This window comes from Monodelphis domestica, chromosome 2 (assembly GCF_027887165.1).
Source record: "Monodelphis domestica isolate mMonDom1 chromosome 2, mMonDom1.pri, whole genome shotgun sequence".
Classification (NCBI taxonomy): Eukaryota; Metazoa; Chordata; class Mammalia; order Didelphimorphia; family Didelphidae; genus Monodelphis; species Monodelphis domestica.
This window is the reverse complement of record NC_077228.1, coordinates 403888501-403960589: the sequence shown is the minus strand read 5'-3', so window position 1 is coordinate 403960589 and position 72089 is coordinate 403888501. Positions and strand designations below refer to the sequence as shown.

At 35.2% G+C, this 72089-nt stretch overlaps 1 protein-coding gene and 1 long non-coding RNA gene across 2 annotated transcripts; one reads left to right on the top strand and one right to left on the bottom strand.

Annotated features, from left to right (window-relative positions):
* Nucleotides 1-3846: 3846 nt before the first annotated feature.
* On the bottom strand, nucleotides 3847-4399 carry LOC103104781 (sialomucin core protein 24-like). Its single transcript, XM_007485211.2, has 2 exons — nucleotides 4150-4399; nucleotides 3847-4031 (listed from the first exon to the last, which is right to left on the bottom strand). Exons 1-2 carry the CDS (start codon nucleotides 4397-4399, stop codon nucleotides 3847-3849), a joined length of 435 nt encoding a protein of 144 aa, XP_007485273.2.
* Nucleotides 4400-39870: 35471 nt separating this feature from the next.
* Nucleotides 39871-65737, top strand: LOC107650951 (uncharacterized). The gene is made up of 3 exons (XR_001627151.2): nucleotides 39871-40058; nucleotides 61810-61944; nucleotides 64499-65737. It is a non-coding gene; the product is annotated as an uncharacterized LOC107650951 (long non-coding RNA).
* The last annotated feature ends 6352 nt before the right edge of the window (nucleotides 65738-72089 follow it).

The following is a 72089-nucleotide window of genomic DNA, read 5'->3' as shown; positions in this document are numbered from 1 at the left end:
TAACTCTTTTATAGGTCTTATATAGTGGTTTAAATAATGCTTGTACTTAATTATCTCTACTCTAAAGTTAGTAATCTATTAGCCAAACTATTTATTTCATTGCTTTATGTGGTATTTAAGAGATTCAAGGCATCCGAGGAAAAAAGGGGGATATTTTGAAAGAAACACTAGGGAGTTTTATCACAAAGTTTCACTACGTAGCTGATCTAAGTTATAATTTCAAATGGCAGAGTGCTTGGGGGGTGGGCTATTTATATAATGGTTGCAGGAGAAAAGACTCCCAATTATAGGACAACAAACCTATTACTCTATAGGAGATTTAATGGAGGGGAAAAGTGCCTTTCATGCTGCACTCCACTAAAAGGATGCAAAAAAAGAAATGAACAAAAACTTTCTTGCCCTATGGACCCATTAAATCCAAGCCAGAGATCTAAATCAATGGGTTTTTCTTAGTCTTCATTCTTCCTAACATCCCTATAGCTTTTGACGCTGTTGACAATCCCTTCTCCTGAAACATTTTTTCCTTCTTTGGCTTCTGTGACACACTGCTCTTTCTTGATTTCTTGGTATCTTTTTGATATTATTTTTCTCCCTGGAATATCCTTCTCCCAACCACTGAGTATCCTTTCTCCTTTGGTGATCTCATCAGCCACCATGAATTAAATTTTCATATCAATGCAGATGATTCCTGAATCTATATATCTCACCATTTTCTCTCTTCCTAACTCATCACCGTTTTTTGTTATCAACTGACTACTAAAGCCTTTTCCCGGATATCTTGTAGACTTCTCAAACTCAACATGTCCAAAACAGATTTCCCTATACTTTCCTCAAAATTCTTTAATCCTTTAAATTTCATCATTTCTGCTGTTACCTACACTATTATTTCAGTGACTCAGGTTTACAAAACCCTTTCTTTGGTCATTCAACTCACAAATCTAATTACATACCAACTCTTATTGAATCCGTTTTCCACAAGACTCTCCTTGCTTCCCTTCTATCTATTTACATAACCTCTATCCTAGTTTAACTCATCATTATCTTTGAGTTGGCTATTTGCAATATTCTTGTCATTGGTATCCTTGACTCCAGGACATTTTCTTTCTTATTTATCATCCATCATCCATATAGGTGCTAAACTGATATTTTTAAAATAATGATCTGACCCTGCCACTCACCTGCTCAAAAACTTTAATAGCTCCCTATTGCCTCTAGGATAAAATACAGAATCCTCAACCTGCCATTAAGAAACTTTCACAATTCTGTTTACATTTCCCTTTCAAATATTATTTCATGTTATATCTCCCCTCTTCTCTTGTTTCATTCTGTTTTAGTGAAACTGACCCACTAGCTTGCTAATTGTTTTTTTATACAATATTCGATCTCCCACCCCCATGATTCTGCACAAACGTCCCTCATGGTGTTACTCCCTACCTTTACCTCTTTCTATATCCCCTCTTTTACATCCTGAACTATATTCCTAGCTTCCTTCAAAGCACAGACAAAGTGCTATGTCCAACATGAGTCTTTCTTGATTCTTCCAGTTATTAGTATTATTTTACTATTAAAATGTTTTGAAAAAACTTTATAGTTTTTATTTGTGTTCATATTATAAACTCCCAGTGAATTGTGAACTTGAGGATAGGATATATTTTATTTTTTTTTCTCTTTGTATCCTTAGTGCTCCCTGTACAGAGTAAGCGCTTAATAAAAGCATGTTGATTGACTTTTAATTGATTAAAACAACTGAATAATATATCAGGAAAGGAAGTTAAGTGGAAATTGCAATAATAGGGATATTCACAGGAAAAGAGAATAGGATTTTTGAGAAATCCAAATCCCCACTTCATTCTCAGATTTTCACAAGTCATTAAATTCCCAAATCTATCTTTGTCTTTGGAAACTTTTGCCTTCAATGGGAGCGTAGTGATGAAAATATCTTGTGTCCATAAGATCATCATTTTTTATGTGAGATTTTATTATCTTTTGCTATATTTTCTGTATTTCTCCTGGAAGTATCATTTGTGTCCAAATCACTCATTTAGAAATGAGTAGCAATCATTCAGGTTAAATGTTTGGAGGTTCTCTGTCATGTTTTAGATTCATGCCCCGAGGAGACAAAAGATCTCTCTGTTGTCATCAGGAATAAAAATATAGCTATCTCAACAAACCTTAGTTGAGAAACCACTACTCTTGCTTCTTCCTTTGACTCTTATTGAATGATTTCTCACTTGTTAGTCCATCACTTATACCTTGGAAGATAAGCAGAGCATCCAGCTCTTTTCTCTAGGAAGTTTGAAGGACCTATATGTATTATAGCTTAAAGATCAGGGAAGTTCTTAAGCTTGCTGTTACTTCTTGGAATTCAAAGATTTGGTTCCTAGGCAAATATGGAACTTGTGGGTAGAATTATGCCTTAAGAAAACTATCTCAAAGGAGGTCAAATACAAGACTAAATTACTTTTATTGATTGGAAATGGGAAATTCCTCTTCCTTTCAGGGGAATGCTGGCTTGTCTGTAGGTTCTGATGCCTTGGGGTTGGAAGGAGTTGGAAGGTTGACTGAGTCTCATAGATGAAAAGGGGATGATCTGAAAAATAGTTTTCTTACTTTAGTAGGGACCTTGGATCATTCCCAGATCACCTAACATGGAGCCACACTAATTCTGGGAGAAGACATCCAGTATTACCTTACCACAAAGATGCAAGCTGGCTATTTCAATTGGTTGTGTAGCCAGAACAAGCAATGTCTCTATATAACTGACAGATTGAGACATTTGCTCCTTTTCCCCCATGCTCTTTGCTGTGAGACATCCAGAGAGAGCAAACTTTTACTCATAGCTAAGGCATTATAAACTAAACTTCGAATGTGGAAATTGGGGAACTGTGCTATATAGGAACTGAACTAAGCTATTAACCAAATCCTATTCTCTCTCCAGAATAAGGGATGATGCAGGAAAGTTTACGTCCTACATATCGGAGATTATGTTTGTGCATTTGTTAATATAGATTTTAAAAATTCAACATGTGCATTTATTTTAAGTCAATCTGGTAATGATTACAGATTGGTTTTTATTGTCTTCACAACAAAACATGAAATTGAAATTCAGAACACAGCAAACAACTATTTGCAACAAACAACTATAAAGTACAAGGTCTTATGAGAAAGAAAACATTTGAATTAAACCAAAGTCTGAAAAGGTCACTGCATTTCCTATGAATTAAAAAAAAAAGAAACTCCAAGTTTTGATGACTCAAGAGAATATTGGACCTTTAAATGGAAAAGGAAATAGATTCAGAGAGGCAAAACTCTATATTGAGAGCTATTTTGTAAACTAATTTTTGCATGGTTTCTTACTAATCAGAGCAGTGCCCAGAATAAGCATTCAATCCCTTCAAACCAAGTTAGTTTTATTTCGTTGATACATTTAGCACTGATGATAAGTCATAATTTTTAGGCAACAGTATTAAGAAATTTAGAAATAACAAGTACCCACACTTCCTGCTAGTTTTTACCCCCTTCTGCATAAACATGGTTTTGTATCACATTTTCTTTTTAACTATTATGGCATTCACATAAAATTCTGACATGAACCCCCAAACCCAGATTATCCTCAAATATTTGTTTCCACTCATGGCAACAAAATCATGACTAAGTCAGATAAACCATTCCCACCTTTCTCTTCAAAAAACCAAACCAAAACAAAACAAAATCAAACTTTGAAGACAGGGATTTCAAACAATTAAGGTACTTGATAAAGTTAGGGTATACAAAAGTACAAATAAAACAAACTTATCTGTATCAGCAAGTAACACAGAAAACAGTAAAACTTTATTTTAGAAACCTTTAATGTGATTCAAGTTTTCCAATGAAAGTAGCTGCATCAAAAGTAGATCTTTTCATAGATGGGTAAGGACTCACAGTGGTATTCAGTGTACCTGATGTGACCATTGTCGTGACAGCTGTGTCTGTTGAAACTGCAGGTGATGGTTTAGGTGTAGGACTGATTGGAGATGGATTGGTGGTGTGTTCTAAACAGTTATTTGAGTTGTTAACAACAGTGCAATTGGAAGTTTTACCATTTTTTTAAACAAAAGCCACTGTCCTGACAAATTATCCAAATGCGTGTGGCATTTTTGCTGTCAAAACCTGCACTTTGTGTATTCTCCACAGCTTTCTGCACAGGAGCCTGGGTCATGGTGGGCTCCATGGCATTTGTCCTGGGTTTGGGAGGGAGATTCATTGTGGTTTGGGGACTGGGTTTCTTCATGGTTGAATCTGTCGAGGACTCACTGAAGTTGGTGGGAGTGCTTGGGAATGGTTGGGTCATACTTAGCATATAAAATATGGCCAGGCAGGCAGCCATAGCCCAGAGGAGAGGTCTAGAGGGATCCTGCATCATTCATGGCACTAGTGCTCAGGCAACAAAGAAGCTCCATCCCCCCTACAGCACTGCTTCTTTTAATATAGATTTAAGGCAATTATTCCTTTGGAAAAACTAACCCTATTATAAGTGGTTAAATGGAATTAGGGTTCAAATGATGTGGGAGAAATGCACCCAAGTCTGTAGCAGAGTCTAGTCCCAAGAATGGGTGACTCAAACTCCATTCAGTCCAGAAGCAAGAAAAGAATTTCATTTGAAGAAGTGGTGTTTGGTGGTATAATAGCCCAATTGCTGGTGGAATAGTGGAATAGTCTGGGGGCTAATCAAGTAGCCTTATGGCTAATGGACAAGTCCCGGGGGCTAGTAGAGTAGCCTCTTTGGAACTGATAGTAGCAGTTTCCCTGTAAAGTGGCAGCTTCCTCTGAGGAGTGGAGCTTCAACCATAGAGTGGCAGCCTCCATTGTAGAGTGATGGCTTCTACCAAGGGGTGGCAGCTTCCATATCCTGTGGATCAGGGTTGGCATATTTATTAGGGTCCGGTTGCTTAGCATCTCCCTTTCCAAACTCAGGTGGAGGTATGTCTTGGGATTTGTTGCCATAGAAAATAAGGAGTCTGTGCAAGGTTGGGGGTTTCAGTATGTAGGTTTCATGTACCTCCATTGATCACTTTGTTCTCATTTGTCAGGGAGAGGTCTTGGTATCCTTCCAGAACTGGAACATAGGGAGGGGATACAGTACATTGGAGGACATACGCAATTAATAAAACTGGTTACGAAGCTGATGCCTAGCATAGAACATTACTGATCTGGTACACAGGGTGGATAATTGAACAACCTACAATTCATGCTTGATTAATGCTGAAATTACAGGTTTTGCAGTTTAAACTAGTGCTAACTAGTGAGAAACTCAAGATTTCAGAGTTTGAGGGTCTTGTTACTGCTCCTTTTTGCTCATTGCCAGCCCACATCACAAGGGCCCTCCCAAAATTGAGAGAATACCATTGGTGAGGGCTAGAATCAATATCAGAGAGCCCAGACACTCTTAAATTCCCTTAAGGGGTCCAGGGAACCCTGAGAGAGGGATAAAAGGTAACACACCTGGCCTTCAGCCTTCAGTAAGTAGGGGTTTGGGGGGAGGCAGTCACTGTTTCACTATCATAAGAGGCAGAATGACACAGTGGAATGATTATTGGACTTTGAATTAGAAAAATCTTGGGTTCAAATCTTAGGTTGGTTTATTTTATTCTTACATAATATTCATTTTTAATATATCCAGCTTCCTATTCCTGTCCAGTAAGCCATCCTTTTAAACACATATTTTAAAAGAAAGGGGGGGGGGTCAGTAAAATTCACCAACGGATATTCGGGCATTCATTTTTTTTTCCTTCTACCTCCTCCCTTCTCCTGGAGAAAAAAAAAAGATAGGAAAAATATGCAACTCATAAACACAGACAAGAAAAACAGATTCCTGCATAATCACATCCAAAATGCATTTCTCATTCTGCATATTAGTTTATCATCTGTTATGAAGATGGCAGAATTCTTCTTCATCAGTACTATATAATGTAGTTGATTATTTAGTGGACCAGAATTCTCAAGTGTTTAGGAATTGTTCATTTTAAAAAACATGATTGCACATGTAAAACCTGTACCAGATTGCTTACCATCTCAGACAGGGGAGAACAGAGAGAAGTTGGGAGAAGGGAAAGAGTTTGAAACTTAAAATTTTAAAAAGAATATTAAAATTGTTTTTACATGGAACTAGATAAAAATAATTTTAAAAGAATTTTTCATTTTTATATTTCATATTATTTGTTATACATATTTATACTAATAAATCAATCAATTAGTTCTGTTTATTTTACTCTGCATTAGCTTATTTGTCTTTTCTTCTTTATATACAAATCTTTTAATTTCTTTTTGAAGCCATGTTTTTACTCATTTCTTTCAACATGATAGTTTTACATTCACACACCAAAATGTGTTCCACCATTTCCCAAGTGATGAGTGTCCCTTTAGTTACCAGTTCCTTGCTACCACTAAAAGAGCTGCTTTAAATATTTTTACACATATAGGATCTCTTCTTTCTTTTATCTCCTTGGAGTATAGACCTAGGAGCTATATATAGCTGGCTCAAAAAGGCATGTACTATTTAGTATCTTTTTATGCATAATTTCATAGTTTTCTAGAATGGCTGAAATGACTCATAGCTCCACCAAAAAGTGTACCAATAATATGTATAGTTTCTCACAATCCCTCTAACATTTTTCATGGTGTTTGTTTTTACTATTATCTTTGCCAGTGAGTATGAAGAAGAGTCTCAGAGTTGCATTAATTTGCATTTCTTGAATTATTATTGATTTGGAACATTTTTTCATGTGACTATTGATAGCCTAGGTTTCTTCTCTTGAGAATTGCCTATTGTAAGAGTTAAAATTTAGGGGAGATGGGGAGACTGAGGCAGGTAGAAATTAGTTTCTCTCTGTAAGAAGTATTATATTTTTAGAGGTTTATTAAAGGTTAAAGATTAAAGAATATACAAGTAAGAAACATGTGCCTAGGCCAAAGGCCTAGACAAAATAGCCTCACATCATGCAAGAGACACGCCTGCTCCAAAACGGAAGTCCAAAAGAGCCAAGAGCCCCTCAAAAGCCTTTGAATCAGCTTAAATACCTTCTTGATCTCGGCCCAGGTGAGATTACAAGACATTCTGGGGAAGTGGAGCAAAGGCTCGTGGGGATTGTAGTCCTGTATTCGAGTCTATTTTTTTACATTCTCCCATATGATCATTTTTGGAAAAATTAATTTTCCCCCAAAAGGATCATAAAAACATAATAAACTTAAAAGATTACAATAATGTGAGGATAAGAGAAAAAAGAATAAAACCAATAATTGTTGAACGCATTGACAAAAAGCCATTAGGGGGCAGTCCCCTTTGGCATAAAAGTATACATAAAAATAAATGTTCAATCAACCACACCCAAAGTTCAATTTGATCTTGTGCTGCTTGTGGTCTGGAGGCTTCTTCATGGTGGCTTCTCCAACAGTTCAGTTCTGGATTCAGAGAGGTAGCATCTTCTTTACCTAAAATTCTTCTCAAAAAGGAATTTAAACTTTGCAATTTAAATAATAATATATTTTTTTTATATTCCCCCTGTTAAGAGGGTGATTAAAAAACTGGGATCACTAAGGATGCATGGCTGAGGTATATGAATCAATTGGCAAGAGATATTAAAAAGACATCAGAAAAATCAAAAAGAAAAGAAAAATTTCTGGATGAAATATAGACTATCAAAGTCTTATGTGTAAAAATTCCAAGTAGAAGAAAAATAAATGTATAACAGGTCCTTGAATCAGGGCCCAATCAAAATGATCTAAGCAATGAGGCATTTACCCAGTCAGTAGCCAGGACTACAGAAAGGTACCACACTATGAAAGGCAGAAAAGGGGACCAGAGTATATAAGCCAAGGTTCTGGGAGCCAAGTTTGAGGTACTTGGTAGAATGTGGAACAAGGAAGACCTGCTTTTAACACATGTTAAACAGCCACAACCTCGAACCCCAAACAGGTTCAAGTCCTCTTTGTCTAGCCTCAAAGTGACATTAATTTCACCAGGGTTGGTTGGTCTCTTTGACCTTATGCTCTATTGGCACTATGCAGTGGCTCTTTTGTGTATATCTTGTCCTAAAATCAGACAGAATCATTAAGCAAAGTCCCATAATTTATTTAAATAATTAGTGGCACCGTTTTTATAGTCACAGGCCTTTTAGGGCATGCATTAGCAAATATATTTCAAACTTGTAGCACTGAAAAATAAAAAAGTTAAAGAAAATCTTAATGCTGGTGACATGTGCTTCAAATATAGAAAGGAGAGAAAAAATAATAAAAAAACTGAAAAAGTATATTGCACATGCAAGAAAATATAATAATAAAAGAGCTTTAAAACATTCAAAAATATAGCTTATAATCATTGACACTCTGTGTCAGCTAAGAAAATAAAGATTACAAGACTTTCTCACCAAAAATGAGATCCATTTCCTCTTAATATCTGGCCTCTCGTCTCTCCCCTCCGCCCACGTGGCCAATACTGTTACCAGCTGGTCGCAATGAGTCCTCAGCAATCTGCTCCAAGGATCTGGGTGATGAGCCGGCTGGGTCTGAGGCCAGATGGGTGAGAGACAGACCGCCGGGGTGGGTCGGGCCGGGAGCTGGAGCACAGCTCGGGCACCAGGTGAGAGGCCAGGAGCAGAAGCAGGAAGTGGAGAGGGCCGCAGGCAGGAGCTGATCAAGATGGTTTTCTAAAGAGCATCTCGGAGAACCTTGGCTTTAAAAAAAAAATCTCTAGGCTAAAAAAATTTTGAGAAGTTCTCATTACTTCGTGGTCGCCATCTGTAACAGTTAAAATTTAGGGGAGATGGGGAGACTGAGGCAGGTAGAAATTAGTTTTTCTCTGCAAGAAGTATTATATTTTTAGAGGTTTATTAAAGGTTAAAGATTAAAGAATATACAAGTAAGAAACATGTGCCTAGGCCAGAGGCCTAGACAAAATAACCTCACATCATTCAAGAGACGCGCCTGCTCCAAAACGGAAGTCCAAAAGAGCCAAGAGCCCCTCAAAAGCCTTTGAATCAGCTTAAATACCTTCTTGATCTCGGCCCAGGTGAGATTACAAGGCATTCTGGGGAAGTGGAGCAAAGGCTCATGGGGATTGTAGTCCTTTTTCAAGTCTATTTTTTTACACTATTCATCTATTTGGATCATTTATCAATTGAAAAATTGCTCTTATATTGAATCAGTTCTTTGTATACTTTGAAAATGAGACCTTTATCAGAGAAACTTGCTACAAAATTTTCCCTGTCAACTATTTCCCTTCTGATCTTACTGTATTGCATGTGTTTCTGCAAAATATTTTTAATTTTATATAACCAAAATTATCTACTTCATCTTCTATCTCTCATTTGGCCCTGAATTTTCACTTATCCATAGATCTTAAAGGTAATTTCTTCTACATTCTAATTTGTTTATGATGTAACCTTAGATATGTATCTAAACCTATCTCATTATAAGGTGCAAGATGGTCTAAATCCAATTTTTGCCAAACTGCTATCCAGTTTCCCCTGTTGTTTATCAGCTCTGTGGACATATTATTTCATTTCTCAAACCCTCTGTTTTCTCATGTATAAAATGAGGATCATACTTACAAATTTGAGTGGTTAGATGATATGGCATATGCAAAATTTTTTGTAAATCATAAGGCACAGTACAAAAGGAAATAAATATCATTGAACCATGTTCTGCTCCATGCAGAGGATGCCAGGAATGTATATCTAGGACTAATTTTCCTAGAATTTTTATTGGGAATGGGGTGGTCTAAACCATATTTTTGTATGAGACATGTTATTTAACTGATATAGAAAGCTCCTTCTCCTACTGTAAGGAGTGCAGCTAGTGCTTGCTCTGTAACTTCAAACATTAGAGCATTTCTTGGATCATTGAGAAGTTTAGGTAAATGCCAAGGGTAACTCAGGCATTAGCACCAGTCATCACTCAACTATGTCAGGCTCCACTATATTCCAACTTTCTCCCCAGGGGACAGGGAGGTATCTTTCAAATCCATTTCCATTTTATGGGTGAGTTCATCCCATTCACATTTATGATTACCAACTGTGTATTTCCTTTCATTTTATTTTCCCCTTTTGATTCTGCTGTTTTTCCTTTCACTGTTCCTACTCACCAGTGTTTTGCTTTTTATCTCTCTCCAGTTTCCCCCTCCCTCCTTTACCACCCCACCTTCCTTGTCTTATTCCCTCCTACTTCTTTATAGGGTAAGATAGGATTCTATGCCCCAGTGAGTATAGTTGTTATTCCCCCTCTGAGATAGTAACAAAAAGAGTAGTTTAAGCATTGCCTGCCACTACTCTCACCCTTCCCTCCACTGTAATAGTTTTTCATACCGTTTTAGGTGAGATAATTTACCCCATTCCTTTTTTTCCCTTCCCTTTTCCCTCAGTGCAATCCTCTTTACCACTTCTTGATATATTTTATTTTTGGTATATCATGGCATTATAATTTGCTGATATCCACACTCTCAATGTACACTTCTTCTAACTTTCCTACTACTGGTAAAATTTTTTTTTAAAGAATTACAAATAACCCCATTTCCATGTAGGAATACATACAGTCTGACCTTATTGAGTCATCAAATTTTCTGTTTGGATCTGGTCTTTTCATCAGAAATGCTTGGAAATCTTCTATTTTATTGAATAACCTTTTTTTTTTTTTATCTGAAAGAATATACTCAGTTTTGCTGGTTAGGCGAGTCCAGATTGTAACCTTAGATCTTTTACATTCTGGAATATCATATTCCACGCTTTTCTATCCTTTATTGTGAGACTGCTAAATCCTGTATAGTCCAGACTGTAGCTCCATGGTATTTGAATTGTATCTTTCTGGCCGATTTCAATATTTTCTTCATGGCTTATGGGCTCTTGAATTTAGTTATTATATTTCTAGAAGTTGTCATTTGAGGATTTATTTATGGAGGCAATCTGTGGATTCTTTCAATTTTGGTTTTACTCTTTTGTTCAAAAATATTAGGGTAGTTTTCTTTGATAATTTTTTTTGTATTATGATGTCCAGGCCTTCATTCATTCATTCATTCATTCATTCATTCATTTATTTATTCATTCATTCATTCATTCATTCATTCATTCATTTATTTGTTCATTTATTTATTTATTTATCTATCCATCTATTTATTTATTTATTCATTCATTCATTCATTTATTTATTTATTTATTTATTCATTCATTCATTCATTCATTCATTTATTTATTTATTTTGATCAGGGATTTTAGGGAGGCCAATAATTCTTAAATTGTCTCTCCTAGATCTATTTTTCTGGTCAGTTGTTTTTTTTCACTGAGATATTTCACATTTTCTTTTTTCCCCCCTTTTTGATTTTGTATTGTTTCTTGATGTCTAATGAAGTAATTAGCTTCTAGTTGCCCAATTCTAATTTTTAAGGAATGTTTTTCTTCTGTGAGCTTTTGAGCCTCCTTTTTAACTTGGCCCACTTCTTCTTGCATTGCTTTCATTTCTCTTCCCCATTTTTCCTCTGCCTCTCCCTGATCTTTTTGTTTTAAACCTTTACCTTCTATCTTATAATCAATACTGTATATTTGTTCCAAGGCAAGAGAGCAGTAAAGGCTAGGCAATGGGGGTTAAGGGACTTGCCCAGGGTCACACAGCTAGGAATTGTCTGAGGCCAGATTTGAATTCAGGACTTCCCATTTCTGAGTCTAGCTCTCAATCCACTGAGTCACCTAACTGCCCTTTAATTGATTTTTGAAATGCTTTTTGATTTCTTCCAGAATCTGAGTCCAATTCATGCTTTTAAGCTTTGCATATGTTTGCTTTGCTTTCACTGTCTCCTTCTGTGTCTGTGCCTTGCTCTTTGTTGCCATCAAATTTTTTTTTGGTTAGGTGTTTAGCTTTTAATTTTTGGATGTTTGCTCATTTTCCCAGCATTTTTCTTGACTTTCAGTTTCTTTTTAAATGTAGGACTCTGTTCTCATGGAGGATAAGATACTCTGTTAAACTTCAGTTCTTCCTTAGGCTTAATTTTGGGTTTCTACAAGTTTCAGTTCTTCCAATCTGATATGGCCTGTGGACAGGGAGCTCTGATAGCCTCTTTGCACTGCTGAGTCATTTACCCCCTGAGACCTCTGATGGATCAATTCTAACCACAGGCTTGGGCAGAGGTTTTTGGTCTCACTCTGGGCTTGATCAGGTCAGGCACAGTTTTGCCTTGCCCTGGGGATCTAGCTTGAGCCTTGGTAAAGGCTAGCTAGGTCTGGGCTTTCAGGTATCTAGCTGTACAGAGTGACTCAAACTGGGATAAAGATCCTGACTGCAAGCTTGACTAGGGCACCCTGCCTCGCTATGGGCTTACACAGATTATATCCACAGCATAGACTGCCTTGGGCTAGAATTCTGGATGGTTTCCTTGGAACTTTAGAGGTTGTCCATTGGATTGTGCTGCTATTGGCTTAGGAAGGGTCTCAGGGTCTGGAGGTTGACTCTGGCCCAGGTTCAGAACCTGGAACAGAGTATTTGGAGTCGGGACTTGCTGTTGACTTGCTCCTTCTTCCTGTTTTAGCCTCCTGCTCATTGTGTTCTCCTCTTACCCTTTGACCCAGATGCTTTCTGCCTATCTTTCCAGTTGTTCTCTGCATGAATGTTTAATTCTGTCTCCTTGTTGGTTCTTTCACTCTATTTGTTTTGTGGCATTATTTTAAGATTGGTTGGAGAGGATTCTCATGGTGGTTTCAAGCTTCTCCACTTCTTCTCTGATATCTTAGCTCCACTCTCTGAAGCAGATATTGATCTATGGCGCCATAGTGTCTCTCATTACAATCAGCCTTTCATCCTCACATTTTGTGGGAATATGCTGCTCACATGGCTATAATGCTTCATCTGAGGAGTGTAGACCCAGTTAATACTGCCCCATTTTTTTTCAATCAAACACCATTACAGAAAAATATTTCTAGATTTTCTTTCTGATCTAATTATATATACATTTCCACCTAAAAGTCCCATCTTCCTTCTCACCTTGTAATATATTTCATTAGCTTATGATATTTGGAAACTATGGAGCATAATCAATGGACCTTGAAACTCTTAAGAAGGGTGGAAAGATAGGGATATTAATGTTATACCTACTTTAATTCTAGGAGAGTGGAGCATTCATGTGATGGGGTCAACTTGAGAACAAATAGAACTGCTGTAAAGGTGAAAAATTAAAGCCAATTACCCTTAAGCACCCATTCAAAACACAAGACCAGATGAACTTTCAAAAGCAGTAATGGTAGAGAGGGGGAATTGTGTCAAGCAACTTTAGGAAGTGCTTAATATTTGTTCAAGTGCTGGGAGCCACTGGACCTTGCCGTGGCATTCAAGAAAGCACAAATAAGTGGTATCAATGCAAAGAAAGCTTTGAGAAGAATATATCACGAAAAGGGTCTCAGAAAAGTGAATTTCAGAAAATGAGGAGCTTTTATGTTCATGGAGTTGATTGAAGAAAAATGAAAAAAAGTAATAAGATATTGAGCTAATGGTCTAGAAGAACAATGATGGAGAAGAGGATAGTGAATTTAGCTAGAAGAAAGTCATTGTTAACTATGAGAAAAGTGGTTATAATGGAACAATGAATATTTCTGATGTGGTTGTCTAGTGATTAGTGTAATGGTTGTATTTGGACTTTTGAAGAATATTTACTGGCTCTGTGGCCCTGGTAAAGTTACATAATTTCTCAACCTTATTTCCCTTGCTTGTAAAATGAGGATGATAATAATAGCACCTCTGTCATAGAGTTATTGTGAAGATCAAATAAGATAATACATGTAATGTGCTTTGTAAATCTTAAAGTTTTATCAAAAAGCTATTATTATATTTACCTTATAGCATGGAATACAAGTAGATATAAAATAAATTTGGTGGAGAGAAAATGAAGACAGTATATGTACTGCAGTAGCCTGAATTTTGAACTAGAGGAGAAAAATAGAAGACACGGGAGTCAAGTAGACAGAGATCAAGACTTGGTACAATGGATAGAGTTTTAGACTTAGAATTAAGAAGATATGAGTTTATATCCTGTGTCATTCTTTTATTAGTGTGACCCTGGGAAAGTCACTTAGCTTCTCAGCCTCAGTTTCTTTATCTATAAAATGGAAATAATCAGAATACCAATCTCATGGTATTCTTATCAAGATAATAGGATTGGGAGTCAGGAATACACAAGATGAAATCCTGCCTCAGGCACTTGCTGACATTGTGTGGCTCATAAAACCTTTTAGCCATGTCCTCAACTGAAAAATGATGAAATAATAACATATATTTTAATGCTTTTGTAATGATAAAATCAGATAATATATTTAGAATTCTTTGCAAACCTCAATTATATATATATATGTTAATTATTAATTATGTCTAAGTAGGAAATATATCTTTATCTCAAATGCTTATTTTCCTACTTTTACAAAATATTGGGTAAATATTCTACTCACTGAAAGTGTCCTTTCATAAAGCCAGGAAAAAGAAATAAGTAAAATTTTGTAAATTATTTTCTACATTGGTATCTTTAAAGCCATAGTATTAACTTAAAAATATAGAGAATTTAAGATCTAATAGTACTTAATTTTCACAATTATTAAGAAAAATCCATATGATTTTGTTGAACAAAATACTGTGTTGAAGTTATTCCTCCAACAAGACATATCATTTCTCATGAACATATCAAAATCATACAAGATTCCTTGAAAGAAGCAACAACAAAAATAACTTGGTATGATGGCTCTCTCTGTTAATGTCTAGTGAGGCATAAAACAGGGAAATGTAGATTCGTTAAAGATCCCTTCCTCTTTTACAGAGGTTATCTGGCACTGAATCTAAAAGGAAAAGGTTTTTCCTATAAATGAGTTGTTAACCTGAGGACTATGAAGTTGTTTTTAAAAATCTATTTTAATTACTATATTTCAATATAATTGGCTTTCATATTAACCCTATGACTTTTATTTGATGCACTTAAAATATGATTTGGAGAAAGGATCTTTGCCAAATTGCCAGCAAAGGACTCTATGACCCCACAAAGGTAAAGAATGCATGCTATTCTGTGCTTATAGATGGTGAGGTCTTATTTGCATGTGATATTATATTGATTAAAGATTGTGAAACATTGCAGAACCTCCTAAATGAGGTTAATAACTACACAAAACAATTCAGCATAATCCTTTACTCAGGAAAAACCAAGGATATAAAAAATGCCCATTGTTCAAATTATGATATGTTCTTGAATGGACAACATATAGCTTATCTATCCCTGCATATATGTTGGGCAGATATTGTGGATGAATAAGGAGTTGGACTAGAAAATCGAACAGGATAGAGAAAGAGAGGAATGGGTTTCAGTTGAGAATTGTGTGATGCCTTTTATAACCCTATCATTCTTTCTGAACCAAGGCTTGCTTTTTAAAAATAAAACTTTGTCTTTTCTGCAGTATGGTTTAGAGACATGAAATACAATGATTTTGAATAATTAAAATTTCTGGTCAACCACAGAGCAATGGAGAGATTCATTGTGGGTGCTTATCGGCTGAAGTAATAATGAGTCAGAAATAAAGCAGATGTCCATCTATTGGAGAATAGCTAAACAAACTGTGATATATGAACATTGTAGAATATTACTCTTCTCTAAGAAAGGTGAACACAAAGAAATCAAAGAAGTATAGGAAGATTTATGTGAATTAATGCAGAATGAAGGAAGAAAATGTAAAAGGAACCAGAAAAACACATGATAACTACAATGATATAAGCAGAAATAATGAAACAGTATTTGATGACTTAAGGACCAAGAAACCTGAACCTAGAGAAGAGTCAAGAAAATTTACTGTCATCTTTCTCAGTAAATGTATATCTAGTCTATAGCTTATATTGCCATGCTCCATTGGTATAGTTTTGCTTTTTCTGAATTGCATTTTACCCTTATTTATTTTAACATTTATTTTTCCACCAGGGATAGCTTGCTGACTAGGGAAAGAAATGCAGGTGACCAAACCAAAGATAACACTTCATCTTTTTTAAAGTGACTACTGAGTAATCATTTTGCAGAAAGAAATCATATCATCAGAGAAATGTATTAAAAGATAAGAAAGTTTGCTGGTCATGTAATCAGTCAATAAGCCTTTATTAAGCTGGATGTCAGGAGAGCATGGATAATGTAATGGATAGACTGTGTATTCTGATGGTATTATAAAAATGTCAAGAGTTCTAGAAGAAGGATTTCCATTTATCAGGTGAAACTCTAGAGAGGACTTTTAGAGGGAGAGAGACAAAACCTGCACAGGCTAAGAAGGTATGGGTAGATGGTAGAGAATACTTTTGGGGAAGAGTCTATCACAGATTCATCAAAATTTTGAATATGTTCTGTAGAACCCATCACTTCTATCACTTGTATATTTATTTGTGTAATTTATAATAAATACTTAATAAATGCTGAATGAATAAATTAATGAATGACCTATGTCTTCCTAGAAGTCTACCTTGTTATATTGAAGCCTTTATACCTAATCAGAACTTTAGTGCTAAGGAGATGAAACAGAAGTTTGATAATACAGGATGATATTATGATAATACAGGAAATTTTGAAAGAAAAGAGGGTGTTTCTTTCCAAAATACATTGTGAATCAAGCTACTGCCAGGCTTCATGGCTAGCAGTGTCTCCCAGCACATTGTTTTGATTGGAGAACCTAAACAAATTTCATAGTAGTAAAAATAGTGTTTTCCAGGCACAAGTCTGGGAATCAGAAAGGAATCAAACTATTGTAATCTCATTTCAATACCAAAGCATAAAGGTAACTTTATTCAGGCCTCTGATTTTAGGTAAGAATACAGTGAAAACTATGCAAATTAGGCATTAGTTTCTAATTAATTTTTAATAATTAGATAAGATGCACAAGAGGAAAAAATGAATGCTAAAATTCAGAAATATCTTAATAATATTAAAAGAATGATTATGTGATTCTCATTTTTAATTACTAATGAAAACACCTCCAGAGAACAGTTCTTCATGTCATTTGGTATACAAGGATATAGGTTACATATATTTGTTTTGCTATTTAGAAAAAACAAACAAAAATCCTTAAGTAGCGGAGTTTTAACCAATTAATTACTTTAGAAATGATCAAGCTAATTTCACAATCATCTGACCAAAGTCTTTGTTAGAGGCAATTGTTTTACAGACTTTTTTTTTCAACAGTCCAAAGGGAAATAAGTTTTTTTTTTCCTCATGGTAATACATAGTAGTTTGTCCTTTTACATAATCTTTAGGATGAAAATATTTTGAATGTCTTTTGTTTATATACTATCACTATTTCTTTATATTTCCTGTCTCCAAATGAACCCTCACTTACTACAAAAAAGAAAGTTAAGCAAAAAACAAAAACAAAAACAAAAACAACCAAACCTAAACTACAACAAAACAACACAACTATGTCTAACTGGATATAGCACCACTAAGTACCCTATAATGGTGGGACCACATATTTTGACCAATTTTCCAATATAACTGATGGAAATAGAAGAGTTTTAAATTCCTTTAATCGTAGGACTCCAGATTTATCACACATTGTATATTGTGCTATGATTCTCAATATTGAAATGAAGGTAAAATATTATTTAACTATAAAATGTTTTTATGAACATGGTGCCCTCTGCCATTAAGAAATAGGGAGAAGAGAGTGTATTATACACTGCATTTGTTATATCAAACAGCTTTTTTATATTAGAGCAAAGAAAATGCTTGTGATGTGGGTCAATAAATTTGAATATTATAAATGATTGCTACTTGGTTTTACCTAAAAGTCTATTTGAATCATAAGGACAGAGTTGGAAGGACCCTTAAAAGTCAACTAGTCCAACCATCTCCTTTTTCAGATGAGGAAATTGTATCCCCTTGGAAGTCAAACAACTTGCTTAAGCTTATATGACTGGCTATACTGAGACTTGAACTCAGATCTGAGTCACTTTCTACTGCCCATCCATATCTCCAGTTTTAGAATTCCTTCTTTCTTTCTTTTTTTCTTTCTCAATTCACAAAATTATCAGTTGTGAGGAAAAACGAAGTGAAATTTAAGTTTATTCCATAGATTTGTGGGAGAAATAGAGGAAATATAGTAGATAATAAATTTTAATAATGTATGTTTTAATAGTTATGTTCATTCATAACTCCTACTACAGGAAATATACTGGGTTATGAGTTGATAACATAAATTTCCAAAAGCTTTAACAAGCAGTTTTGAAAAGGACAAAAAAAGAAACATTTTAGAGGAGAAAGTTACCTTCTTATTACCTTCTTAAAGAAGAAAAAATTACTTTTTATTCTTAGCATTGATTTATCACTTATCTTAAGTAAATACACTGCTGTAACTAACCTTTATCTGTTTTCCAATTAAAACCACCAAAAGAAAAAAATAAAAGGATATTTGCAAAGCACATTATGACCAGTAATAGTTCAAATTGGTAGTTTCTACTCTTCATTAATCCCCAACCTTAACTCTGCTACTCATGTCTTTGCTATTTCTTTTACTCTTTTAAAATTTTATTTATTTGTTTGTTTGTTACCTTTAAATATTGTTAGAGCCCTTTCTCACCTCCCCCATTAGAGAAGGCATCATTTGATAAAAGATATATGTATGTAGAAAACTACGTCTCATTTCTATTTATCAGTTCTTTCTCTGGAGGTGGACATACCCAAGTTATTCTTCAAACAATATTTCTGTTGCTCTATATACTGTTCTCATGATTCTGCTCATTTCACTCTTTATAATTTCATGTAGGTCTTTCCAAGTTTTTCCAAAATTAAACTGTTAATAATTTCTTAGAGAGCAGTAATATTCCATCACAATCATACACCACAAATTGTTTAGCCACCCCCTAAATATGGTATTATTTTATAACTTTTTTTATTCTTAATTGCTTCCTTTTAAGCTTCTCTTCAAATCAAACAGAACTCTGGACAATGATTACTCATAGCAAGCTTTATATTTTCCACCTCCTGTCCACTTCCTCTTCCCCCCAATAAAAAAAAAGAGATAAATGGAGAAAATTTCTCCTTTTTTGTTTCACATCTACTGATATGGAATTGAAGAATAATAGGAGGAGGGATTCCTCTTTCTGGTCTCTCTTATCAATGAGTGCAAGGAGCTTACAAGGACTGGCTTTGGAAGCATCTCAAGGTCAGAACTCTGTTCAGTGCTCATGGTGACAAGCCTGGTCCAGCCTCTATAAGGCCATGTGGAACTATCTGGGACACAAATCATGAAGCACTTTAAATACTCTTAAGCAAGTCTCAAACATAGAGTGATGGATTAGATAGCTCTCATCTCAACAGGAGCCTTAAATCCTGGTTTTCTTTAGAAATCCCCTGTGCTGGCTAATTGCCAAACAAGAGGATGATGGGAACCAATTAAGGGTATTTGCATAATAGATATATTGCAAAAGAACTGCTCAGCGATCTTAGGTCATCTGCAAGTTAATTTTATGACACAGGGACTAGGGTAAAAGAAAAATAAGTCTGTATTGATGCCATGCCCTTTATTTAAAGCTGATGAAAGGCCTTTGTAAATAAGATGTGATAGCAAACTTCCCTGTGTTTCATATGAAGAAGCTTCAAGCATGAAAGGTCTGCATCAATGGGTTATCATTGACTTGGGCATCCATCCAGGGATGGGGCCAGGACAAAAATCTCAGTCTTCAGATGTAATCTCTTGTGCTTTGCCTACTTAGCCAGGGCCATCTCAGAAAATTATTCAGTTCATGTGTTCAAAAGAACACATACTATTCTAAAAGTACTTTGTTTCTAGTATACCAGTGGAACCTATCTGAAGATCAGAGAAATTTTGTTTTTTCTTTTCTTCTGCTCTTCTGGCCCCTAGTTCTGATGCAGGAAGTTCAAATAGGGTTTGTGGGGAGGGAGGGTGAGATCAAAAATGGGTATTTGAAGCCCAAATCCCAAGGGTCAATTATTGAAGTCAGAATATTGCTGAACTAAAGTCTAATTTGCCAGTTGTATCCAACCCCCATGCCACTCATGAGACTCTCGGTGATACTTTCATGGAGCTTTTCACAAAGATCCAGGGTGAAATATAGCCTGAGGAAAATAAGTTAGTTCAGATCCTTAGAAGATTAACTTCACAGCTTCTTTGGCTTTCCATATCTGGCTAACATCTGTTTCCATATAAACTATATATTACAGAAAATGTGTTTCTATCCTTGCCCTTCTGAAATCATTTTTCCCTAGGGCAAGTTACATCAGTGAGGCCATATCACCTCTCGCATGGTTTCCAACTGATAGGAGAATCAGATGTCTGGGATCTATTTTAAATTCAGGAGCAGTCATGTGAACTGCTAGTAGTAGAAAGCAGGAAAACTGAAAATCTGTGACTAGATGTGTTAGAGAAGAATTATGGTGATATTTACCTAGACATTCACTAAGTCCCTTTTAGGGAAATTAAAATAGAGTAATATGAACATGAAGGATAAACTTACTTTATAAGTAAAAAAGAGATAATCCTGTAAAAGAGATAAGCATTTAAAAATGGATCATTTATAGGAGGGAATATGGAAAATTTGCGTGTAACCAAAGGAAGATACCTGGATATTGAGGGATCAGTAAATTGTGACAAATGAGAAGTGTACAATTGAAAATCTGTCACCCTAAAAAAGAACTACATTTCCTGGGAGCCCACTGACTTCTTGTCATTATGTACTTCCTGTAGACAGGGAATAAATTGAGTGGGTGGGCCTGTGGTCTCTCTCTTGGGCTTTCAGTGAGCATGGTGGCAGTGGTAAGCTAAGCACTGGGATTTTAAATGGGTTAATCAGCCATGGGCATGTGGTCTTTATTTTGTATCACTTTTATTCCTTTATTTCTAATGATCATTAATAAATCTTTTAAAATATAATTTTTTATTATTAAGATTTAATTTTAACTTTTACAGAAGGAATAGTTTTTAAATCAAAGCAAAAGAACTGGTTTGTTTAGCTTGGAGGAGAGAAAACTTGGAGGGGTTTGATGATGATGGGGCATGATAACTATTTTCAAATGTTTGTAGAATTGCCATTGAGAAGAAGGATTAATTTTCAGTTCAACTCAATGAACACTTATCAAGGATCTGTAGCAACTATATTCTTTTTACTCCTGGAATCCATAGAAAAGCTATCCTAGTTTCAAGGTATTCTGTGGGCACACATTTACTCAGACCCATAGCTCATGAGTCCCTACTAATGTATTTGCTTTTATTAGTCAACCAGAGAACATAATTAATTCAGAGATATTTAATGGGGGAAAGCATTAAATTATAGACTATTCTCTTCCTTTTTCTGTAGTGCATTCTGCAATAAATATGTACATGTCCTCAGTGGGAAGGGTAGACATGCAGAAGAACTTCAGAATATCATCTAATCTAATCCTTTTATTTTACAGTTGTAGAAAATGAAACCCAGAAATAAGAGACTTTTCCAAGGTCACAAAAGCCCACAAAGAGGCTTTTCTTAGTCTTTGAACACTCTCCATTTTACATTTTTGAAGCATAGGGCAGAATGTCAGCTGTGTTTTGGTCATTATGTTCACAGCAGGACAAGTTGAGAAATAAATCTGGCTCCTGCTCTGTATCTGTGGGTCAGACCTTTTTTCTTATCTGTATGAGGAGATGAGAGAGTATTTACTGTCCTAGGGCTTGAGGGTGAGAGGAAAGATTGGGAAAGAGAAAAGATGAATAGGAAGTACCATTTTGCTAAACTCAAGGATTTCTATGCTTGAAAGTAAAAGGGAAAGTGTTGGTAAACTGAGGCACATGTTTCTAGGACTGGCATTAAGAAAGCAAAGCTGAATTTTATTAATTTATTATCATCTTCTTGGATTCCAGCATATTCTGATTCTTTGGCCCCATCAAATAATTTCCTACTATAAATGCAATAATAGCTTTGAGCTGATTTTACATAAACTTAATTCCTAGGTGGTGCTATCTCAATGCTATTTTATGCTACTAATTATGATCATCTTAAATTCTTCCATTCTGCTACCTGATATCTCTTTTTATACCCTTAGGCGCTTGCTCATCAATACATAAATTCTTTCAGCTGAGAAAGCAGAAATCCTTTAACACATAACTTCAAGATGCTTTTTCCCAGTTTATTAGCATAATCTGGGAATGGCAGTTGGCCAACTCCATCTGAAGCAACCAATCCCACCTTGGGCACCCTCTGGAAACTGATCATCATGATTAGCAACACAAGTTTATTCAAAGAATCTCATGTTCAGGCCATTATGCAGTACTACCATGTCCATCATGGTATCTGAATCCAATGAATCTCTGAAGAAAGCTTCCTGTCATATATTGAACATGGTTTAGATGATCAGAAGTCCTGGGTTTTATTCCTGGCTTGGCTACTTTTCTTGTTCTAACACTCAGAAAATTGTTGAAATTCACCAGTTAGGTATTGTCCTTAATTTCTTAATTCTGCTAGCCAACATCTCTATGTCTTCAAGTGCTTTCCTAACACTATTTCACTTGAGAAGACAAAAAACACTTTAAAAATTCCTCCAGAAAACCTTATTCCCAACCTACCATCTTCTAGAACTCAACTGTTCCATCTGTGAATAGTGTAAAAATGGAAATTTGAACCCCAGAAGTCCTTGGTACTTCCCAGAATTCCCTATAATTTCACTTGAGTCCTCACCTGAGTGCAAGAACACAATTTAGTATTTAAAGGACTCTCTGCCTCCCAAGAGCCTCTCTTCTTCCCCTTCTAAGCACACACGTCTCTCTACCTGGCATGCAAGATGTAAGTGGCTGTGAATGGGCTATTCAGCCCTAGGCACATACTTTTCTTATTTTGTATTTTCTTATTTCCTTGATTTCTAATAATCTTAATAAACCTCATAAAATATAATACTTTTATTACAAGAGACTAAATTTAACTTTTACAATAGTCACGTATATCACATCAGTGTTTTGAAGATCAATAATACTTAGCAAAGGATTCTCAAGCTAAAGACACAATGTCATTATTTGAAAAAGTTGACATTGTTGTTAAATACATATTAGCTTGATATGTGTGATAATTCTCTGTCTATATCCTGACTGAAAGGGGGAATTCAGATGGCTGGGATTTGTTGTGCTTATGAAAGGTAACAAACTCTAGAATGGGACCATGAAGGTGAAAAAAAATGCCATTTGATATCACACCGAGTGAAATTGAAGTCATAGAGTTTGGGGGTTCCAAATTCAATAGATTACAGTATTATCATTTAATAGTACATGATCTATTTCTTCAAAGGCAAAGTTAAGTACAAAAGGACCTGAGCAGCTCATTTGAACAGCTCCTGAAGTCCATGTACAGGGTAAGGATTCCCAGGAAGAGTACAAGCAACTGAGGGCAAGCAACCTTGTTTCTGGGCATTCACAACGAGTGAGGTATTTGACATCCTGAAAATGAAGAGGTCATTGGGAACTTGCAGAAGCAGAACTTTACTGGAAACTTCAGGCTGTAGACAAAAGAGAGAAACTTGTGGCATCTAGTATAATGGCAAGAGCAGCAGCAGTGACACCAATTGGGAAGGGGAATAAAACAGATTCCAAAGGGAAACAGAAGAATGCTAAGAAGATTCTGTCTTTTCACTGAGGTCCTCAAATATCCTTACTAAGTACTGGGCTGCCATTAAGAGCTGTGCTGTAAGTTTGTGGGGGTGATGTTAAACCTTGGGTAGTCAGGAAAGAGGAAGACACCAGAAGACTACTATCTTGATTGCCTTTTCTATGTACTTATTGTCTTGATAATCCCACTGATTCTTTAAATGTTTTGTTAGTCTCTGTACTAGAGAGGGAGCAAGGCACTTAAAAAGATAAAAATCAAATTGTGATGTTCTTGATTAGGGTGGTGTCATAAAGTTGATTAAAAAGGATAGATGCTTTCATGAATGCCTAGAGGTAAGTTCCGGAGTCAAAGATTATTTTAGTTTATATTTCATGGGCCAATATATTTTCAGAAGATAATTATAATGAGGTTTGTAACTAAAGTTACCGTCAATTTTCAATATCACACAATGATGAAATCAATTATCAATATGAAAATAAGAATAGTTATATATATATATATATCAGAGAACCAATTGTTCTTGTTCATAATATGTGGTTGTCCTTTGATTACAAAGAGGACAAAAACATTTTGGGGTCATTATTAATGTTGGGGTCAATGTACAGTGTACCTGTATGAATATTTGGGATGGAGATGTCTCTAAATTTGTATCTTGGATTTCTTTTGAATTACTGTAATTCTGCTTTGCATAAAGAGCATGCCATGCAAGATGAAATCGAGTTAGTGTTTCCCATGTCTCATGATTGGTTACATCTTCTGAGAGACCTTTAGAGTGTCTATATCACTTCTTCTGACCTCCATAGAAGTGCTTGTCTTATATGAGTTCTCTTTAAAGTTGTCTTTTAGGCAAATGCATTTTTGGCATTCAAACAACATGACAGTCCATCCAAGTTGCACTCTCTAAAGTTTGAATGCTTAACTGTTCAGCTCAAATAAAGACCTCAGGGTTCTTTATTTTATCTTGCTCGGCCATCTTCAGAATCTTCTTAAGACAATCCAAATGGAAGTGATTCATTTTTCTGGCATGGTGCTGGTATATACTGTCCAAGTTTCATAGGCATAGAACAATGAGAACAACACAGTGACTCTGTAGATCTTCAGTGTGGTAGACAGCCCAATATCTCTTCTCTCTCATTCTTTCCTTTGGAGCCTTAATACAGGCTTAGCTCTGGCAATGTGTGTGCATCAAGCTTGCCATCTATGTGGATATTCCTAGAAAGCATACCTGCCAAAGTATTTATCCAGAGCATTTAAAATTTCTCCATTTGCTGTAACTGATATTTCCATGTATGGATGATGCAGTGCAGGCTGGTGGATAAGCTGCATTTTTTGGATTTCAGGTCACAAATGTCAGAGAATCGATCCATGTTCTGTTGAACAATGAAATGGAAAATGGTAAAAGTGATGTCTTTCAACTCCAGCATAAATTGTATTTACGTGAGGCAGTTATACAGAGTCCTCAGCCTCACTTTCTCTTCCAGAGCCATTGAAATCCAGTGACAACAAGGCAAAAGTCAAGATGACTGGTGACGACTCAGGATGCTCTGGGAGACCTTGACCTCTTCAATCTAACAAAGCTCTAAGTACTTCACAGTCCCTGCTTCTGCCACCTTCATCCCTATTGGAATATATTTTTCTCATTAGCCCCTTCTTCTGGGGAAAGTCTTCATATGCTTGGAGTAGACACCCCTCTAACTTGCAATTAGGGTTGAAGCTTGTTGGCTACCCTCAACCTGGTTTAGTCCATCTGCCAAGATAGTTTACCAGGGTGTGGTCTTTGGGCATGCTACAGCTTCTTGCAACCATAGGTGAGACTCCGATGTAAAGCGGACTCCCAAAGAGGAAAGCAGCCCTGACAAAGAGACTTGGCAAGTCCTCACACCAGAGATACTAGTCTTCCCTGAATATCACTTGTACCCTTTATAATGTATAGCAGAGACTAAGGTATTAGAAAGACACATCTTTTAGAGTAAAATAATTTTCAAAAAATATTTTGAAAGAATAAGTGAATAGAAAAAGAAAACTTTTTTTAAGTATGTCAAGAATTCATGTCACCCTAGTATAAATGAATATACTGAGTCTCAGAGAAAGAAAGACTTCTGCATGTCCCATGGGTATTAAGTGAAAAAAGCCAGGAGCAAACCTAGGGCCTCTAAATTCAAAGCCATTATAACATAACATACTGCTTCTCTGGGTGTAGTTCTTGTCTTTGCAATTGGAAGAGACCATCTTATTTATTTTTTTATTTGTCATTGATTTATAATGCCTCATAAATACTTAGTTGGCTAAGTGAATAAATGAATGACAAAGCATTGTGGAGATCCTGAAAAAATACAGTGTCCTTACCAATTCCAAGTTTATCATTTAATTTAGCTTTATATATCAGTAGAGGTAAAGAGTGTAGAGAAATGTACAGAGTTTGGATTCAGAGGACCTGACATTGAATCCTGATGCCGTTACTGACTCCATGTGAGATCTTGAGCATGTCATTTCCTTTCTCTGAGGAAGCCTCAGATTCCTCACCTGTTAAATAAGGAAGTTGAGATGGGATATCTTTAAGGTTCCTTTGATCTGTTGTGCTAGTTATTCATTTGCTCACTATGTAAACAGCCAGTTGTTTCAGGTGGAAATTAAGTTATCCCTCAAGTGATATATCAAAGAGGCTTATTGAAAGACAAGTTTCTTAACCCATTTTTTAAACAAGTAATTTAATTTATAGGCAGCAATAGTGCATCAAGTTCTAGCTCCACTGCTAAGAAGAACTGAGTTCAAATCTAATCACAGACACTCAACTTCTCTCCACCTCAGTTTTCTCAACTGCAAAATGAGGATTATAATAGCACCTCCCTCCTGGGTTATTGTGAGAATCAAAATAAGATATTTGTCAAGTACCTGGAATACATTTGGCACTATAAGAATGCTTATTTACTTTTTCTCCCTTCTTTAAAGTGTCCCTTGAGCATCCTATATTTGCATTACATCTAGAGGTCTGAGAAGAAACTTTCCCCAAACTTTTAAAGTTCTCCATTCCTGGAATGCCTGAATTAAAGACAGGTTAATCAGGTTTATTTAAATTTGTCATTGAAAGATGGCACCTAGTTCAGAAGCATATGCCATGTATTTGCATCCCATATACCTACTGTGAGGATATAATACTTGACCGTTCCTTGTAGCATGGCCCCAGAACTTGTTTGACCTTAATATCCTGCTCATCTTGGTCCCTGAATTACCAGCTGATTGACTTATCAACTAGTCTACATCAAGGTCACCCTGGTCTCCCAATACCAGCATCTTATTTTTTGCATGAAACCCGTTCTTCCTTTCAACTTCACTGTTTCTATCAGTGTCAATACTTTTGTTGTCCAGAGTGAAATTATTATTATCTGGTCCTCACTTCTCATCAGTTTACCAAATCTCACTGTTTTACCTTTGAAATACTTTGCTTATCCAGTTCTTCTTTTCTGTTCCCATTGTCACTAGCTTAATGCTAAATATCATTACTATTTGCCTAGATGATTATAATTGAGCTTTCATAGGTCTGACTCACTGCCTCCTCCTCTTCCTTTCTCCAAATTATACGTTAAACCCACATTGCTTTTCTGTCTCATTGATTTCTTCTCCTTTTTCCTATGGTATTAACTGTGAGTGTCTCCACTTTTCTTTGGTCTTTTCTTTTCTCCCTTTTTTGGTAACTTTAGCTCTTATATAAAATCTATTATTCCCTTCTTCACAGATAATGTCCAAATCTCTGTCCTCTCCAGTTGCAGGCAGCTAGGTAGTACTGTGGGTAAGAGCATTGGATGTAAGATCAAAATAGGAGGCCCTATGTTCAAATAGTACATCTGACACTTATTAGTTACTGTAATCTAGGCAAGTCACTTTAGCCATTTTCAGTCTAAATGTTTTCATCTGTAAAATGAGGATAATAATAATACCATCCTTCCTTCCTTTCTTCCTTCCTTCCTTCCTTCCTTCCTTTCTTTCTTTCTTTCTTTCTTTCTTTCTTTCTTTCTTTCTTTCTTTCTTTCTTTCTTTCTTTCTTTCTTTCTTTCTTTCTTTCTTTCTTTCTTTCTTTCTTTCTTTCTTTCTTTCTTTCTTTCCTACAGTAGTAGCAATCCCTTGTAACAAATAATTATAGTCAAGCAAAAAAAAAATCAACAGATTTCTAGAATCTGAAAAATCCATGTTTCTTCTGTACCTCTAGTTCATTCCATCTCTACCAAGACATGACTGGCATACTTTATACTCGTAGATTTCTGATGCAAAGACTTGTCAGTTCATTGACTGATTTCTGAAGACTTTCAAAATGGTTTTCCTTAATAGTATTGTGGTCATTGTGTGCATTGTTTTCAAGATGCGTATATTCTCCATTCTGAGATTACCTTTCACTTCTACTCCACTGTGTATTTCTTGTATATAAATATCTATATTATTTACACATTGTTTCCTCAGTAAGACTGTGAGCCCCTTGAAGACAGAAAGTGCTTTCACCTTTCTTCAAATCCATGATTTTTATAGTGCCTGGTGCAGAATACCCACTTATTGATTGACTGAATTTTTATTTGTATGAATAAAATGAAAGAGCTTGGCCTCACTTACCTCTAAAGCACCTTCCATATTCAAATCTGTGATCCTATGAAGGCAGAGGCAATGTCTTATCTCAACTGTCTCTCTTTTGGTCTAGAAATCAGTCATAAAGCATTTATTAAGTCCTAACTACATGCCAATTATAGTAAGTAATTAATAAATGTTCATTGATTTTTTTTTGCAGTTATAAAAAGGAAGACATTTTATTAAGTATTGATTTTCCTGTCATTGGAAGTTTTGAAGAAGAGATTGGATGACTATATCAGAGGGCTATTAGAGAGTGAATCCATGACATGGCTAAAGAATGTGGCTAAGGGACCCCTCACTACCCCTCCAAAAAATAAGCTTCTATGACTCTGAGGGCTGGATGGTGGTTGTTGAATCAATCCCCACATTTTGTAGATCGAGTATGTGGTTATACCCTATAGCCCAAGGTTATATAAATAATACAAGTCAGAAGGAGGATATTTCTATGTTTAGAATCAGTGTTTCTTTCATTATTCTCCATGGCCACAATGGTCTTTTTTAAGGATAAATGATTGTATAGGGCATAGGATTATGCTTCATGAAAAAGAATCACTGAAACACCTTAACAATCTACTCCCATCAGGAATCCTCTGAAGACTTTAGAATGGGGTTCTTAGTTTGTCTTATGGATCTCTTTGGCAGTCTGATGAAGCCTATAAATTCATTTTTTGAATATTGCTTTTAAGCCCATAAAATAAAATTTGGTTGTTAAGTCATTTTCCATTTTGACCTCATTTGGGGATTTCTTGGTAAAGATACCAGAGTGGTTTGCCATTTTTTCCTCTAGCTCATATTACAGATGAGGAAACTGAGGCAAACAAAGTTAAGTGGCTTGCCAGGGTCACACACATAGTAAATGTCTAAGTCCAGATTTGAATTTGGGAAGATGAATCTTCTTTCCTCCAGACCTGGCATTCTATCTCCTGTGGCATCTAGCTTGCCCTTATAAAAAAAAATAAAAAAAAATATAAGATTACAGAGAAAATCAATTAGAATAAAATATTTATTAAAATATTTTTTCAAGAAAGTTCATGGTATCAGGTTAAGAACCTTTGCTTTAGAGGAAAATCCACCAGAAATAAACATCTCAATCATCCTTTCCCCTAAAGTTTATTGAAGATACACTGTATTTCCATGTTGAATGCTTAACTGAAGTAAATGATTCCAAAGACAGATTTTTTATTGAATCAAAGAACTAGGTTATGAGAAAAAAATGTAGACCAACAAAGAAGAGAGCAGCTATGTTGTTTATAATAGCAACACAGAAAACTGGAGCTATATTACTTTTCCCACTAAGGTGTAATTTAGCCTGGTCAGCCCACTACTTCAGGGAGACAAGCTGCTAATTGCCTACACCTTGGCAGTGACCTTAAAAATAGTGCTACGGCACTGAGAACAACTGAATTAGTTGTATCTGATTTATTACATCATCTAATTAGATGGCTCTTTGACTTGACAATATTCTAGTTTAATTGAGCAGATAGACAACCTGCCATAATTAACTAAGGCACCTGTCATCATATAGAGAGAATCTAAAGGTTATCTTTTAAAAAGCTGAGCTTCCAGCTGTGACATCCCCATTACTGCAAAAGCCACATTTCAACATATCCTAAATACTCTGTGACTGAATTTAGATTTCCCCAAATGTATTCAGCAGTGAGAAGAGCTCGATCAGCATTTTTTCTTCTTACTATGATCAACTACTTTAATGGGAGAACTGGGGTGAACGTTTGACCTGCCTATTTAACATACAGCTTTGCTGGAAACCAGACCAAATAATATTCGAGTTCTTGCTGTATTTACATAGCCACTGATAATTATATTTTTCCCTTTGCCACCTTACTATTAGAATTAACATACTTTGTTTCCTCACAGTCCAATGGCCCAGTTCAGCCTCACACTATTTTCCAATTAGTTTACATTTGTTTAATGCTTTGAATTTTATTTAATGTATCCAAATGTAATAATATTTTATTCTTTCCGTGGTCCAGTAAATTGGTCACGACATGGGCTATTAGCTCATTTTACTGAGAGGGAGTACTGTTGGAAAGAAAAGCATGAATGTAAATTCTGTAATCCAAACAAAAATTTCAAAAGGCCCACTCTCTACTTCTCCTTTTGATGCAGCTAAATCAGTTAGATGCAATAGAGAAGAGGTCCCCTTCTTCTTTCTTGTCTTCATCAACATCAGAATCTCCAGATGAAATATGACAACAATATATAAAAGGCAGCTCAGAGTGTTAAATTTTCAGTGTGAACATTTAGACTTCAGAAATCTGCAAACTACAAATTAGGGCTTTATTTATTGTCTAGACTTAAGAAATTGATGGAGAAAATATTAGCAATAGAGATTTATCTAAAAAATGTGACATATTTCCATCTTTTTGGAGTCTTCATTAAATACTCAGTAGCACCCCACTGCAAAGTTGTAGACATTGCTATTCCAAAGACAGATTATCAATTCAATTTGATTTGACAAATAGTTTGTGAAGACCTACTGTCTGCAAAGTTTGCTTGAAACCAGACCAAGTTTGCAGGGCACTGGGGGTACAAAACTGAAATAAGACATAGCACTTTCCATTGAAGAATCCCATTCTCTTTTTAACTGACCGCACATTTTCTAACTGAACTCCAACTCAAGGATGTTGGCTTTTTAAATTTTTTATTTTGTAGCATTCTTGATTTGGGTTATTCCCTTTCACCTCACCATTCAGTTTCTGCTTAGCTATCTAGTTCCATGATTCTGAATATTCTTCTCATTTGTCCAATGCAAAGGAACAATGCTGCAATCATTGTGATGTGTAGACAGGCTCTATTCAATAATCATTTAGTGAATTATCTATTATACACAGGGCACTGTGCTAGGATATGGAGCCTGACAATAAAGACACACATATATCTTGGGCTTTAAGGTGTACAAAACATTTCTCATGAATCTAGGAGGCTGGACAAGTATTATCCTCCTCATTTTATGAAAGAGGAAACTGAATCAAAGAAACCGTCAATGGTTTGTTCCTGAGGGATCTTTGTTACAGCATTCTGCCTTACAAATAAAGCAAGCAAGAGCCCTTGTTCCCAAAGAACTTTCAATCAATCAATATCCATTAATTTTCATTTATTATACTAGATACAATGTAGTTTTCAGTAAGTGAGGGTGAGGTACAGAAGAAGGCATATACAAAAAACTAATATAAAATAGATAAAGCAGAAATAGAATTAGCGTTATTGGGTTGCATAGTGGGTAGATTACTGGGTTTGGAGTCTGAAAGAACAGTTACAATCCTGCTTCTCTAACACTTACTAGCTCTGTGATCCTGAACAAGTCATTTAATTTCTCTTTGACTCAGTTTTTTCATCTGTAAATGGAGTTGGATTCAATGGCTTTTAAGGTCTCTTTTTGCTTGAATTCAATGATAAATTACTAAGATAGGCATAACTATAGTTCTATGAGGTTTGAGAGTTTTGGCATCTGTCTCACCAGAAAGAAAGATGACTTATGGGGAATACTAATTCAACTAATTACTCACAGAATTGGGGGTGATAATAATGGCAAATCTAAAAATCATAGATATGTGTATAATGTGATATATATACATAGATACATAAATATGTATGTGTATATGTGTGTGAAGGCCCTCAGGAAATGTTGAATTGAATGTAATTTAACTTTTTCTGACCTGGCAGAAAATTTCATAAAAGTTATGTAATAGATATTCTTATTATGTAAATGTTTAAGTATGCTAAAATGGAAAGATGGATATTTGGCTTCAGAAACTGATCAGAGATAACTGTTCATCTTTGGTATATGAAAGCACAAATTAATAAAAGGTTTTATATTTCTCTGATCTACTATTTGTATAGCTCTATATACATACTAGATAGTCAATGAATGCTATTTAATGACTTCTTTAGGTAGCATCTGCACCCCCACCTCATATTTGGGATACTCAGAAAAGGTAACTTATCTTCACAGTATTCTATTGTCAGTTTTCATTTGAAATTACAGTTCACAGCAATAAAAAAATCTAGTGCTAGCTAAGAAATAGAATAGTGAATCAATGGAATAGATTAGGTAATCAACACATGGCAGTTAATTTCCATAGCAATTTAGTGTTTGATAAACTCGAAGACCCAAGTTTTGGGAGAAAAGAACTAACTATTTGGCAAAAACTGCTGGGAAAACTGAAAAAAAAAAACCCAGCATGCTAGAAACTAGGGATAGACAAACATCTCACACCATACACCAGGATAAAGTCAAAATGGATAATTGATCTAGAAATAAGAGGTGACATTATAAACAAATTAGGTGAACATGGAAAAGTTTTACTTGTCAGACTTAATGAACAAGCAAAGAGTTTATGACCAAACAAGACATACAGAACATTATGAAAATTGAACTGAATAATTTTGATTGCATAAAACTAAAAAGGTTTTGTTCAAAGAAAACCAATGCAACCAAGATTAGAAGGGAAACAACAACTATTTTGGAAATTTTATAGCAAGTATTTCTCATAAAAGCCTCATGTCTCAAATATATAGAGAACTGAGTCAAACTTATAAGAATACAAAGCATTCCCCAGTTGATAACTGGTCAAAGGATATGAGCATGCAGTTCTTAGAGGAAGAAATTAAAACCATCCACAGTCATGTGAAAAAGTGCTCCAAATCACTATTAATTAGAGAAATGCAAATTAAAACAACTTGGAGATACCACCTCATACCTATCTGATTGACTAACATGACCAAAAAGGAAAATGATAAATGTTAGAAGGGATATAGGAAAATTTGGAACAAAAATATGATGTTGATAGAACTGTAAACTGATGCAACCATTCTGGAGAGCAGTTTGGAACCACAGCCAAAGGGACACGAAACTATGTATACCCTTTGACCCAGCAATACTGCTATTGGGTCTGTTTCCCAAAAAAATCAGAAAAAAAGGTAAAGGACTTACCTGTCCAGAACTATTTTTAGCAGCTCTTTTTGTAAAAGTGGCAAAGAATTAGAAACTGAGGGTTTTCCATTCCTAGGAGAATGAATAAATAATTTGTGGTATATGGTTGTCTTTTGATAAGTGTATTGTAAATTGTAAATTCTACCTATTATTATTAATCTTATCTGCAGATTCACTATATCCTGCTTCCTATCTACTTCCAGGAGAATATAAACTCCTCAAGAGCAAATATTTTTTTTTGTCTCTTCAGCTCCAATGTCTAGTATGGTGCCTTAAAAGGAATATTTAATAAATGTTTGTTGAATTGCCTAAAACTACACTATCAACAATAACAAGAAAGAAACTAGAGGTGTCAGTCTCAGTGCAACAAAGTTATTTCTACTAGTAAACCAGAGGATAATTAGTTCAAAACAAAGGTACTTAATAAATATTGTGGCAAGAAAATTAGAAATGGATTTTTTACTATAAATTTTGCATATAATCTTAAACAAATATGTACATATGTGTATGTATATCAATGCACTATATATATGTATATTTGCACATACATATACATACACACATATGCCATCATTTGGAAGGGTGAGCATGCCCACAGAATACATACAGAAGAAAAAATATATGAAGCATGTGGCAAAGCTATAAAGTTACAGGGCAAGTTATGCTTCTGGTCCAATAGGACTGCCAATGTCTTTTGAAGATGTAAACAAAGTGCTTCTTCAGGACCTTTTCTCAGAAATTCTGAACACATAAATGAGAATGATTCTCATGAGGAGAGGAGTAAAAGATATGCTTGTGTGTATATGTGTGTGGGTACTGTCTGAGGTGAATGGTGTGGATCCATGAGGAACTCACTACCTCAGATTTTAAAAAAATGTATATAATATGGAAAAATGATTTACAATATTACACACATAAAATCTATATTGGATTTCTTTTTGTCTTGGTTGGGGAATGAGGAAGGGAGGATGAGAAGGACAAAGAGCATTTGGAATTCGGAATTTTAAAAAGTAAATATTAAAAATTATTTTTCATGTAATTGGGGAAACAATATTATTTTTAAAATAAAGAGTATAAATGACAACATACATAGAAAAATGAGACCAAAAGTCACAAAAGTAACAAAAGTCACTTAGTGTATTTTCTGATATATTCTAATTATATAATTTTTCTGTGTTTTTTTTTTTTGTGTTTACATTCTAATGAGATAAATGGGTTTCCTTATTCACATTTGTCAGGATCTTTTGTTTAACCAACATTGGATGGGAAAAGTAAAGGCTTTAGTTTAACCTTGGGTATTCCTTCCTTTTTAAAGTATAGTGACCAGAAGAGGAGCTTGAATCTGAGGCATCTAAGTGGTAATCACATCTAGCCTCATATACTTACTAGCTGTACTACTTAGGGCAAATCATTTAACTTTTTCCTGCCTTAGTTTCTTCAGCTGTAAAATGGGCATAAAAATTGCATCTACCTCACCAAGTCCTGGTGAGATAAAAAGAGATGATATTTGTAAAACATTTATTATATAGCTGGCACATAAGTGTGATATAAATACTAGCTATATTATCATTAAGGGAAAATATTTCCCTAGACTATCATTATTTAGGGGGTGGATAGATATAATTCTAAACCAATACTCTATCCCAGAGAGGCAGAGCAGAGAGTCTTTGATCTTTTCTTTTTCTCTCTTCCAAGCAGGGATAAAATTCTCTCTTGGAGAGGAATGGGCAACACTCCCAAAATATCTATTAAAACCTTCCTGCTAATGAACCCTTATAGACATACACATAACTTATGTGGGCAATGCACATATACCCTACATTTATGCAAGGAGAAAGAAAATTATAATGCTATGAACATCTATTTTGCATAGTTTTGTTTTGTTTGTTTTTTTCTTTAAGGTAAGTATTAAATTTAATTCAGTAGTAACAACAGAGTTCTTGTTCATGTGCCCTCTGGAACTGCTTTTTTTTTTACTTTCTCCTGTATATTTTTTAAATGTTTCATTGAACTCTCTTTTTTGTATCACTTATTCCTCCTACCCCAAATTGACTATTTATTCACCCCAAATCCTTCACTTATTTAAAAAAAATAACTACAGTCATGAAAAACACATCCATGGGTTGATTGTTCCTGATAACATACATCTTGTTCTAGATCTCTGGTCTATCATCTATCTCTCTGCCAAGAAGTGAGACACATTTTTCAGTCATCTTCCTGAGGACTTGTCAATCATTTCATTGATCAGAGGTGTCTTTCAAGGTTATTTTTATTATATTTTTTTCAAGATTATATGTCAATACAATTTTTAATATTCATTTTCTGATATTTTGCAACCCATGTTCTCTCTCTCCCCCCTGCCCATCTCCTCTCCCCATAAAAGCAAGTAACATGAAACAGGTTGTACATACATTATCAAGTAAAAGATCTGTCCATGTTCATCATGTTATAAAACAAGGCATATTGCTTACACTAGAGAAAAAATAATGGAGGAAATAAAGAATGGTGTGTTTCAATCAAAGATTTCTTTTCAATGTTCTTTTTGTTGTATAAAGTTGTTCCTATTCACCTATCCTTTCTGTCTTTCTGTGTGGTGTCCAGACTCTCAGTAGAGAGAGGCTGAATTAAAACAACCAGCCCAGTCCCTGGTACCTAGCAGACAATAAATGCTTATTGATGCTACAGTGAGATTGGCTTTAACTCCTCACATGTAAATGTTGAGTATAAGCTGATGATGAAAAAATTTCAGCAATTATAGTGGGCAACAGTTGGGCTTTGACAGCATGGAAGGAGAGGGTTAAACTCAAAACAGCTTTAAATGCATTTCCAGGATTTATTGTAGATGTTCCTTTGTCTCTAGATTGGATTAGTCAGACATCATGACATTCAGTAGTGAAAGCCAATTGATCTTCCAGCTATTATTTTTGTCTGTCTCATCACACTCATCTGTTTATAGACATAGGATTTAGAACTGAAAGAGACCTCAGAAATCAATAGTTCTATCCCTTCATTTTACAGATGAGGAAAATGAGATCCAGATTGTAGATGTGAGTTGCCCAATTCAATGAACATTTATGGAGTACCTGCTAAGTGCTAGAGGAGATACAAAGATGAAACAAGATGTTTCCTGCCTCCAACAAGCTTAAAATTTAGCCATTAGGAGGAGATAGACATAGATAGTTGGTCCCAACTAAAATTCCACTTTGTACAGGAAACCTTTCCCAAACCATCTCAATTCTAATGCCTTCTCTCTGTTATCTCCCATTTGTCCCATACATGGATTGTTTGTACATATTTGTTTTCTTGTTGTCTCCTCCATCAGATTGAGGGCAGGGGCTGTCTTTTGTCCTGCTTTCTATCCTCAGTGCTTTGCTTTGTGCCTGGCATTTTGTAGGAACTTTATACAAGCTTATAGAGCAATTGAGAAATGACTACAATATCAACTAAAATGTAATAAATGTATGAGGCACAAATCAAAAGAATAACATATGCTTTCTTCTTAAAAAGACTGTGAGGTAAGTGTTGCAAATATGACCCTCTTGTTAAAGATGAGGAAGCTGAGAACCAAGGGCTTTTCACTAGCTTGACTGGGGTCACCTAACTAGCATTAGTTTAGATTTGAATTCCATTTTCCAGACTGAGTCTTGGACAATTCCCTGGGTGCCATGCTTCCTCGCTGTACAGCAATAGTGATGTGAATAAATACAGCATCTGTCTGCTTGCTCTGATTCTGGGGAAACACACAAGCTGCCCTGATGTGTTGTGGTTTATTTATTTCCTGGTTGTAGGTAGGGCTTTACTGCTACCCCCTTGAATTTGTGCTTCTGGGAAAACAGATGTACATCCTGCTGTTTTAATGCAAAGCACATGGTCATTAGTATGATTATCATCCAGTATTTATGCATAAATGCAATTCACTGCACTTTGCTTTAATCAAATCAGTGAGACCAGTAGCAGATATTGACTGTAGCAGTAGCCTGTCTTGTAGCACCTGGGTACTGGTTGTTACTTGAGCTAGCCAAAGGAAGTAAGCTTGGGCAACTTCTTTTTTCACTTCTCAAAAGCATCAACTTCCTCACATTTCCCAGGATAAGGTAATTTGGGGGATCACAGTGCTAAAAATCTCTAGCCCTCTTAGCACTGAGGGTTTTTTCCCCTATAAACAGTGATTTCAAATCAACCTATCAGCATTCATTAAGCACCTGCTGCATACCAAGCATTGTGCTAATGACTGAGGATAATGGAGCTATTCTAATCTTGCGTATACACATATTTGTGTTGTTCAGTTGTATCTGACTTTTCATGAGTCCATTTGGGTGTTCTTGGCAAAGAGTCTAGAGTGCTTTGACATTTCCTTCTCTAACTCATTTTGTAAAAGAGGAAACTGGAGCAAAGTGGTTTAAACAACTTGCCCAGGTTCATATAGCTAATCTGAAGCCAGATTCTAATTTAGGTCTCCTTGACTCCAGGCTCAGCATTCTATCCACTGAACCCTCTAACTACTTCTATAAACATATAGACAAATGCTAAAGGAATATAAGGTGACAAGAGGGAAGGCATCAACAACTGGGCAATTAGGAAAAACTTCATGTAAAAGGTGATACATAAAAGTTGATTCTTTTTTTGTTTGTTTGTTTATAGTACCTTTTTTATTTATTTAGAATATTTTCTATGGTTACATGATTCATGAATTTTCCTCACTCCTCTTTCCTTCCACCCCCCCCCCCCTGGAGCCGGCAAACAGTTCCACTGGGTTATACATGTATCATTGTTCAAAACTTATTTCCATGTTAATCATATTTGCAATAGAATGATCTTTTAACATTAAAACCCTAATCATATCCCCATCGAACCACATGATTGATCAAATGTTTTTCTTCTGCATTTGTGTTCCCACAGTTCTTTCTCTGGATGTGGACGGCATTCTTTCTCATAAGTCCCTCAGAATTGTCCTGGGTCATTGCATTGCTGCTAGTAGAAAAGTCTGTTACATTCAATGCCACAGTGTATCTATCTCTGTGTATAACTTTCTCCTGGTTCTGCTCCTTTTACTCTGCATCAGTAGCTGAAGGTCTTTCCAGTTCACAGGGAATTTCTCCAGTTCATCATTCCTTTTAGCATTATAATATTCCATCACCATCAGATACTAGATACCATAATATGTTCAGCCATTCTCCAATTGATGGACACCCCCATTTTCCAATTTTTTGCCACCACAAAGTACAGCTATAAATATTTTTGTATAAGTATTTTTCCTGTTCTCTTTAGGGTACAAACCTAGCAGTGCTATGGTTGGATCAAAAGGGAAGGTAATTTATAAAAGCAGATTCTTGATGATGACTAGGGATTTTAAGAAGCAAAAATGAGAAGTGTATTCTGGGCAGGGAGGACAGTCAGGGCCAAGGGATGGAGATGGGAAATAGGGTGCCCTATATGGGGTTTAATAATGACATTTTCTATACCAATTTTCATCATGCCACCTACATTTGCCATAGAATAAACATCGAAGGTTCACTAAAATCATATAGATCTATAATCTCATAAAAAAAGGCTACTCTTTTAATTGCAGGTCATATTCTTTATCTACGTAAGATCATTGTCGATGTCCTCCCATAAATCCTCTTCAAAGGGTCTAGCCAAGTGTTGAGAGGACACTGGAGGGGAAGGTTTCCTCTAGACTTTCTGAAACTGTAGATATCAATGAAGGCTCAGGGTCAAAGATTATCCCTTTCCTTGACTACATGTATACAAGAAAAATAACAAAACAATTATTCAGAATTACTACAGAGGAGGCCCTATAAAGATAGTAAGAAACAAGGAAACAAAACCCCTCCAAAATAGACAGTCTTTGTTCTCAAGGATCTACATTCTAATGGGGGGGGGAGGGGGAAAGGGTTATGGGAGGTCAGGGAAGCATATGGAGGTGTGGGGGGGTGATGAGGTGATGACTAGGGAAGAGTGTTTTGGTTTGGGATAAGGGCTATCTTAATGGAAATTGTGTATAGGGCCAAAGGACAGTTGGTTGATAAGCATTTTCCAGAAGTAATGGTAGAATTGATTTGATAACTATTCCTAAGGCAAGACCAGTTTATCTCCTTTTCTAGTCATATATTTTTAGTGTCCACCTTTATACTACCTTCATGAGATAGACATGAAAACTTTATGGCTTTTTTAAAAGCCTCAAAAACATACTTGAATCTTAGGAAATGATTGCAAAAGTCTAATTATGGATAGAATAACTATTTTTTCCAACACTGACTGATCAAATACAGACTGAACTGATGCTATGCTAGGAGGATTGTCCCTACAGGGTTGGAGCTATGGAGCTAGAAGGGACTTCAGGTGCCATCTAGTCTTGATCCTTCAGTTTACAGATGGGGAAACTGAGGCACTGAGTAGTAAGGTGGTTTTTACCAAAGTCACAAGGTAGTAAATGACACAGTAGATTTAACACTTTCCATCCTACTATACTGACTTTAAACTTTTCCTGAGTCTTGAGGTAGGAAACAGAAAAGTTTTTGTTCAAACTTTGGAACCAAAGAGACAATGCAGTACTTTGTAAAAAGTTTGGGATCTGGAAACATGTACTGATTAACTTTATATTTATGTTGCATATATTTTTACATGTTGATTTCTTTCCTAATAGAATTTAAATAAAGACCATTTAATTCTTTATATTTGAATTCCCAGGACTTACCCCAGCACTGGCACATAGTAGACATCAAATAGAAGACTGTTGATTGAAAGAATTATAATAGTGGGAGAGATAGAGGGCCTTTAAAATGCTAGGACCAGGAAACCAGTTGCTGTTGGGGACTGATTTTTAGGTAGCACCTTCCTTCTTCCTCCACTAGTCTGGACAACTTTCATGGAGTCTTGACCTGACCAGAAAGTGAGTCAACCCCTCCCAACTTTCTTCTTTGATTTTGAAATCCTCCCTCCTATTACAAAACTTAGAGGCAGTCTTCTGTAAACGAAAATGGCTAATATATTTCTTGGAAAAGAAAGATAGGGAGAGAGAGATGGGGTAGAGGGAAGAGATGGGAGGTCCCTAATATCGTTTCCCTATCAGCTGTTGAAGGCTTTGGTCACAAAGTCTCTTCAGAGAAATGGTTTGACTTTCCCCTAAAGAAAAGTTAGTTTTAAATCAGCAGGTGACTTCAATGGGCAAGAACTTTTTTGACTCAGCCAGGTAGAAGGGGTATTAGATGAGCAACTCTCCTCCCTAGCTCTTGTCAGAGACTTTGGTAAGAGAGTGAGTAGCCAGACTCAGCTCTGGCCAACAGTTTCTTGAATCTTCCATGGAATTCTCAATTCTGTCTCTCTCTATCTCTCCGTCTCTCTGTCTCTGTCTCTGTCTGTCTCTCTCTCCCTCCTTATTTTTACTCTCCCTATTTGTAAATAAACTACCATAAAAGTCATTCTGACTCAAGTAATTCATTTGGAATTAAGTAATTAATTTCTGGTGACCATACTCTTAAATATTTAGTCCAACCATAATTTTCCCCCTTACACAAGGGAGGATTACCTTTGAAATAAATGGGTCCTGATTCAACCTGATAAACAAGAAGGTACCTTCTGACCTCTTAAGAGACCACTGTTTCTAATAGTGGTGTTATAAGTCAGTGATGAGGAACCTTTTAGAGATGGGGTGCTAGGCCCTACTGCCACTCTACCCCCCCAGGCTGAGTGCATATTCCCCTCCCTTCCACTTGTGGGGTATTCCCTGTCTCCCCACCCCCACCCCACAGAGGGGATGAAGAAAGCACTCCCATTGGGCTGCTGGGCCAAGGGACTGGTGAAGTGAGGTATTCCTCAGTGAATGTCTAGAGGGGTAGGGAAGTGGCCCAAATCCTCCTCTGTCTTCCAGTTCTTCCACCTATGAGCTGCCCATTTTATTCCCTGTGTGCTCCCATTGGATGCTATGCAGAGGGGGTGGGGGAAATGAAAAATGTCTTCAGGCACAGAGGAGAGAGATTTGGGGAGCAGCTCTACCTGAGTCTGCCTTTCTTTTTTGGGGGGTGGAGCAGGGAAGGGTGGTCACATGCTATATTAGGTGGTTGTTCTTTATCTGCCACCTCCTACCTTTCTCTCCCTCCTCCCTTCTCCCTCCTACTTCAATTAATCTCTTCAGTTGGTGACAAACTGGAATTTAGTTCTGAGTAAGTTTCCTGATATATCTAATAGATAACTCATTCTTTGAATGGTTGGAACAAGGGTTTTATTTAAGGAAGGGGGAGAAAAAGGAAATTGGATAGGAGAGAGGGTTTAGGATTTCCCTGATCTTAAATAATCTTAAATTTAGAATAATATTGTAGACACTTGAATGAGGGATGTGGCTAACAGGACTTAGGATCTTTGAGTCTCTTCTTGATACAATAGAGAGAAATCAGTAAGAAAAGGATCTTCTCAGTCTAAGAAAAGGATCTTCTCAGTCCTTACTCCTTCCTATCTCAGGAGAAAGAGAGATCCTCAACAGCTTGGATGTTTCTTTTAACAGTCTTCTCTAGGTCACATTCTCCTCTGGAATGCTCTTTGACAGCTTCTGCAAACTTTCATCCATTGCCTCTGTTTGCAGGTTTTCTTCAATTTACTCATCCACAATACTCCCAAAGAGTACTCTACATGCCATTTTTGGCACCCACACTATAGGTTCACCATCACTGCTATAAATCCTCCCAGCTGCTAGGGCTAAATAAGGACCTGAGACCATTTTTCTGAATGTGATAAAATTTGTTAAATTAATTAATGGACTGATTTGCTTAAATCCCCCTTGTGACTTAATAATAGATTAAAAAAAACTTTTTAAATGAAATCAATACCCCTATGTTCTTCAACTTTTTGAGAGGTAGGGTATAAATTTCTACTTAAGGTCAATAGAATTTGCTTTTCCAGATGCTTCCAAGTATGTTCAACAGCAATGACTTTAAATGCTCTCTGTTCCTGGCCTCTTGTCATCAATATTTCAATCTCATCTCCTCCTTATGCTTCTTTTTTGCATTAGTTTCAGGTTGAACAGTTTCTGAAAACATCATTATTTCCAACAGAGAAAAGGGTAATTTTGGAAATACGAATCTAAGGTAACTGATTGAAGTACATTCAGGTGGAGGCACATTCAAGTCTATATTTTTTGAAATTATGAGAAGAACCTGCTAAAGCTGCTTTTAAACCTCATAGCCTGGAAATGAATGCTTTTAGTTTGATTTTGACTGAAATAGCTTAGCTGGAAAAAAAATCAGAAAAATACAAGATTAAAAAAGGAAGACTTCAAGAGGTTGCTAATGAGTTATACTCATTTCACACATCAAACAGTGTTGAGAGAAAGTATGAATGGATAAAAAAATCATGGGATACCCCAAAACTTGATTGGGTTTGGTTTAGAAGCAAAGCTGATAGCAAAGTAAACAACCTGCATAAACATTATAAAAGAGCTTGAATTCATGATCTATGGAGGTGCTAAGTGGTCAGATAAAGCTGGGATATGAATTCACCAAGTATTTATTTAAGCATCTGCTATAGAACCTCATCAGTTCAAGCTTCTACTGTGGCAATAGCCTTCTGGATTGTTCTCTTGCTCAGTGTCTCCCCTATATAATCCATTTCTCTACACAGATAACAAAGTTATCTTCTTAAAGTGCAGGTTACCCATGCCATTCCCCTACTTAATAATTCTGGTGGCTCTCTGTTACTTTCAGAGTCAAATATAAAATTCCCTATTCAGTTTTTAAAGTTCACCACCATGTGGTCACTTCTTACCTTTCCAGGTAGCTTACATTTTACTCTCTTCCATATACTCTACCATGCAGTGAGTGACATTGGCATCTTTGGGGCTTCCTTTAGCACATCTCCTGACTTTGTGCCTTTTAACTGTTTGGAATGTTTTCCATCTTCACTTACTCCTCCTAGAGATGCCTGACTAAGCTGACCTTGCCAAACTCTGCTCAAACCCCATCTTCTACAAGAGCTCATTTTATATCATCCTGTGCTGCTCTCCACCCAGTTGCTAGCACCTTCCCTCTGAAATTAATAGTACTTTCATTTGTAGAGCTTGAAAGCAAGCTATTAATATCACTTTGTTAACTAGCTAACTAACTCATTACATAAAAGGCACTGTAACAGTTACTGAATATTCAAAGGAAAAAAAGTTAGAGGGAATCAACCTCTGTTCTCAAGAGGTTTGTATTTTTTAAATGTTATAGTACCTTTTGGAGTACTCTTCAAACTTTTTCAAAATTTATATTATCCTTTTGGAAACATTTTAAACATTTCATTTTTTCCTCAATCACATAAACACCCCAATTTTTAACCTTCAATTTTTTTTGACATTTGAGCCAAATTCCCTTTCTCCTCTTCCTTCCCTTCTCTCTTCCCTAAGATGGCAAGCAATCTGATAGAGAATTTTACAGGTGTAATAGTATGAAACATCTTTCTATATTGCTTGTTTTGTTAAAGAGAACCCAAACAAGAGTGAAGAAATAAACTGAAATATAACATGTTGTGATTTGCATTCAGAATCCATTAGTTCTCTCTGGAGGCCAATAGTCATTTTTATCATAAATCCTTGAGGGTTTTCTTGGATCATTGAATTCCTAGGAATAGCTAAATCATTTATAAATGTTTGTCATACAATATCACCTTTGCCGAAAATAGTGTTTCCTTGGTTCTGCTTATTTCACTTTGTATCAGTTCATGTAGGTCTTCCCAGGATTTTCTTAAATCATTATTCTCATCATATTCTATAGCACAGTAGTAGTATTCCATTGCTATCATATACCACAACCTTGTTCAGCCATTCCCCAGTTGATGGACATTCCCTCAGTTTCCAATTTTTTACCACCTCAAAAAGTTGCTATAAATATTTTTGCACAAGCAGCTCCTTCCCCCCTTTTATATTATACTTTCAATAAGCAACAGTATGTTATAATGGAACAAGCCCTAAATTTGAAGTTGGACAACCTTTGCTTAAATCCTGACTCCTTTGACTTTTTATCTGACCATATCATTTAACTTCACATTTGGTTTCCTCATTTGTAAAGTGAATGAAGTGGACTAAATGAACTCTGAAGTCCCTTCTAACCCTTAATTTATGATCCTTTGATTCATATTTTATATATTCATTTTAAGCCTTTTAATTTCATTAGTTATAATTTTTCTCTGTATTTTGAATACAGTAAAGCACATTGTAGTCTTCTAATAAGATCCAAAATCACTACAGTTATTTTCAGCTCTTTTGCTGGCAAGGGAAAATTTCATATATACTATACCAGAAATATTTAACAGAGATTCAATATACTTTTAGTCCATAATAATTTCTCTTTTCATCTGTCAGGATATGGTGTTGGTCATACAGTGCACAGTCAGACAAACACAGAGTTTCCAAATGTCACAAAGTATTTTAGAGGCACGGATTTCACAAAATGAAAAAAAATATATACATCAGAGGCCTGTTGCTAGGGAGGTTACACCCAGCTGTGCCTAGTGCCTTTCCTGGCTGGAAATTTCTTTCACTCATCGAAGGTGAATGTGTTTGAGTGGAGTGTATTATTAAAAACATCAGGATGACAAAGCTCAGCTAACACTATAGGCAGGATATACCTAGAAAGGAGGATATTTAGGGCAACCACTCTCCCAAAGCTTAACTTTCTGATTCAAATGAAGGATTTGACACTAATGAGATGTTACTAGCCTAGAAATACAGTTGACACTATCTTTTTCACTAGAGAAAGGATAAATCACAGATGGAAAATTATTTAATTCATTTCAGATGAAGAACTGTAATTTTATCCTTTGGCATACACATTAATAAAAATCTTGAGCCCTAACATTGTCATGTCTACCTGGAAATTAATTGTTTTTTCTTAATTTATTTCATTATTTTGTTTTATTTAGTTAAATATGTCCCAATTATATATACAAAAATTTAACAATCATTAAAAATTCTTGAGTTCCAAATTTTTTCCCTCTCTAGTTCCTCTTCCTCCTCTTTGAGACAGTGAGCAATTTGATTACTATTATATTATTATATATACTTATTATACTTATTATATATGTACTATTATATTATGTGAGATCATGCAAAACACATTTTCATATTAGCTGTGTTTCAAAAGAGAACACAAACAAAATAAAATGATAAAGATAAAGAAAATTTCACACTTTTTCAATCTGTATTCTTGATTCAGTTCTCTTTTTAGAGGTGGATAGTATTTTTCATCATCAGTTCTTTGGAATTGTCTCAAACATTGTCTTGATCAGAGTAGCAGTCTTTTTAACAGTTGATTATCCTTACTATACTATTGTTATTTTGTGCAATGCTTTTTTGATTCTACTCACTTCAACTGCATGACTTCATAGAAATCATCTTAATATGAATATATAAAATATAAGTAAAGTAAGGTTTTTCTGAACCATCCTTTTCATTATTTTTTATTGCACAAATAATAATCATGTACTACAACTTCTTCAGATATGTACCAATTGATGGCTATCCCCTCAATTTTTAGTTCTCTGCCACCACAAACAGAACTGTTATGAATATTTTGGAACACATTGATTACTCCCTGCCCCTCAACCAATCTCCTTTGGAAACAGGTTCCCTGGGTATAATTCCAAACTGCTCTCCAAAATGATTGGATAAATTCACAGCTTCACCAGCAATGTATTAGTATCCCCATTTCCCCACATCCCCTCTAACATCATTTTTCCCCTTGTCATTTTAGCCAATTTGATGGGTGTAATATTTCATAATTATTTTGGTTTGCATTTCTCTAAACAGTAATGACTTAGAGCATTTTTTCACATGCCTCAATATGGATTTCTTCATCTAAGAATTGTCTTCATATCTTTTGCCCACGTTTCAGTGGGAAGATGGCTTTTTCTTATAAACTTGATAAAGTTCTCTCTATATTTTAGATTCAAATCTCTATCTGAGAGGCTGTCTATAATTTCCCCCATCCCCAATTTTCTGCTTTCTTTCTAATCTTGGCGAATAGAAAAAAATGATCACAGATATTTAAACTAACAACATTAAGATATTAAATAATGGAGAATGTGTCAGGTTCTGGGTTATATGACCTTGCTTTGAATTCAAGTGTTGACACTTATAGCTTATGATGGATTAATTTCTTAACATCTCTCTGTCTCAGTTTCCTTGTCTGTAAAATGAGGACTAGATGGACTAGATAACCCAACAAGTACTTATTATGTACCTATTAGGTGTCAAATTCTGTGTTAGGACCTGGAGATACAAATAAAAAGAATGAAACAATATTTTTCCACAAGTAGCTGGCATGCCAATGGGAGAGAAAATGTACATATAAATATATACAGCATAAAGCTGAAGGCAATCAATTCAAATAATCATAAAATAGTTAAATGGCTTAGGCAGGAAGGAACCAGCAGTTGGGAGTTCAGAAAATGTTTTGTGTAGAACTTGGTGCTTTAGTTGGACTTCAAAAGAAGATATGGAGACTATGATATGGAAGTAATGGGGCAATGCATGCTATGCATGTGATAGGGCTAGCATAGAAGGCATGGAGATAGGAGATGAAAGTTTTTTAGAGGAGGAACAGTGAGAGGGCCAGTGGCTGGGTTGCAGAGTGTGGAAGGAGAAATAATGTCCGATGAAGCTGGAAAATTTTTTGAAATCAGGTTGTGTTCAGCTCTAAATGCTGAACAAAGAATTTGATATTTTATCCCACAAGGAATAAGAAGCTACTGGAGTTAATTGAATGAAATGTTATAATCTATTCTTAAGGAAAATTCTTTCACAGCATTTTGTAGTATGGACAAAAATGGAGAAAGACTTGAAGCAGGGAGATCAGTGAGGAGACTGTTGCAGTAATATAGGTGAGAGGTGGCCTTAGCTGAGGTGGTAGCTGTTTGAGGAGAAACTATGTGCAAGATATATATATATATATACATATATGTATATATATGATATATATATATATATATATATATATATATATATATATATATATATATATATATAATCTTTACCTTGGATACATTTTAAGTTATTCACATTCCAAATTCTTTCTGGCTGGGAGTTCATTGCACTTGAAATTATTTTTGGAACATTCTATTTTTTTTCAGAGCATTCTTAAGGAAAGTTATGTTACACAGGGTAGGCTCATAATAAATGTTTGTGGAATAAATGAATAATCATAGTAAGAGTTTCATTTGTTCAACAAAACATCAAAAAAAGCTCCTCCAAGACATATGAGGATTACCTATAAGTTTTATCTGATTTAGCCATTTAAACGCTAACCCAAAATATTTATTTCTCTGGCATTCATATAGGTCCATTTTTTTATTTACTAAGTATTTCAAAATAGAAAAAAATGAATTTAGGTATCTATTCCTAAATATTATTTTGGATGTTTATACATCTTCACTATATTTTGTATGTGATTAATTATTTTGGTATGGGGATGATGCTAGGTTCTCAAAGGCTCTGCAAAATGATGACAAACATTAACAAGTCATACTGTTAATTGCTTTGAGTAAAAATCCAGGATTACAATTTAATGCATGCTAGTTTGTAACTGGAGAACCAACTTAGTTAAATTAAGAGAGGCTTTTCACCAAGAGATGAACCATCAAGTAATGACTTTTTGTGAATGTGAATGAATTAACTATTATCAATAAGGCAAGAATCCAGGACAACTCCAAGGGACTCATGATTAAAAAAGATTTCTACTTCCATAGAAAAAATAGATGGAATCCAAATGTTGATTGAAATATACTATTCTTTACTTTATTTATGAATTTTTCTCTGGTATAAGCAATATGTATTTTTCCCAACCTGATGAGTAGGTAAATATGTAATATATGATCATATGTGTACAACCTATATCATATTATTTGCTTTCTTGGGGAAGGTGGAGTGGTGGGAGAAAGGGGAAAAATGAGACAGATTTTTGGATATAGCTAATATGAGAATTGGTTTCTCTTGCATAAAGATATTTATCCTGTATTTATAACAAGTTGTATATTATATTATTGCTAGGTTATATGTTATATTAAGTCTTATATAAAAATAGAGACTAAAAAAAGAAAGCAATGGTCTAAGTCATGAATTATTTATAATAAATAAAGTACTGGAGTATATACTTATATTTTGGAAAATTAAGAAGAACTGAATTAAATAAGGCCTTTCTAATTTTTTTTCTAAAAGAGAATGGGAATTATTATTTTTTATTTCAGGAAAGAAATTTCTCTCTTCACCAATAAGAACAATGAGTTATTAGGTCACTTTTAGGAGGACAATTACATTAAATACATTAAAAATTCATCCCATGTTCATTTGAAAATATTTTTTAATTTTTGTTGATGCCACAAAATATTATGATTTCAAATAACTTAAAATCAGTTGGTGAGGGAAATGGAATTAATAAGTTTTGGTAGATGAACTTAATGAAATATCATGTAAGAGCATGTAAGAGCTGAAAAATTTGAGGAATTCAGAGAAATAAGAATCGTAAGAAATGATGCAGAGTGAAATGGTGGACCTGAGGGAATAAATTATATAATATGATATAAAGAAAACAACTTTGAAAGACTTCATAACTCTAATAAACAGTGAACCAATCATGACTTTAGAAGAGTCTTAATAAAACATGCTCTGAAACTTTTGGTAGAAAGGTGATAGGGGAAAGGTGAAGTAGGAGACAGGTATTTTCAGATAGTCTGTGGGTTATTTGTCTGGTTTGCCTTTATCTAGTCACTAAGAAAAAACTTTTTTGGTGAACTTTATTTTAGTTGGTAGTGATAGAGAAGCAAAGAAAAGAACATTACTTAAACATTTTAAAATGCCAGAAGAAAATAAAAAGAAAGTTAGAAAGAGGAACAAATAAATGTGCCAGTTTGTTGTTTTGTTAAATTTGACACCTAATTAAAATAAATATATAAATAAATTTTACATAACAGAAATTCTAGTTTTCATTTACTATCTTCTTTGTCTGCTGAAATGTTTGTATTGATGACTATTAAGTTAATAATAAAAAAGAAAACAAATTAAAATTGGTGACCCAATTAGAATAAAATTCAGATTTCTTGACTTTATGTCCAAGTATAGGATACAGCAAGGCAAAAGGATGATTTGAAAAATAACATTCATTTAGTCTTATAGATTTCAGTTGAAGTCTGTGTTTTCTTTGCTCTGTTATTTATTGGTATTTATAGCTTTGGGAACATGGGCAACTAAGTGGCACAGTTGAGAGAATACTAGACCTGGAGTTAGGAAGACCTTAGTTAAAATTTGGCCTCAGACACTTTCTAGGTACATAACCTTGGGGTAAGTCACTTAACTCTATTTGCCCAAGTTTTCTTATCTATAAAATGAGCTGGAAAAGGCAATTGCAAACCAGTCTAGTATTGTTGCCAAAAAAATTCAAAATGGGGTCACAAAGAGTTAAATAAAACTGAACAATAAAAACATCAACAGGGGATAATATTATTCCTTATTGAGTACACATATAGGAAGGAGATTTTCAGTTATATTGAGAATGGAATTTGTATCAGATTGAGAATGGAATTTGTATCAGTTGGAACTGGTAGTTTATTTTGAGACTACAAAATGTAATTAAACCTAAAAGTTATTTACCATGAAGGATGGGAAAACCAGTTGTTGAGCAGGGATGGAAGAAGACAATTGTCTTAAGCTGGACTTGGAAACTGAGGCTTCACTGAATTTTGTAAACCTTAAAATGAATCAGTATTATTCATTGTTAACACACCCCAACATACAACATCAAAACCCAAGTGCTATGGCATTGGCATTGCAATCTGCATTCATAAAAAGTAAGTATGGGTAATTCATGGTACAACTCATGCCCTTGTCAACAACCCTTCTGTTCTAAGACCTACCTGGGTTATTCACTAAAATCTAGGTCCTGTCTTTGTATACAAGTTGAAGTTCAGGTTTATCCTTTTCTGGTCCTGCTTTTGGCTGCTCTGTACAGCATTGGAATCACTTTTTATTGTTTGTGTTTTGGTGTCTCCCTAAATGTGGCTGATTTTGCTTATTAACATGGGACTAATTTCAGAAATGGAAAGAGACAATGTTGTAGTTTTTATGTAGGGAGGAAAATCAAGCAATCTTGCAAATGTGTTTCCTGACATAAAAAGATGACAACCTGAGAACATAGCTCCATACAAAGCATAAGTCGTGCAGTATTTTATTCAGAATGAATCACAGTTTTCAGCACAGCTATCAAAATAATAGCATGGTTGCAAAAAAGTTATTAATTTAGAAGAGTTGATTTTGCAAAGTTATGCCATGTCTTTATGCTAGTTATGTTAGTCTTTATGAGTCTAAGTTTGTACATGTTGCTAGATCTGGGAAAGGTAGAGAGACTTTGCCCATACATTTTGTTTATAACTTTCCTGGCTATGATTTTAAAGGTGACAATCCCATTTCTAATGCCTTTGCCTGGCTGTATAAGAGTTTACCCATTAGAAAGATTTATAGATTCTAGAGGAGAATTAATCTTTAGTGATTGTTGTTTTATATATAAGAAAGATGTACACCATTGCCAATGACCATAGTCAGGTTAATGTTAGCTGGAATGAAGAATAATTGGCATATTTCACGATTTTTGTTTCTGTTTACACCATAATTTGAAGTCCATTTGTTATTTCATAGAATAATAGATTTTTAGACTTAGAAGGAACTTTAGACATCATTTATTTCATCACCTGTTATGAATTATGTCTACAAGGTCCCTGACAAGTGGTTATCCAGATTTTATTCAAAGACATCAAGTGACAGGGATACCAATTTTCTGAGGATACACATTACCTTGGGATTTCTAAAAAGATAGGCTTAAGTGCTAAGAACACCTCTCCTTTTCTCTTCCCTCCTTTCCTCTTTCCCCTACTCTCTTCTCTCCCCCTTTTAATTCTCTTCTCCCTTCCTCTCCTCTTTCCTCTTTTCATTTTTCCTCCTTTCCCTTCCCCTCCCCTCCTCTCCTCTCCCTAACTCTTCCCACTCCTCTCTTCTTCCTTTTCTGCTTTTGCCTTCTCCCTCCCTCCCTCCCTCCCTCCCTCCCTCCCTTCCTTCCTCCCTTCCTTCCTTCCTTCCTTCCTTCCTTCCTTCCTTCCTTCCTTCCTTCCTTCCTTCCTTCCTTCCTTCCTTCCTTCCTTCCTTCCTTCCTTCCTTCCTTCCTTCTTTCCTTCCTTTTCTCCACAGTTTTTCAAGATCAGTGCTAGAGGTTTAAGTTATGATATCTGCAAATGCTTTCGACAACCTGGGATATAACTAATTTGACTTCAGTTCAACTTATTGAAAACAACTGGACTTTTTCTATATTCTCAAATTAGCTTTTATGTTAATTTTCTATTTTAAAAATTATTTTATCATTCATAATCTAGAGGTCATCCTTTTTATATGAACACACAGACATACATAAACAAAATAGGAATTGAGAAATTATGCCCACTCACCTAGTTTCATTATTCTCATTCCATGCCCCTTGAAGTAGGTTTCTTCTTCTTATCCTTCTTGCTCTAAATATAGCTTAAATAATCCTGTTCTATTCTCCTTATTATCTATCAAAAGTGTCAACTTGAGCAAAAAAAAAAAAACAAACAGAGTGGAAAAAGGATTGTTCTTAGTGTCAAATGTCCTGAATCACAATCCTAATGCTCAATTTTCTAATAGAGTGATGGTAGTCAAGTAAGTTAACTTTTCTAATCTCAGAAGGATCATCTTCAGATAAGGATAATAATGACTGTACTCTCTACCCAACAAGAAAATATTTTGTAGCTTATAAAAAGGCTATGTAAATGTGAACTATTATAATTTCATTCATTCACTGATTTATAATTAAATATCCTGATTTGAAAGCCTAAAGGAACAAAATGCAGCAGGACAAAAGCAGAAACTGGCTATTATCAATATGATTCTTGATACTGAAATTACTCTCATCAGATGAGACTTCTGAACTGTACTTCACCAAAAAATTAATGAACAGGTACTCATCAATTATGAACACTATAATGGAAAAGATGAAGACCATCTAGTGTAATAGAAGATAAAGAATGAGGACTAATAATTTTCTCTATGAGTGGAAAATATCTTAAGTGCCATCAAAACCACACACAAAAGTCTTAATGAATTAAACAGGAGAAAAACAACATTGGATTTGAAATGTAAGGATGTGACTTTGCTACTTACAACCTGAGTAGTGTTAGGTAATCCCTTTCTAGGATCTTAGATTAGAACTAGAAAGAACTTTAGTCATTAATCAGTCAAGTCATCTCTATAGAGGAGGAGGCTGAGGTTTAAGAGGCTTGCCCAAGACCACATAGTGTCCATATTAGCATCTAAACCTAAATCCTCTGATTCTAAATAGCATTCTTACCTCTTTTTTTAAGTGACTTGTTCAGGGTCACACAGCTAGGAAGTATCTGAGGCTAGAGTTTTACCCTAGGACCTCTTTTCTCTAGTCCTGCCTCACTAAGCCTCTTAGCTGTCCTAGCACAGTGTTCTTTCAATTTGATTTCTCTGGTCCTTAGTTTCCTTGTGAATAAAATAAGAGAAGTTGGACTAGATCAGGTGTTCTAAACATTTGTGTGTGTGTGTGTGTGTGTGTGTGTGTGTGTGTGTGTGTGTGTGTTGACCTATTTGATCATCTGGTGAAGTCTGTAAACTCTTTATCAGAATTAGGTTTTAAAATGGATAAAATAAGGTGCCAAGAATTATGAAAGAAACTAATTATTGAAATGATTACCAAAATATTTTAAAAATTTGTGGACTTCAGCTCCCTAAATTAGGTAATATCTAATATTACTTTTTAAAAGAGAAATAAAATATCCCCCTTGTTAATTAGTTTTTTCTTAATTACATGTGGGAAAAATTTTTAATATTCTTTAAAAAATATTTGAGTTTCAAATTCTCTTCCTTCTTCTCAGTATCTATTTATTCATCCCTCCCACCTGTTCCTTCTCCCAGAGAAGATAAGCAATCTAATATAGATTTTACATGTGTAATCATGTAAAACATTTTTCCACCTAATTATATTTCTAAAGGCTTTACTAAACTGGCACGATATCTGAAATGCATACCATCCTTTAAAAGAAAATCATTCTATACTACTTGACTAACTGGATTATAATCATCATCATCATCATCATCCAGTTATTTAAGAGGTCTAATAAACAGTGAAATAGCTGAGCTCAGTGGTATTGCTGTTTCAACAAATAAGCTCATGTGTAGTGTAAGATTTAAAATAGTTGTTTGGCTTAAACTGTAATAATTAAAATGGTTGATGGTGTAAACTAGAGAGGGTGAGTAAATTGTGACCACAGAAAATATGTTTCACTACAGTGTCTTGGTTTTTAAATCAAATATAAGGTGGTCACCAGGGAAATATTCCCAATTATTCAATATGCCCAAGTCAACTGGGTTTTATAGAGAATTTAATTAATAATACAATGACTAATCAGAGAAAGAGAGAGAAAAAAAGGAAATAAGTATGAAGGGCCTTAAGCCAACATGGCCTAGACCTGAGTCTTAAGAGAGAGATCAGTCAGTTAGTCTTTTATCACTCACCACAAGGTCTGTCTAAGCAAAGATTCTAGTGACACCAGGCCAGCTCCATCTCAGCTGACTTCACCAGAGAGAGTTCCAGCCACAGTCCTCCTCAAAGAGAGATCCAGCCAGAGACTGTTTCAAAGGGCCTCTCTCCAGAGCCTCCAGAGGGACAGAGTCCCCTCAGAGGAGCTCCAGTGAGACCTCCTTAGAGATTGTCCTCCAAGAGTTTCCCTTCACCAGAGCCTCTCTCAAGAGATTCTTCCCAAGTGATCCTCATAAGAGCTTCCTCCAAAAGGATTGTCCTCTCAAGAGATTCTGCTTTTTCTTATATAGGGGTTTTTCTCCTATGTCACCTCCCCTAAGTCCTTACATCTACCAATCACTGTAGGCGTTTTCCAAAGGACTGCCCATCTGAATTCCTGCTAAGTCGACTAATCTCCTCAGTAAGTCTGAACCAGAGAAAATGCTGCTGTGTTGACTAATCCCCTCAGGAAGTCTGAACCAGAGAAAACACAGCTGAGTCGACTAATCTCATTAAGAGAAAACCTGCCCAACCTTTATAGTTACCTAGCATCCCATTGTATCAATTCTAAAAACAGGCATGGCTCAAAGAACTCCTTGCCTTATTATAAGCATGGGTCCAAGTACTTTCATTGTTTAGCAAGGATTTTTCTCCCCTAAAGCAGTCTTAAGTATGGGTGGAGTAGAGGTCCTCCCATAGCAAGAAGTTTTCTCCCCTAAAGCAGTCTTAAGTATGGGTGGAGTAGAGGTCCTTCCATTTCTGATCCTGGTGAGTTCTCACATCAAAATAGGGAATGTTTCCAGTAGGGAATTTGTTCCAATGGAGGATTCCTCAGTGTGGAAATTTTTAACATTCACAAGTCTGAGAAATTTCAAGATTTACAGTAGGTATTCAGAGAACATAATTAAATTTAACTAGAAATGGACTAGAAATAAATGTAGAGATGGAAGTAACATCCAAGTAAAACTAGTTATCCTGAGTGCTCTCTGTTGGTCAGCACGTTATCTGAGTATCTTAAAAACTGAAAATTTATTACACACTGATTCTTAGGCTTTATTTCTGCCAAAAACTTATAAAACATTCAACAAGCATCGATTAAGTGACTATTGTATGTCAGGGAGTGTGTATGCTAGTCACTGGAGACTAGAACTAAGATAAAGTTCTGAATATAAAAAGTTAAGGAATGATAAATGAGAACTCTTTAATCAGTTATAAAATAATCTGAAAGCATACCTACATGAAAGAACAAGCAAAGCTTCAACAATCTGAGCTTTGGCTGTGATATTCTCATTCTATTTTGGTTTGTTAGAAGATTTTCTGAATTTCTTGTACAGAAGAGGAGAGAAGAGGAGAAATGAGCAGAGAAGAAAGGAGATGAGAAGAGAATGGTAGAGAGGATGAGGATGAAGAGGGAAGTAGACAAGTAAAGAGAAGTGAGACAAAGCAACTATTGGCTTAATTAAAATGTCTTTGTGAGTTGTGTTTAAACACACTTTCCACCAACCCCCATCATTTGGTTATCCACTTTCTTCTAGAAGCTGCTGATCGGCTTCTAAACTGAGCTAGACTAGCTCTAAAAGAACAGATATGCAGTATGTTGCTGGGTCCTTATTGAAAGACTTTCAGGCTTGGTAGCATCAGAAGTGTGCTGGAGACAGCTCAAACTGTGTGGCAAGACTCAATTATTAAAATTTTAGTGTGAGCATTTCTAACTGGAAAATTAGCAAAAGCTTCAAATTAGAGCTTGATTTATTGTTTTGTTGACTGTATAGGCATAAGAAAGTGATGAAATGCTAATTATGCCGATTAAACTTAAAAGTATGTTTATGTGCATATTTCCTCCCCTAAAGATTCAGTTATTATGCATTTACTAGTATTCCATTGGGTAGAAGGTACCTGAGCTTGTACACCATTGAGGGTATCTTCCAAAAATACAGAATCATGTTCATGTCACTGTGAGGTCTTAGACTAAGACTTTTGAGAAAGATGAATCTGTACCAAAGAAGAAAATATATTGTATGCATGCATATATATATATATATATATATACATACATTACTTTATTATGTCTATATAGTCAATATATGTATGTGTGTATGTTTCCTATTGTTTCTGAAATACAGAATTGTTTCAACAATTTTTAGATCTGTCACAGTGTAAACTCCTTGAAGCCAGGGATTGCTTCCTTATCCCTGACATCCCTAGGACTGAGCTGACTGCCTTGCAATTAATTGAATTGAATGGTCTGAACCTAAAAATGAACTAATGGTTCCACTGGGTGGTGCAATTCTTTCCTTTGTAAACCCTCCTTGCAGAAGAAAAAGCAGATCTCTGAAATATTAATCTTAATAGTTTTATTTTAGTTCCATAATTGATAAGGAGAGGCTATTTGAAAAATAAGTGCTAGAAAATATCTATGTGTAAAACAAATATGAATACTTCTCTCTATAAATCAGTGATATAATTTGTATTATTTAAAAGCATATTAGTATAATAAATATTATACCCTTTTGCTTACTACTTTGATTGTCTTAGTTTCTAGGTTTGCAACCTGAGAGTTATCCTTCCTTCTCCCTCTTCCCCCATATTGTATCTGTTGTTAATTCAAACTCCTCATCTCTCTTATTTGTCTTCTGTCCTAGAACCACCATTCTAATTTAGGTCATGACACATAATACTTTTAATAATGTAACTGGCTTTCCTTTTTCCAAATTTCTTGCCTCTCTAATAAGTTCAGCTGCCAAACAATTTACCTAAGATGCAAGTCTAATTATGCCATTTCTCTGCTCAAAATCTTTATAGTGAGTCCCTTTTATCAGTAGGATGAAATAAAAACTCATTATTTTGTTATTTAAGGTGCTCCAAAATCTAGCTTACTCCTACCTTTATAGCTTTATTTCATCTGTTCCCTTTTAAAAGGCCTATATTCTAGGTACATTGGATTTTAGCTCTTTATCAGATTTGATGCTCTATCTTTATTCTATATGCATTCATACAAACCATCCTCACTAGCAATCAGAATCCTTGTCTTATAGAAAGGTTCATATCAAGTACCATCTCCTCAATGACTGATCCTCTCTCCCCCCTCAATTTCCTTTGTTCTATATTTATTTGGATATATTATCATTCCTTCCTCTAGTAGAACATAATTGTCTTCTACTAATTTGGGAATTGATTCCATGAAGAAATCCTTAAAGGCAAGAAAAAGGTCCTGTTGCAATGTCTAGTACATTTTGAGGATTCAACTGTTTTTATAATAAATGTTCTGAATCAAAAAAAAGCATGGTCCATTTCATTTGATCTATTGATCATCTTGGTCAAATACTGAATTTTTGTTAGACTTTTTGGTAGGTTCCTTTTGTGCAAGGGGTGGCTTAGTAACCAAGAATTAGAGTAATTTATTAATTTGATCCCATCTTAGGTCATTTTGCTTTGAATTAAAGTATGAGAAATGGCATCATTTGGGTATTAAAGGGCTAAACCATGAAGATCTTGATCAAATCCCTCTTCTGATACTTACTGTCTATGTAAACACAGCAAAATCTCTTAAAATCTTTGAGCTTTAGTTAATTCATCTGCAAAATGTGGACATATCAAAGTACCTTCCTGATGGAGTTGTTATAAGACCAGGTGAGATTATATATTACATATTTATAGGTGGTTTATATTGTTACAAATTTTGAAGAATTATATACATACCAGACTGACCTATTTTTTAAAAAAGGGAGGGAGAAACAAACAAATATTAAGATGAATTTAATGGTTATCGATTATAGGTCATTCCTGAAGTATAGCTTACCCAAGATTCTTCTTTTTATTAATCTCCAAATAAGTATTGGTGATCTTTTATTTATTATTAGGAAAGGTAGGTAGCACGGTGCAAGTCAAAGCCTATGAAACTTAGGGAACCTCTGCAGCTAGTTGGAGGAGTGAATAGAATGCCAGAGTTCGGTCACTCAATCTCCATTTATCTGTTTCATCATCTATAAAGTAGGGATAATAATAGCTTCTTCTTTGTAGGGTTGTTGTGAGGAGTTATATAAGTGCTAGTTATTATTATTACTATGATCATATCCTGCATGAAATGAATAAGAAATTACTTTGCCTCTTAGTTGTTTCATCTGTAGTATTGCCTGCTTCACAAGGGTATCCTGAAGAAAGCATTTTGTAAATCGGAAACTGCTATGCCAATGCCAGTCATTACTATTCTTTTACTTGGGACTAGATAACCATATAAAGAAAGTTAGAACTGCTCCTTGCCCTCTTTAGTGCAATGAAATAGCTATTTATTTTTAAAGTAAGGATCAGTTTTAGAAGAGGCTTTCATATGAATGGAGAAAGGCTCAATTTAGACTCAATATATTCTACCACCATGACCCCTGAGATATAGTAAAGATTAAAATGGAGGGCACTTCCCCACCGTGGGAAAAGGTGCTTTTTCCCTAGGGGAAGATAGAACAAAGTGGAACCTAGATAAGTGTCCATGAAATTATGGAATTCTGTAGTTTAGTGAGGGGAAGTAAAAAATTCCATTTGGGATTTTCAGTCCAAAGAAGCACCCAAACTGCATCATCTAGTTGCAAACAACACAAGTGTAAACACATCTGTTGCTTGCTTCTGCAGCCTAAATATCAAATATAAGAAAACAACACAATTTAATCTGTTTTCCTGTCAAGGAAACCACAACTTTCTATATGTATATATATGTATATATATATATTTTTTTAATACATTGGTTTTTTAAGATTTTATTTTCCTAAAGGTCATCACCTACGCTTGATCTTTTTCAACTTGCTATGAAATGATTTTTCCCTTTTATAGCTATCCTTCCTCCACCTTTAGGAAATGCTTTGCTTCTCTTCTCTCTTCTATTGATTGGCACCCTTGCTTATCTGCTACCCATCCCTTTTATGTTGGAAAGAGAAAGCTGACATGACAGGGATAAACAGGATTTCTGTTCCTGCATTATAGGTTGATGGATTGTCAGTGGTTCTGAAGGATGACTCAATCTGGGAACTTTTCCACCTAACTCCCCCCCCCTTTTTTTCCCAATCTAGTTTATTCTAAATTCTTTTCTTCTCTTCATGATCTTGCCTTATTTAGTATCCTGTTGAAGGGATGGAAGAATGGAATGTCCATAAAAAGATGCTGACTGACAATACACATAGGTTTTTGAACAAAGGATTTGATCTGAATCATTTACATGAACTTTTAAGTATCACTTCACCAATATGTGCCTCTCTCTATTCCTGGGAGAGGTAGAGGGCTATGCATGTTCCATCAGATCTGGTAGATATGTTGGTTTTGCTGAATTGTTTTTTTCCTTTTTCTTCTTTGCTCTTTGTTCAAGAAAAGTTTTAGAGATTCCAGAGTACAAGTTTCTTGAGGTCAGGCACTTTCTCACTTTTGCATTTGAATTCCCAACACATAAAACAAATAATAAATTATTTTTTCATATAAGGGAGAAATACATCTGGGAAAAGTCATACACATACATGTATGTGCACATATATGCACATGTTGATGTATGTGTGTGCATATATACAAATTAGTATATAAATATGGACATGTATACAATACACATATGTGCCTGTGTATTTTTATATGTACATGTATGTGTATATATGTGCAATTTTGACCAAGCCTGTGATTTCATGATTTCACTGGTATATTTCTCTCAGTGAAGTTCTTCCTCTACTGATACAGATAATTACTTCTCCCACAATTAGTATCATAGAGAATTCACTCTCCATTTTATAGTTGTGTAAACTGAGGTAAGCAGAGATTAAGTGACTCATCACAGGTCACACAGCTACTAAACAACTGGGGTTAGATTTGAACCCATCTTTCTGACTAGACCCAGTGCTCTGTCCATTTTACCATCTAATTGCATGAATAAAGAAAAACTAACCAAGTCACTTCACCAAAAGATCTTTCAAACTATATGCAGGGATTTTAAAGGATATCATTCCTTCCATGTACTTCTGTCACTAGAGTAACTAACCTGATAAAATAAAATTATCCTTAGAATTTAGAATTGACTTGTAAATTTAGTGGTCAAATGAATGTCTGGAGTAAATACTACAGGTTGCAGGAATATGTTATTCGAAGAAGCAGATATAAAAGGTCCATATATTGCAAATGATATAAAGTAGAATGTGAAGTGATAGTCTTTAAGGTCTGTTCAACTTCCTGGTGGGAGTTTGTTTTCTTTCATTTTTTAAATATTTACTCATTAAAACATTAAAATATTGTTGAGAATACTGTAAAGAATTGTCATTAAACACTAGTACCTTGTGAGCCAGGACTGTTTTGTTTGGTTGATGTATTCTTTAGGGGCTGGAAACATATTGGATATATAGTAGGTGCCTAATAAATTCTTGTTGAATTAGAGAATGAATGATGATTCCTCTCCTATAATTCAACTTCATTATTTCACTATGGTGAAGGTGCCAGTAACCTGATTGCAAAGGTAGTTAGATAGCTCAGTGGAGTGAGGACTAGATTTGAATTTAGGAAGACCTGAGTTTAAATACAACCTCAGTCACTTAGTTTTATGACTGACTGTGGTCAAGTCATTAACCCTACCTGCCTCAGTTTCCTTATCTAAAAAGGGGAATAATAAAAATATTTTCCCTTCTAAAGTGCTTTCTAAAGTTTAGAACACTGTATAAATGCTATTTTAAATTTGTTATTATTATTTTATTATTATTATTCTAAGGACTCTGAGGATAGACTTGACCACAGTCTATGCTTTAGTCATAACAGGACCTTTAAAAAAGTCCAGAAGGATTTACCATTGAAAATTTTAGCCCTGGGTGATAGATAATTTTTTTTTAATTTGGGGAAGGGACGGAGGATAGCATAAAATAGTATGTGTAGGAAACTCTAAAAAAGACCCTGGACAGAATTCAAGGGGCTGAGAAATGGATGGGAAAAATATCATACCTTTACTTTTACTAATCCTTCGCTTTCTTTGTAATCCTATATATTTTATTTTATGCATTTGAAAATAGTATTCTGAGAAGGGATCTAAAGCTTCCACTTGACTGGTAAAAAATTCTCTGACACCAGAATTGAAGACATTTGAGTAGTGAAACAAGTACTGACTTTGGAGTCAGATGACTTGGGTTCAAATCATAACTTTTTTCAACTATTGGTTTTCTTGTTGTTGCTCAGTTGTGTCAGAATCTTCATTACTCCATTAAAAAAAAGATATTGGACTGGTTTGCGATTTCCTTCACTAGCTTACTTTACAGATGAGGAAACTGAGGCAACCACAGTTAATTGGCTTGCCCAGGATCACACTGCTAGTAAGTGTATAAGACTGAATTTGAACTCTTAACTGCAGCCAGGCCAGGTCATTCTAGCTGCTGTGCTACCCAGCTGCCTTTTGCTATTGGTCTGGCTTTGAATAAGTCCCCTCACTTTTCTGATCATCAGTGAGGACAGAGGAAAAGGTTTTCTCTCTAAGGTAAGCTAATATAACCTTTCAGCTCTCCATCATATGACTTATGGCACATGAAGTCAGCTTATTAAGTCATGGAAGGGTGGCAATTGGTGTTAGTGACAGGAATGCCCACCCTGATGAAATGATAGATATATTTAAATATCAAAAAAGGAAGAAATTTAGAGAATAACTGTTTCTTTTCTGTATTCTAGGAAGAAGATACAATTCAACTTCTCCATCTAGTAAAATATTATCAAGTGATACTTCTGAGTCCACTTCTCACTGCTCAGAAATACCTGAGCTCTCCATGTTTATTTCTCACTTTGTCTTGAATTGTAGTCACTAGGCAACAGGATAGTTTTCTCCGTTGTGCCCAGATGCCTTTGGTTTCATTTATATAATATGCTAAAGCATGCTGCCCGTTACTGAGATGAATTAAAATCAATAGTCTTACTTGGAAGTCCAGAACCCAAGAGCTTTGTAGGGTAAAAGCAATAAGTTATAGCATATAACAAGGAGTCAGTAGCATCGATTTCCTATATTTTAATAACCATTGTGCCTCACAGACATTCAAATACACAGAGTACTATGTTCTGTTGATTCCTCATTTCTTTCTTTTTCCTCTACAGATTAGCAATGTGATTGACTAAGGTTGCCAGAAAAATGAGAATAAGGGTGTGTTGGCAATATTAGTGACCTTTCTTTGAATCAGAAGCCCTGTGTTTGTGTCCCAGCTCTATTATTCAGTAATTCTACGATCCTGGGTAAGCCAGTTAGTCTCATTTTCCTCACCTGAAAAATGGAGCTAATATAGCATTGGGTGATTATGAAGAAAGTGCTGTATTAATTATAAAAAATGTGGCAGCCTAATGAAAATAAAAGTAACCCTGGATTCAGGAAAACCCGAGTTCAAATCCTGATTTTATCTTCAACTGGGTGTATAGGCATGTAAAATACTTGGGCTAAGGTGTAACCTAAAAGGAAGAGGAAGGGTCAATGAAAATGCTCATTTAGTGGCTTATGGGTGCACCTTGACCAAACTTTAGGCTGATAGTGACTGGGCGGCCATGAACAAGTCCCTTAAACTCTGCCCAAGGTGATTGTCAACAATCATGGACTTAGAACTTACAGAGATATTAGAGACCATCTGTTCCCTTATTTTATAGATAAGAGAACTGAAACACAGTAAGCATAAGATTTGCCACCAGATCTTCTGATTCCAAGGATCCTTTTGTCCACAAAGCCCCTTGTCTAGACAGATGTAATTAGTACTAAAGCTTCAATTTTAAAGGCTACATCTTAAGAATTGCTTTTTTAAAATCCTTACTTTTCAGTCAGAAAAATGAAGCTCATCTCTGAATTTTCCAATGTTATATAAGAAGTTCCAAGAACCACTTGAATCAAAGTCCTCAGAATTTAAATCCAGTGCTTCCCCACAATACCATGTTGCTCCTTGTCTAGATGGATATAATCAATGTCCAACCTTGGACCATAGGCTAGAACCTAAAATGCTTTAAATTAGGTAGCTAGGTAGAATAGGGGACAGACCATGGGGTCTGAATTCAGGAAGACCTAAGTTCAAATCCAGTTTCAGATACTTCCTAGCTATATGATCTTGGGCAAGTCACAACCTATTGGTCTCAGTTTCATCAGTGGTAAAATGTAAATTAATAATAGCCCCTATCTCCTAGTGTTATTATGAAGATCACATGGTACAATATACTTGTAAAATCCTCACCACAGAGAACATAATATTTAAAAAAATCTTTTTGGAGTCACAGCCCTATTTGGAAATAATTTGTTGAAGATTTCTTTTGACAGATTTATTTACAGAATAATATTTTAAATATATAACATATAATATATAGACTTATAAAGGGAATATGTTATATTGAAATAGTTATTAAAATATTTTTAAATGTTCACATAGACTGAGGAAAAAGGCAAGTTTCAATTATTTTCTAATATCAATTTTACTGAACATCTGAGGTAACCCAGATATTTTGAATATAATTAAAATGGTAAAAAACTTTTTAAGAGTGCACCCTTTAAAAAACTTCAAGCCACTTAAAACAATTTGTTGGATTTTTCAGGTATTCTTATACTAATAATTTACTCCTATTATTTATGAACATAATTATATATTATACATTGAAGATTTTACCATATACTAAAATGAATGTCTTAATTATCTTTACTAGGAAGAGAAAGTAAAATTACATGTTAAAGGCAGTAATTAAAATACTAGAGAATATGGTACCCAAAATTTCTTAGAATTTAACTTGTAATGATAGTTGAAACAACCCATTTCAAAACATTTCCTTAAAACAATAATCTTTTGTTTGGCAAAGACTTTCTGTGGGAGTTAATTTCATTAGTACCAAAGGGAGCAATTTCAAAAGTATTATGGCACACACATGATACAATATATATTACAAATTATTCATTTTTTAAAAACTTCAGCAAAGAGTGAACAGAAATCATTCTAGCTTATCAGCTTAAATAGTTGATGGCACTGGAACCTAAGTTTTCTGTTCAGAAAAAAAGATAAAATTATCTTGAAAGTATGAAATTTTAAGCTTGACTCATTTCATTTTGTCTTTGTTGAAACAAACTTCTAGAAGTTTCTATTAACTTATGAAATGCATCAACTTATTTTTTTCAAACTACTAATGTTTAAAATGGAATACAAATAATGGGAAAATGTGAAGCAGAAGATATTATAAAGGATGCCATTAGGGAAATGGATCAGTAGAAAAGGAAGTAAGTCATATAACATGTATGAAGGTTGATTGTTGTATGATCCATTTGGTATGTAAGCAATGTGAAGACATCTAGAGGAAGACTCTCAGTGAATAGATAGATTCACTTTGAGGAATTTACATAGAAACATGGAAAAGAGCCACACAAAATGTCTTAGTGGAATCCATGTTGATGAGATCACAAATCCATTGAAGAACCATTAAAATGTAAGAAGGAGACTTGATCATGGGAGGGGCTGATCAATCTGATGTCACCTCTTCTCTCTTACCTATCCTATCTCTCATCCTAATTGACTTTAGGAGATCACAGGTACAGACTTTGCTTTAGGCACCTGAAGGGCATCTCCAATGCTGGTGGGCTTGTGTATTGGCACTTTATTAATATGGGTTTCATAAATTGGGGCTGTCTCTGGATGAATGGCTGAGTTAAAGTTAGTAGAACACACAAAAAGAAATTGTCCTCTCTGAGATGCATAAGATCAAGCTGTGCAATGATTTATTTCTTTTTTCCTTTTGCCTTGTTTTCCCTTCCTTGATGTTCCTGAAATGAGGCTAGCAAGAGGTAAAAGATAGAAAGCAATTCCTGCTTCCTTTCCCTGACTCTCAGAAGATAAAAAGGACAACTTGTGCAAGTAGCACCTGACAGGCTAAGGTTGCTCAAGAGAGAACCTGAAAGGAAATGTCAAAATCCTTCTTCCTTTCTGTTTCTTTTTTCAAACACAGATCAATGACTAGTGTTGCAATGTAATGCTTAGTGCATGAGCATGATTGACAGGCAGAAAATCTTCAGAGCTGGCAGAGGAAAAGATTCCAAGGAGTTGGAGAGGCAGTTTACTGGTCTCTCTTGGGAGTTGACAGCTACTAAAGAAGCTGGAGGTGGCTGATCTGTGCTCCTGTGGACATCTTTGGATCATCTTACAAGCAGCCCTCTGAAGCAGGAGTGGATAGGAGTTTTTCAATACCCTTAGGTGGACTAAGGGACAATATTGGGAGCTCCAGCCATTCTCTGGAACATCTAGGATTTTTCATCTGGACACAGCCTTTACTTGCCAAAAGACTCTATATGTAAAATCTCTGAACTTTCTGTTGGACTGGCCCTTAGGAGTTTATTGTAGTTAAGATAGGATTATTAGATAGTGACTTAAAATAGGGGTTAAGCTGTCAGATCTCCCTTTCCCTCATTCCTACCCTCTCCATCTCAGAAAAATAAAATAAAAATATTTATATTTTAATCCCAATGTGTTTTCCATCCTAAAACCCCTCCAAATTAATATTGTTATTAAACTAGAGATCCTGAGAATGGATGTTTTCCACTTCACTTAGGAATTAATTCATAGGCAACTATATTTGAGCATTGCCATGTTTTATATTTCTTAAGAGACTGAGAATTTTGGGGTTGGACCACAGTCTCCTAAAGTGAGATGATTTCCTAAATGAAATACTTTTGAAAGAAAAGTAGAGGAGGCAAAGCTTTCATCTGAAGTTGAAAGACTATAATAATTTCATAATGGTCTAGAAGAGCTAGTCCTTGAGAGACCTCAACCACATGGTCATGAGATTCTTGTGCAGTGTTGTTTTGTTGTATGATGTATATATCTCTGTTTTACTAATAGATCTGTCCTCAACCAGTACCAAAATGTTATGATTACTACTTTGCAGTATAATTTGAAATATGTGTACAAATAGGCCTTCTTTCAAAATTTTTTCTTTATTTTCCTTGAGATTTTAAACTTTTTGTTCCTCTGGATGAATTTTTTTATTTTTTTTCTGTCAAGTAATCCTTTGGAAACTTGAATTATGATACCAAATTAATTAATTAATGTAGATAGTATTTGCCACTTTAGTTATATTGGTTTGCCTAATTATAAATAATTAATTTTTTCCTTATTATTTAGGTTTCTTTATTAAAGTAAAGAGGATTTTGCAGTTCTAATTACAGTTTCCTTTTTTAGGAAAATGTTTTAAGTTTTTGTCAAAAGCTTTTGGTTTTTTAAATATCATTTTCTTTTCTAATTTTTCTTCTAAGTTTCTTATAATTTGTTTTTCTATCTTTTTGGGGAGCTCTTTCAAGTGTACATTTTTGGTTGACATACTTTTACATTTTTCTTTGAGGCTTCACATGTTTTTCATTTTTGTATTTCTGTCTTCTTTTTTTTTCTTCAGTTTATTTTTAATAATATACTTAAGTAATCACCACCAACAACAAAAAACTTTTAAATAAACAAATTTATAAAAAGTTATGTACAAAACCACAAACTTTACATTGTTTATAATTTGTTTAAATATGGAAATTATATATGTGTGCTAATATAAGCATCTGCTTTTGAGTTCCCTTTAGTTTTTTTTTTTTGATACTTGCTCTCTTGATTTTGTGGCTGTTAATTTTTAGTCTAGTCATAGTATGGATTATTCTTAATCTTTTTTAATCTCTTCATATTTTCCCTTATTTTCTATATGTCCTAATATTTGTCATTTCTGATAATATAATACTGTCCATTACACTCAAATATCACAATCTATTCAGCCATTTCTGCCATTAATTTCATTTGTATTATTTCTAGTTATTTTGTCATTACAAAGTTACCATGAATATTTTTATACAAACATAGCTTTTTACCCTTTTGTTAAAGCCCTTCAGACAAGTTCTATTAATGGAATCCCTAGGTCAATGAACATGAATGGCTTTGTGGCTCTTAATGTATATTTCCATCTTGTTTTCCAAAAAACAATTCACAGCTGCTCTCGCAATGTAATATTAGACCTTTCCCTCCATGTTCCTATCAGCATTTAATTTAATCAACTTAACTCATCTGGTTCTCAGCTAATATACATTACCAGGGACACATTTCACTAGATTGATCCTTAAACAGCAGATACAATCTGTTGCCAGGACCATACTCTTTCCAAAACCAAGTTTTTCCAGGTTGCTGATACCCAGTTGGCCTTTTGTTTCATAGCAACAACCCTCTCAGGAATGCATTATTCCCACAATAGTATGAAGAATGTTTAGGTAAGACTTTTGCAGAATATTTATGCTCTCTAAACCATTATTTTCCCACCAGAAACTACATTTGAATTATATGTATGCTCAGTTTTAGATCTACTACTAGGATCATTCAAGAGTGTGAGGGCTCTCCAGATATCTATCTTATTTAATTTATCTAAGCTTCTACTCATCTGCTTGGCTTCTTTCTTATTTATTTTCTGATTAGACATATCTAGTTCTGGGAGGGGAAAATTAAAGGAAAATTGCTATTATTATTATTTTGTTATCTATTTCTATCTGTATCACATTTTTCCTTTCCTTTCCTTTTTTCCTGGGTGCTATATGCTTTGTACACATAGGTCTAATTTTGATATTCTTTATCTTGTAGTACCTCCCAATATAAACCTTGTGCATCCCTTCCAATTATATCCATTTTAGCCCTAACTCTGACAGAGATCATACCTATTATCCCTGCCTTCTCTGGATCAGCTGAGGCAAAGTATATTTCACTCCAGCATCTGACTTTCACTTTATGTGTCTTGTCAGGTCCTGGTTTTTGATCCTTTTTGCTATACATTTTCTTGCCATGGATGAATTCTTCCCATTATGCTTATTATCATAATTACTAGCTGTTCATTTCCATCTACTCCATTTTTCACTGTTTGTCTCCCTCTTCCTTTCTGCTGTATCCCTCCTCAGATATCCACTTTCCTTAACCAATACCTTTTGTACTCCTTTTCAAAAATCCTCTCTTCTATCCTCTCCCCTTGACCTCCAAGTTCCAAAGTGGCCCACCCTTATAAGGGTCCCTCACTTGTCCCTTTCTCCTTATCATTTCTTATTATATCCACCTTTCCCCAAATCTCTTCCTTATCCTCCCAACTGTGCTCTTTTTTTTTCTTGATATTAGTACAATTCTAAAAATCCTTTCCCTCACTTATACTGAGTCCCTCCTTTATCCCCATCCCTTACCCTTTTACCTCTTGATATGTAGTTCCCTTGAGGTATCCCTCCATTCTCTATCTTTACTTATCTACTTGCTCTCCTTTCTCTTAACCCACCCTTCCTTCTCTTATTCCTTCAGTCCTCTAAGGGGACTCTCAGTACCTCCCTTATCCCATCCCCTTTCTCTCCTGTTTCTCTCTACATTAATATTAAGAAGATTTTTACCCTTCTAAATGTGTGTGCTGTTTTTTTTTTATATGAGGTCTGATAAAAGTAGGGTTCTAGTACTATAACCCCTCTTCCCTCTCCTCCCCTTCTCTGTGGCAATTCCTCTACTCATTCCTCCTCTATGAGCGTCGTTCCACCATATTTCTTTTTTTTTTTAAATATATTTTATTTGATCATTTCCAAGCATTATTCGTTAAAGACATAGATCATTTTCTTTTCCTCCCTCCCACCCCCCATAGCCGACGCGTAAGTCCACTGGGCATTAGATGTTTTCTTGATTTGAACCCATTGCTTTGTTGATAGTATTTGCATTAGAGTGTTCATTTAGAGTCTATCCTCTGTCATGTCCCCTCAACCTCTGTATTCAGGCAGTTGCTTTTTCTCGGTGTTTCCACTCCCATAGTTTATCCTTTGCTTATGAATGGTGTTTTTTTCTCCTGGATCCCTGCAAGTTGTTCAGGGACATTACACCGCCACTAATGGAGAAGTCCATTACGTTCGATTATACCACAGTGTATTAGTCTCTGTGTACAATGTTCTCCTGGTTCTGCTCCTCTCGCTCTGCATCACTTCCTGGAGGTTGTTCCAGTCTCCATGGAACTTCTCCACTTTATTATTCCTTTTAGCACAATAGTACTCCATCACCAACATATACCACAGTTTGTTCAGCCATTCCCCAATTGATGGGCATCCCCTCGTTTTCCAGTTTTGGGCCACCACAAAGAGCGCAGCTATGAATATTTTTGTACAAGTCTTTGTGTCCATTATCTCTTTGGGGTACAGACCCAGCAGTGCTATGGCTGGGTCAAAGGGTAGATATTCTTTTGTCGCCCTTTGGGCATAGTTCCAAATTGCCCTCCAGACTTGTTGGATCAATTCACAACTCCACCAGCAATGAATTAATGTCCCTACTTTGCCACATCCCCTCCAGCATTCATTACTTTCCTTTGCTGTAATGTTAGCCAATCTGCTAGGTGTGAGGTGATACCTCAGAGTTGTTTTGATTTGCATCTCTCTGATTATAAGAGATGTAGAGCACTTCTTCATGTGCTTGTTAATAGTTTTGATTTCTTTATCGGAGAACTGCCTATCCATTTCCCTTGCCCATTTATCAATTGGAGAATGGCTTGATTTTTTGTACAATTGATTTAGCTCATTATAAATATGAGTAATTAAACCTTTGTCAGAGGTTTCTATGAAGATTTTTTTCCCAATTTGTTGTTTCCCTTCTGATTTTAGTTATATTGGTTTTGTTTGTACAAAAGCTTTTTAGTTTGATGTAGTCAAAATTATTTATTTTACATTTTGTGATTCTTTCTATATCTTGCTTGGTTTTAAAGCCTTTCCCCTCCCAAAGGTCTGACATGTATACTATTCTGTGTTTACCCAATTTACTTATGGTTTCCTTCTTTATGTTTAAGTCACTCACCCATTTTGAATTTATCTTGGTGTAGGGTGTGAGGTGTTGATCTATTCCTAGTCTCTCCCACACTGTCTTCCAATTTTCCCAGGAGTTTTTATCGAATAGTGGATTTTTGTCCCAAAAGCTGGGATCTTTGGGTTTATCATATACTGTCTTGCTGAGGTCGCTTTCCCCCAGTCTATTCCACTGATCATCCTTTCTGTTTCTTAGCCAGTGCCAAATTGTTTTGATGACTGCTGCTTTGTAATATAGTTTTAGGTCAGGGACTGCAAGGCCCCCATCGTATGTGTTTTTTTTTTTCATTATTTCCCTGGATATCCTTGATCTTTTGTTCTTCCAAATGAACTTTGTTATGGTTTTTTCTAAATCAGTGAAGAAGTATTTTGGTAGTTCAATGGGTATGGCACTAAATAGATAAATAAGTTTGGGTAGGATGGTCATTTTAATTATATTGGCTCGTCCTATCCATTAGCAGTTAATGTTTTTTCATTTGTTCAGGTCTAGTTTTAGTTGTGTGGTGAGTGTTTTGTAGTTGTGTTCATATAGTTCCTGTGTTTGTCTTGGGAGATAGATTCCTAGGTATTTTATTTTGTCTAAGGTGATTTTGAATGGGATTTCTTTCTAGTTTTTGCTGCTGAGCTGTGTTGGAGATATATAGAAAAGCTGATGATTTATGTGGGTTTATTTTGTATCCTGCAACTTTGCTAAAGTTGTTGATTATTTCAATTAGCTTTTTGGTTGAATCTCTAGGATTCTTTAAGTAGACCATCATGTCATCTGCAAAGAGTGATAACTTGGTCTCCTCCTTGCCTATTTTGATGCCTTCAATTCCTTTATCTTCTCTAATTGCTACTGCTAGTGTTTCTAGTACAATGTCAAATAGTAGAGGTGATAATGGGCATCCTTGTTTCACTCCTGATCTTATTGGGAATGCATCTAGTTTATCCCCATTGCAGATGATATTAGCTGTTGGTTTTAGATATATACTGTTTATTATTTTTAGGAATGACCCTTCTATTCCTATGCTTTCTAGTGTTTTTAATAGGAATGGATGTTGTATTTTATCAAAGGCTTTTTCTGCGTCTATTGAGATAATCATGTGGTTCTTGCTAGTTTGCTTGTTGATGTGGTCAATTATGTGGATGGTTTTCCTAATGTTGAACCAGCCCTGCATCCCTGGTATGAATCCTACTTGATCATGGTGAATGATCCTTCTGATCACTTGCTGGAGTCTTTTTGCTAGTATCCTATTTAATATTTTTGCATCTATATTCACTAGGGAGATTGGCCTATAGTTTTCTTTCTCTGTTTTTGACCTGCCTGGTTTTGGAATCAGTACCATGTTTGTGTCGTAAAAGGAGTTTGGTAGAACTCCCTCTTTGCTTATTATGTCAAATAGTTTGTATAGTGTTGGGATTAACTGTTCTCTGAATGTTTGATAGAATTCACAGGTGAATCCATCAGGCCCTGGGGATTTTTTTTTAGGAAGTTCTTTGATGGCTTGATGGATTTCAATTTCTGATATGGGATTATTTAAGAATTCTATTTCCTCTTCTGTTAGTCTAGGCAGTTTGTATTTTTGTATATATTCATCCATTTCTCCTAAATTGGTGTATTTATTGCCATATAATTGGGCAAAGTAATTTCTAATGATTGCCTTAATTTCCTCCTCATTGGAGGTGCTGTCCCCCTTTTCATCTTTAATGCTGTGAATTTGCTTTTCTTCCTTCCTTTTTTTAATTAGATTGACCAGTACTTTGTCTATTTTGTTTGTTTTTTCAAAGTACCAGCTTCTTGTCTTATTTATTAAATCAATAGTTCTATCACTTTCGATTCCACCATATTTCTTTCTAGTCTATTCTACTACCATTTCAGTTAATTTCATCACATTCACCTTGATCTCATGTCTTCTATACATACATACCTCTTCAAAATCCCCAGGCTTTCCCAGGGGTCATTGATAACATTTTCCCTTATAGGAATCAAGCACTTTGACCTTTTTGGTTATATATGATTAGTCTTTCATTACCTGTGTATGTTTCTTATAGATCACATTTTCTGCTGATTTATGGGTTTCCCCCGAGGAATAGTTGAAAGTTACTTTAGTTTGCTAAATTTTTTTTAATCTCTTAAAATTCTGTTCATCTTTGCTAGATATGTTATTCTTGGTAGTAAATCCAGTTCTTTTGCTCTATGCAATGCTATGGCCATATCCTGCATTCTTTTAATGTTGTGGCTACTAAGTCTTGTGCTTTTCTGACACAGTATTAATTTTATTTTTGCTGTTGTTCCTTGTAGTATTTTCTCTTTAACCTGGAAACTACAGAACTTATCAATGATGTTCCAGTACACTCTGTTCCTGTCCCCAGAGCCTATGGCAGTAGGACTGAAGCTAGTGAAATCAGAAACCTTCCTCCCAAGTTATCCCTGGCTGTTTAGTTTCACGCCTGTCTCTTGTTTTGTTGTTGTTGTTGTTGTTGTTGTTGTTTTTGTCCCAGTTTTAGCATTGTTTCTGATTTTGGCTATATGCTGAAGCTTAGTTCCATTCCTGGAGTGGAGGCAGTT

What these genes read in the sequence shown, in the direction of transcription:
- LOC103104781 (XM_007485211.2), bottom strand. Translation starts at nt 4,399, where the DNA reads ATGCAGGATCCCTCTAGACCTCTCCTCTGGGCTATGGCTGCCTGCCTG. An exon ending in GGAGAATACACAAAGTGCAG is followed by an intron (nt 4,032 to 4,149) that starts GTTTTGACAGCA and finishes ATAACTGTTTAG; the next exon opens with AACACACCACCAATCCATCT.